General features: G+C 48.7%; 3 protein-coding genes across 4 annotated transcripts; all 3 read right to left on the bottom strand.

Moving 5' to 3' along the window:
* Positions 1–4,608: 4,608 nt before the first annotated feature.
* On the bottom strand, positions 4,609–17,440 carry KRT72 (keratin 72; the record flags this gene model as incomplete). Of its 2 annotated transcripts, XM_081126415.1 has the most annotated exons (9): positions 4,609–5,165; positions 5,896–5,930; positions 6,571–6,791; positions 8,328–8,453; positions 8,748–8,912; positions 9,487–9,582; positions 9,946–10,006; positions 15,238–15,452; positions 16,988–17,440. In XM_081126415.1, the coding sequence occupies 9 exons, from the start codon at positions 17,438–17,440 to the stop codon at positions 4,975–4,977; spliced, it is 1,563 nt and encodes a 520-aa protein (XP_080982541.1). In that variant the 3' UTR covers positions 4,609–4,974. The 2 variants fall into 2 exon arrangements, with proteins under 2 accessions (XP_080982541.1, XP_080982542.1); XM_081126416.1 differs by lacking the exon at positions 8,328–8,453.
* Positions 17,441–24,324: 6,884 nt separating this feature from the next.
* Positions 24,325–34,310, bottom strand: LOC308551765 (keratin, type II cytoskeletal 73; the record flags this gene model as incomplete). Its single annotated transcript, XM_081126399.1, has 9 exons — positions 24,325–24,575; positions 25,750–25,784; positions 26,729–26,949; positions 27,324–27,449; positions 29,690–29,854; positions 30,586–30,681; positions 31,347–31,407; positions 32,185–32,399; positions 33,864–34,310. The coding sequence occupies 9 exons, from the start codon at positions 34,308–34,310 to the stop codon at positions 24,325–24,327; spliced, it is 1,617 nt and encodes a 538-aa protein (XP_080982525.1).
* Positions 34,311–50,032: 15,722 nt separating this feature from the next.
* KRT2 (keratin 2) lies at positions 50,033–57,527 on the bottom strand (the record flags this gene model as incomplete). Its single annotated transcript, XM_081126263.1, has 9 exons — positions 50,033–50,918; positions 51,016–51,050; positions 52,185–52,405; positions 53,217–53,342; positions 53,649–53,813; positions 54,461–54,556; positions 55,386–55,446; positions 55,802–56,016; positions 56,958–57,527. The coding sequence occupies 9 exons, from the start codon at positions 57,525–57,527 to the stop codon at positions 50,479–50,481; spliced, it is 1,929 nt and encodes a 642-aa protein (XP_080982389.1). The 3' UTR covers positions 50,033–50,478.
* Between the last annotated feature and the right edge of the window lie 5,547 nt (positions 57,528–63,074).

Genomic DNA, 63,074 nt, shown 5'->3' with positions numbered 1-63,074 from the left:
AATCTTTTGATCGTGACTGTGAAGTCTGACGCTTTATCCGCCTCTTCCTTTACCCATTTCCAAAGCAAACAAGCGGGCTGCGCAGCAGGTGGCAATTAAGCCAGTCACCACTAATGACAGGCTCTCTATCTCCCATCAGCGCGCTGTCCCAACAGGAGCGAGAGGGTCACCCCCGCGCGGGCGTGGGGAACGGCCATCGCTCCTTCCTGTGCCCGAGTTATAACTGAGCCTGCTGGGCCCCGTGGACAGGGTTCTGAGGGGACAAACACCCAGGCAGAGCAGAAGCACTAAAAGGGCCCGATGGCCGCAGGCAAGGTAAAAACTGGGAAGGGAAAATGTAAAGTAGGACGTCAAAAAATAAAGATAAAAAAACAACTGAGCATTTTAGGAAAAGGGAACTAGGAAGGACTGGGTCAGTGAGGAGGGGTGGGTTTGTCCCGAGGGGAGGCTAAGCTGCGGGGGGGGGGGGGGGGGGGGGGGATGAGCCCAGAGGCTGGGGGCGGGGGCTTGAACTGAGCCCTCAGCAGTTCTAGCCCAGCCCATGAGGGAGGGAGGAGCTACCTGCAGATCGCAAGGGGCCTCCCCACCGCTGGGCCAGGGCCCTAAGCACCACCCTCCGGGATGAGCGCCTGCCAGGGATGAACAGGCTCGGGCGGATCTCAGCCCTGGCCCCTGAGGCTGCAGGCAGAGCGTGAGCTCCTCCATCCTGAGTTGACACCACAGCCCCGTCCCTTTGAAAAGTTCTGGCCACCTTCTCTGTAGAGAAGGAGGCCTGCAGACCAAGTCCCCATCTCTACAGTGTCATGGGGCCCCTACTGAGGCAAGTGGGACTTACCGCCTGACTACAAGATGTGACATACAGCTGTCAGTTCAGAAGACTGGTTGTGAGCCCCGGCAGTGTGTCTCCGTGGTTGAGTGTCGACCCAGGAACCAGGAGATCACAGTTCAATTCCCAGTCAAGGCACATGCTGGGGTTGTGGGCTCGGTCCCCAGTGGGAGCATGCAGGAGGCAGCCAATCGATGATGTTTCTCTCTCATCAATGTTTCTGTCTCTCCTTCTCCCTTCCTCTCTCTCTAAATATCAATAAAAACATATTAAAAAAAAAAAAAAAGAAGACTGGTTGTGAAATGAACCTGAAGATCAGGGAGTGGGGGAGAGTGGTCCACACTAGTGTGTAGGTGTGAGGCAGTGGACACAGGGACTGGAGCACACTGGTGAACATGGGAAGGAAAAGAAACAGCGGGGCAGCATGGAGCAAGGAGGGGTGCTGCATGCTACCAGTAGACATGGGGGCTGCGTGGGCTGAGGAAAATGCGATGGGGGAAGAGCTGCTGGCCTGGGATTGGAATCGAGCAGGAAACTGGCCTGGCAGGGGGCCCTCAGGTGTAGATATGGAGTGATCATTTATTGAGAGCTTGCTTGGTACATTTTAACTCATTTCATCCTCACACCAATCCAGCGAGGAAAATACTCTTATTTTTCCCACTGTACAAATGAGGAAACACAGGAGCAGGGTGACTGAGTCACTCAAGTCATGGTTACTAGTGGAAAAATAAATGAACCAACAATGGGATTCAGACTCTTGACTGCCTGAGTGCAAAGTGTGTTTCCTTACACAGGGTGACTTTGTGTCCCTTTCACCTCCTCCAGGAAGCCTTCCCAGATCGTCAGTGTTCAGCTCTGATCCCTTCCTTCCTCTGTAACCCCTTGGCTGTGCCTTGCCAGTGTCTCCATACCTGGATTATATGGGGAGAGAGAGAGACAGAGACAGAGAGAGACAGAGAGAGAAAGTTCAGAGCCCTCCCACCCTAATACAGCCAGGCAGGAGTTTGCACATAGTGCAGGTGGGGCTGGGGGGCTATTAATGAGGGATGAGGGCTCTCATTCCCAGGGCCTCCGGATCAACACCTAGATCAACATTTTCAGGCTCCTGTTGAGGAAGAGCTGTCTGAAGTCCCCGAGTTTTGACTAGAGGTGAGGAGGTTCAGATGGCACCAGCACCACCACCACCACCCGCCTCCTGGGCCACTTGCCTGAGGGGTCAGAGAGGAGAGGGAGGGGAGGCAAGAGCCAGGTCCTGGGCAATACGGAAGCTGAGACTAGCCTGGGCATGCTTGGGAGAGAACCAGCTTCTCCCCAGCTGGCAGCTCGGCGGTGGGCCCAGAGCCTGCCCAAGATCATCCACCACCTTCTCTTTTGTGGGGAAGTCTCCTGGGCCGCACAGATAGAAGGTGCAGTGCCTGGGACTGATGGCAGAGGGCAGTGTTTGCACAAAATACAGACACCAAGGAGTTATTTTACTTGCTTGGAAATAAGCAGTTGGTGCCTGGATGGGAATATGCGCCTATGAACAGACCTGGTACCCTCTGCCCTGCGCCCAGCCCATCTCAGCCAGGTATCTGGGCACAGTCCTGCTGTGAATCAACTGGTTGCGAACGAGTACTCGGCTGGCAAACACAGAAGGCTTCACAAACACGCATTAATAACGATTATTATGATAACTAACATCTATGGGCTACAAACTGTATTCCAGGTACTGTATTTCTTCCATCATCCCTTTTCACATTCCCAACTCTCCCCTAAGGTTAGAACTTTGATAGGTAATGAGGTGCAGTGGCTGGAAACGTGGACTGTGGAATTGGACTGGGGTTCAACTCCCAACTCCGCCATTTACTAACCATGTAGCGTTGGGTGGGTCAGTTAAGCCCTCCGAGCCTCAGTATCCTCATCAGTGGGATATGAATTATTACAATAGCAATAATCCCTATCAGGTTATTGGGAGAGCGCACTGAGTTGCCAGACATAAAGTGCTTAGAAGAATTAGTGCTGAGGACAGTGACTGGCATATTGGAAGCACTCAGTAAGGACCACCTTGTATCAATCCTGTTTTACAAGGACAGAATCCTGCACGAGGTCACATCTAGTCATTAGAAGAGCTGGAATTTGGAGCCAGGTGTATGGCTGCTCAGTCAGTGTGCTAGACCCAGGGGGCCACTTGCCTGAGATGGTACTGCCTTATGCATCTCAAAACTGTCCCAGCTTGGTTGATAAATTAGATAAATTGCACATACATTGATGCAGAGAAAACACAAATTTTTTTAACCCTAACATGTTTTATCATGCACATGCCAAATCATTAGGACATGTGTATACCGTGAACTCTTTCTCCCCAGTGAAGGTAAACTAGACTAAGACACACATTCCTGCGTGTCTTAAATCATAATTGCAAAGGTCCATGGGCATGAAAGTCCTGCCTGCTTGGAGAAAGACTGGAGTGTAAGGACAGGGAACGATGTGGGAGAAGGGGTCATGGGCACCTTGAATGTCACTCTCATCTATTATTTATTCCTGTGTTAGCTGCACCAGACTGTGCACCAGACTTGAGAGGGGGTAGGGTGAAGGGACAGGCATGAGTGCCACTAACATGACACCAGGAAAAGAAATCACAGAGTGTGACACAGTTGAGAACATTGAGAACGGTGTTGTGGGTATGCAGGGCAATGAACTTAGTGATCCAAACCTCTATTTGCTCCTCCATAAAGTGAAGGGACGGGAGAGCTGTGGGCCATCAGCTCTAATGTTCCTTCTCATTTAATGCTTGATGACTTAATAGAGCCCCCCTGGAGGGAGCAGGAAATGTGTGAACTCAGGATGTGGCATTTCAGCCCGGCCACAAAGGATGAGCAGGCTTTCACTAAATGGGACATGATTCCTGCAATTGAAAAATCATAATTGCAAAGGTCCATGGGCATGAAAGTCCTGCCTGCTTGGAGAAAGACTGGAGTATAAAGACAGGTAACGATGTGGGAGAAGGGGTCATGGGCACCTTGAATGTCACTCTCATTCTTGGAAGGCAGGCTCACCCCTAAGGATTCTGCTCCTTAGCACCTTGCTCAAGTCAACTGTGCAAACTGACTCTGAGAAAACAAACACTGTGGCAGAAACACACACATACTTAAAAGAGCACCCTTCTTACCGCACTTAGTGTTTCTTCAGAGCAGTTATCACTACTGACAGTGTATTATTTATTCCTGTGTTAGGTGCTTATTTTTACTGTCCCCACCAGACTGTCAGCTCTCTGAGGACAAGGTCTGCACCCATGTGTTTACTGCGGCTTTCCCACGGCCTGGCACTGCCTGGCTCACTAAGGATTTGTTCAGTGAGCCACTATTATGTGTACATAATAGATACAGACACAGCCATACACATACATACACGCAGGCCTCAAACTTCAGGGTAGAAAGAATTGGCATGAAGAAGAAAGCAGGGCCACTGTGGGGGAGCAGGCCAGGTGGAAACCGGATCGAGAAGCCAGGCCAAGGCTCGAATGCTGACAGTCCTGGCATGACTTGATGCCTTGCTCCTAGGAGTGTGAGCATCTCTGCGACAAGGCTGACAATGCCCCTCTCACAGGGCCAGTGTGTGGAATAGGGGCCCCAGAACACGGGAGCCCTGAGTCTGCCCAGAGGTGTGTCAGAAACAAACCTCAGCCATTTACTAGGAGCAGCTCTCGCCCTGTGCCTACCGGGCCTGAACCAGACAGCAAAGGTCACAGGTCCCTGCAGATGTTGGCATCCTGGGCAATAGATTGACACTGAGAATCAAATGGCATTGAGTGTTTATTGCAGGGGAAGCAGAGAACTGGACCCAACCCCAACCAGAGGACAAAGAGCCCCTTGGTGGTGAAAGCCCAAGAAAGGCACATGGGACAGAGAGGCTGGCATCTAGTCACAAGGAAGCACCTGAATATGTGTCTTGTCTCTACATTTGGGGCAGTGACCCAGGGAGAGGTGGTCCAGGAGGAGGTCACTGGGGGCCCCCAATGACTGGACTTCCTACACAGGAGTGTCAGCCAGCTGAGGACAACAGGGAGAGGGGAGGGGACTGGGATTGCAGTTACAGGGGCAGCACTCCCTGACTTGGAAAGGGGCCCTAAGGAGGAGAGATGGAGAGGCTCTGCAGCTTTCTGCCCTTCATCTGGAGGCCTTCTTTTTGGTTGCACAGCTGCTGCCCGAGGCTTTGCTGAGGGGATCCTTGAACTCACTGCCACAGCTGCCCTTGGTCTTGAGGTCCGCCCCAGGTTTGTAGCTGTAACTGCTGGAGGCGCCGAAGCCCACGCTGAAGCCAGCCCCTCCTGCCGCAGCTCCGGTGTTGCTGATGACAGCTGGAATGGGCAAGAGAAGACCCCAGCCCGGTCATCCTGGCCACTCCCTTAGTTCTCTCCCCTGTGGTGGCTTCACAGAGAGACAGATTCTCTCTGCTGTGCATTTTTAGTTTACTCTGAGCTTTTCATCAGCACTGGTCATTTCTGATGCACTTGGCCCATGTCTTCGGCCTTTTCCTGTTAGTCTGTGTCACTCTGTCACCGTCTGGCTTTAAGCTTCTGCAGGCTCTATCCGTGGATTTGCCACTGGAAGGGCCACATGAAGAGAGGCCTTCGTGGAGGCCTGGGCTGCTGGAGTGTCCCTGCCTGTCCTAGACAGCACCTCCCCTCATTCTCTCTAGCTTTTCAATCTGGAGGAGGGGATTTCAGCTCTTTTTCATCATTTTCCTTTCAGGTTTCCCTCAATAACCTCCTGCTGTCATTCAGGGCCTTTACTTGGGTCTGGCCTCAGCAGGAGCAGAATGTAGCCATTAAGCCTTATGCTTACGACAGACTCAGTTGTACACTACTGAGGATGATGATTTTCGACAGGTTATTCTTTGTATTTCATGACATTGTCTTTCTCCCTCCATTGCTTCTTCTTGGTCACTAAAGCCAGCTCCCCTTTTGTGCCCCTAAGTCTGCCCTGAACCCACTCCAGTATTCTGCTTTCTCTTTGGTGTCATGGAATTAGGGGAACTCAGACTTGTGGTAGTTGAGCAAGGGCAGGATGGGTCCTGCAGGTACTTACAGATGCTCACGGAATTTGGATATTCACCAGACATCCTGAAGAGAGAAGAAAAAGAGACAAAGCCTTCGTAAACCATCACCCCATTGATCTAGGGAGCCCCCTGTGAATGAGCCTCTCTTTTCAGAATATCCTGCCTGCCACCCCATCCCAGCCTCTTTCCTTCCCATACACCCCAGTGGGACCTCTTAAGAGATGGAGAACCAGGATGAGAAATCTGTTACAAGGAGGCAAAGTGGTTTGGGGATTATCTCATGTGTAAGAAATTATGCCTCCGCATCCCTCTAGTTATGCCCTTGGTCTTAGACAACTTAGAGGAATGAGCTCACATTCTCACCGGGCCCCAACTTTGCCAGAGAGACCTTGAAAGTACATGACTCTTGGAGGCCTTCCTGCCCCTCCGCACCCACTCTTAAGAAAGCATCACGAAGGGCCAAGTGATGCTGTTTCTCAAACAATGCTGACATTAGTACTTCCTCTGCTACCACCTCTGTGGGATTATTTATAACTCATTTCTTCTTGCTGTCTAATTTTGGTCCTTCCTACTGCACCATGTCAAAGCCCATTTTCTATAAGGTTTTACCTCAGTAGGACCTGAACAAAACCAAACTGTATGCTTTCAATCTGTCTACTAATGGGAAGCGATAACTGGTCCAGACAAAAGATATCTGGGCTCACCGGCACTCCTCGCCCTCCAGCAGCTTGCGGTAGGTGGCGATCTCCACGTCCAGGGCCAGCTTTGTGCTCATGAGCTCCTGGTACTCCCTCAGCATGCGGGCCAGCTCCTCCTTGGCCTGGTGCAGGGCAGCCTCCAGCTCATCCAGCTTGGCCCGGGCATCCTTCAGGGCACAGTCACCCCTCTGCTCAGCATCAGCGATGGCTGTCTCCAGGTTGGAGCACTGAGGGGCAAACGAATTCAGTGCTTTGAGTCAGAGCCTAGTTCTGAGATACTGCTCAGACAACCTCTCCTCTCTGGGTCCTGATGGATGGTAAATGCTTTGAGGTCCTCCTGGTTCCTCCAGTTTTGGACATCACTAGAGGAGAATCTGTCCTTCCCCCACACTGGGCACTTTGAGCCCTAACTCATGCCCTGGCACCTGAAGGTGGAGCGTCCCTACCCTGGGACAGAGGAGGAGAAGAGCCCTGAGAAGGTGGGCACCTGGGCATGTGGCCCCTGCCCTCTCCTTCCTGGTCTGTATCATGGGCTATAAGATTCTAAGACCAATCCTGACAAGTCTTTGAGCAGCCGACTTTAACTTTGTCTCACAGTGTAAAGGTTGTCTTGGGAGATCCTATAAATCATGAAAAAAATAATCAGGGACTAATAAAGTTCCTATTAATAAAATGTCTGTCCAATAAGCCTGCCACACTGAGAGTCTGGCCTCCAAAGTTTCGCAGAGAATCATGCTACACAGCAACAGCCTTAGAAGATAACTGGCAGGTTTTACAAGCCGACAAACATCTGCTGTTGGGTGGAAACATAACTTGCAGGAGGAAGCTGCAGGTGGGGCTCTGTGGCGCCCATGTGAAAGCTGGGGGAGGTGAGGGTGGTAGGGGAGGGGAGCTTCCTAAGCTATTTAGTCTCACGTGTGTGTTCTGGTCACTTGGCTAAGGTTTTGGTGGGATCTAAGTGTCTGGTTTCTCTTTCAGGTATGTCCCTTTCCTCTGGAGTTCCTGAGGCCACATGGAATTCTAGACTATTGTCCAGCTGGTGTCACCCCTCTCTGTCAGGTAGACCCCCAGCCATGCAAACACCCATGGCTTTGGGGGTGAGCGGCTCACAACCTCAGCCGAGACACCTAGGACCCAGCTGCCTGAACAAAGAAAACCGTGTCCCATCCTTGGAACAGGGAGCAGAGCCCTGGGCCAAGGCTAGGGTAGGAGGCTCTTTCTTCCCTAATCTTCTCTAAAATCCACTGCCCAGCCCTCTTTCCTCCAGCAGATTCATCACGTGAAACCTCCCAATGCCTCCCTTTTACCTACTGCATTGGGTCTAACCTCACTGCCCAGCTTTGAAGGCGCCCATAATTCAGCCCTTTCTACCCAGCACTGTCCTGCTCTCTGCCACCCCACCCATCTGGGCCATGGACCTCCTGCTCGGGGTCTATGCTTCTCCTCCCTGCACACATGCCATGCACGTGCCTGCTCATGTCCACTGCTCCTGCTGGCTCCCTCACCAGGCCCCTTCCCTCTCCTTTCTGCCTGTCATCCCAGTGTAATCCCACCTCCTGCAGGCAGCTCCAGCCCCTCAGGCTCCTACAGCACTTAGGGGGCGTGCCACACACTGGGTGGAAGTTTTGTCCTTCCATACCTGCTCAGACTGTCCTCTCCTGATGAATTACAAATGCCTGAAAGAGGGGCCCTTTTCCATATTTGGTCCCATATGGATTGATGCTCAATAAACCATGCTAGCTGACTCATTGCATAGAGCCCACCTGCTTCTTCACACTCCCTATCTCTGAACGGATCCTCTGGATCAGCCGGTTGAGCTCTGAGATCTCAGCCTTGGTGAGGTTGAGGTCATCCCCATGCTGGCCCGCTGTGACCTGCAGCTCCTGGATCTGAGGTTGGGGGACAAGAGAAGAAGAGCACAGGACAGTTGAGCATCCACTTCTTAAGGGTGTTTAACATGGACGGGGAGGGCCATATGCTGTTCACATTATCCAAGCAGTGTAGACACAATCAAAGGAGGGAGGAGGGGAGAGAGATGACAAGGCCCAACTCTAAGACGAAGGAGATCTCCATTCAGCCTAAATACGCATACAAACACATACATGCAAACACAAGCACATACATGCATACATGGTGAGAGGGCAGTAGTCACTGGGCCTCGGCACACCTGGCATGCAGCTCACCTTGCTCTGGTACAGGGCCTCAGCCTCGGCCTTGCTCTTCAGAGCGATCTCCTCATACTGGGCACGGACCTCATCGATGATACTGTCCAAGTTCAGATCCCGGTTGTTGTCCATGGACAGGATGACAGATGTGTCACTGATATGGGACTGGATCTGAGCAATCTCCTGGGGGACAGTTAGGGGAGTGGAGCCAGTTAGAGGATCCCCCTGAGGGGAGCATGTCTCCTGATCCTCCCTGGTAAAACCCTCACTGTCCCTTTCTGCCCTTCCCTAGCAGAGCCCAACAGTGCCAGTGCCTGCTGGGTGTTAAGATGCACGCATTGGGTTTTCAGCCCATGTGGGACCACCCTCTCCTCCGTGCACTCAGGACTGCTGCCACCCCATCCTGCACTCTCTGCAGCAACAGCCACCCTTCCCCCATACAATCAAGTCTAAAGTTCTTAAGTGGCACTCAGAGACCTCTAGGGAGTTGTCAATGACCTTTGCTTCTCTAGGCCCCTCATGCTTTAGCACAGCTCACATCTCTGAGACTGTGGATTCCTGGAGGACAGGAATAATTTCTTCTTCATCATGGTTTCCTCAAAGCCCACCTCATCGCTCAGCACATAAGTAGAGCCTCAGCTGCACTAAGTTGAAAGGCTTCTCTGCCAGCCTTCAGTACACAAAAGCATCTGGGTCAAGGCCCAAAAACCACTTGTAAGAGGGGTATACCATGCAAGGAGGTCAGTGAGGTCCTTACCCCTTCATAGAGGCACTTGAAAAATTTGATCTCATCTGTCAAGGAGTCCACCTTGGCCTGGAGTTCAACCTTGTTCATGTAGGCGGCATCCACGTCCTGGGGAACACAGTGAGCGCCAGCTGCCCTCCCTCCTTCTCCCCCTCCCTGCCTCTTTCCTTTCCTCCCTCCCCCCTCCCTGCCACAAGAAGCCTCAGGTTCCCTCCTCTCTCCACCCCTTACCCCCATGCTTCACAGGGAGGTCCCATCCCTGAGAGCAAACCAACTAATGGGCAGTGCCGTGGTGGACCAGAAGTGTGGGTTTCAAACTGCCAGATTCTGGGAGAAGCATGCAAGGGACTTGGAGAGAAGAGCAGGAAAACTGGAATCTCAGACCCTGCCCAAGGGACTAAGGGTCCGTTTCCTGAGCCAAGTGCTCAGGGAGCCCTCCAGGCTTTCTCCAGCCCTTCCTGATCCCCTTACCTTCTTGAGCATCACAAACTCATTCTCAGCAGTTGTGCGTCTGTTAATCTCCACCTCATACCTTCAGGGAGCAAGAGAAAGGAGAGAGGATGGTCACTGGGATAATTCAGTTCTGCAAATGCTCACTTAGCAGTTAGTGACCACCTCTGTGCCGAGAGCTGCAGGGCAGTGGTCTACAAACCGGAGCCATGTACCCCTGGGCATATACAGTCTTCCTCAAGGGAATGTGACAAGGGCAGGTTTAAAGGAATAATTTTCCAGCTCCTTAGTTCATATGCAGACTGCCCTAAAATGGATCTGCCTGGGAATTCATCTGTGAGGGAGCCATCAGGCAGGTTCCACTGCCCACCTCCCTCTCACAGCTGCCCTCTCCCTGAGACGGCAGAAAGGCGCACCCCTCCTCCACCTGCCGTCTCAGTGCTGGGCACTAGCCCAGCGTGCAAAACCTTGCAGGCACCAAACAAAACACTATGCGGCCTTCGAGCTGTATGTTATACCCGTTTCCCATTCATATGCCTGTCCAGGTGAACAAGGTCACGGAAACAGGTGTTTGGATGGGGTGAGATGTTCTTAATACAGATATATTGTGGATTAGGGCGGTAAGAGTATTGATTGTTTCGCCTCACTATCCCCTCCCTTGCTATTGTCAAAGAATGTATTACAGGACATTTGTAAGAACAAACAACACAGACACTGGAAAGAAGTAATTAATGCTAGAAAATGGATTTTTTCATACACTTTAACATGAACACATCTTTTCAGCTTTTACTCCTTCCTAAGGCATATAGCTGACTGCCAAGAAAAAAAAAAGAAAAAAAAAGCCTTGTTGGGTGGCTGGAGTAGTGCATGTTAGTGAATGGGACCAGAACATTTTCTGAAAGCTGCCAGATTTTTCTAGTTATACTGCATAAAACACAGAAAACAAATTTTATGATTTATCTCAGAGTCCATGTGTGTTATTCAAAAGATAATTAAAAACTTTTTTATCACATTATATTATGAAATAGTTGCTTCTATTACAATCAATCTTTATCTCATATTATCTTAGAAAAAGTTCAGCCTTATCTTCCTCTTACTAAGAGAAATAAAAGCACATGCTAGTTGCGGACTGACTGGCTTTCAGCAGTGTACATCTTCCTATTTCATAAAATACATGGGAAAACTTTGGTCATTATGGCTACCAAAATTAAAGACATTCATTTGCTATAAATGATTTTTTGTTATTTACTTATAGAAACCAAACACCAGAGTTCAATGCACACATACATTGATAAAGAAAAATAGTGCATTCTGTAGTACTATTGACTTTATAAACAGCTTATAATTTGCAAAACACATTACAATCCATAATTAAAAGTTAAACCATGAGAAAGCATATATTGATTCATCTTGTTTTAGAACATAAATAATTAGTTAATAAAATAATAATTACATTATTTCTAATAATAATAATTATAAATCTACATCATTTAAACCTTGAATTCTTTCAATAATCTACTTACAAGATGTACTTCTTAGCCATTTGCTGGATGGATTTTTATAATAGTCCCCAAAATGCATATTTATATTTTTATTTGAATTTGGAAATTAAATCAGACTTTTTCTGAGAAAAAGCAACTCCTCTTTCTCTGGCTTAACAAGGAAAGCTGGCTTTCCAATTAAGCTAGATGGCAGATATTTTCTCTAAACTGAATGAGCTCAATCTGCAGCTCTAAAGTGTTGGAAAGTGTGTGTGTGGGAAGGGGGTACACATTATAAAAAGTGAAATAAAACATTATTTTTTTAAATTAGCAAAGATGTATTGAATACTAACAGTGTTTTCATGTTCCCAGTCCTTTCTGGTCTATTGAATTAAACACAATGCCCTGAGGAACAGAGTGTGTCGTGTAAACAGTGATCATTTGATTGTTCTTGGTAAAACTGTGATTTTGAAAAACTTCCCAGAAATTTGGAAGGTAAATGACTTTATTGACTAGGAAACAAATCCTTTTTACAGGTCAGGTGTTTTTCCATTTTTGTTCTCAACAAAAATAAAGAAGGAACTGAGATGTCAGCTGAGAGCTGAGAGCCTGTTTAAAAAGACTCTTTAGTAATGAGTCAGACTGTGATTTTGACACCCAACCATTGAATGTGGGTACTTCGCAGGCACTGAGGATAAATCAATGAACTAAACAAACATCCCAGCCTTCATGGACCGCAAGAGAAAAACAATAACTATAACAAGTGAGTAAATTAGATAGCATGTTGGAAAATAAGTATTATAGAAGAAAAAAAGCAGAAAAACTAGAAAGGCATTCAAAGAACTGAGTAACACTGCTCTTGCAAAACTCCTCCCATTAAAATCTATTTGAATGAGCAGTTTCCTAGCACTTAAGAATGAAAAAATATAGGACTAGAATCCTGTCTAATTCTAGCAAGAATCACTATCCATACCTGAATAGCTAAGCTACCTGGGGAGAAAAAAAAAATCTTCCCTGTTCAACTCATTAAGAAATTATTTCCAAAATTATTTTTTACTTTTTGATGTTTAATGTTTATTTAACAAAATTAGTAATACATCTTGTTGTTTGTATAACTCAACCCAGAATAATCGTTAGATGTTTAAAAATATATGATCACAAGAAAATTTCCAAAATTTCAAGTAGCATGCAGATTTTGTGGGTGAACAAGAGACTTTGAGACATAAAATACATTACATTGGAACAAAATCATGTGGGGAAAGTGGCATGAAAACTGGAGTTCAAATGAGGAAAGGATCAAGGTAAAATTTGTAATTTTTAAAGCAGAGCTTGTTCACATTAACTTTTTTGTATTTACAATAAGTTTATTTTTTTCTAATCTTGAGATAAAAGGTTTTCCATGAAATACTCTGTGATTATTTATCTGCCTCACTGATTATCAAATGTGATATAAATAGTCAAATATACTGAATGAAGAATCAGAGGCAGTAATATCATAGAAAAGGACTTTCTGTGGTGTTCTATTAAATTTTTAGGTAAATGATGGTGGGTATTAAACTGCCATAACACCTAGATCCAAGTGGACACATTTCAATGAGTTCATGTAGCCCTTATCATTGTAAATGGCAATATACATAACATACTGGAAATTATGTCCTTTGCAATGACTTAAATTTATGATAAAAAAATTTGTCAACCTTTTTAGATTATGAGGAGATTTTTTTAAACTGTGAATACTTAAAAATTATTTTAGCCCGGCCAGTCATGGCTCAGCGGTTGAGCATCGACCTAGGATCCAGGAGATCACGGTTCAGTTCCTGGTCAGGGCACAGGCCCAGGCTGTGGGCTCGATCCCAGGTCGGGGGGGCGGGGGCAGGAGGCAGCCGATCAATGACTCTCTCATCATTGACGTTTCTATCTCTTTCTCTCTCCTTCTCCCTTCCTCTCTCTGAAATCAATAAAGATATATTTTTTAAAAGATAAAATTAATAAGTAAAATAAAAATTATTTTAGAGTGTCTATGAGAAAAATTTTGACCACTGCCAGAGTAAACAGTGGTGCTTAAGACACACACTGCCTGTCCTCTAGAATTTGGTAGTTTTTTTCTTTTTTATTGACTTAGAGAGAGAAAACATCAATTAGTTGTCCCACTTATTTATGCATTCATTAGTTGATTATTGCATGTGCCCTGGCTGGGGATCAAACCTACAACCTTGGTGTATTGGAATGATGCTCTAACTAAATGAGCTACCCAGCCAGGGCCTAGAATTTCATAGTTTTACAGGAAGGTCAGTACACTGAAAATTCTAACACAAAGATGGCTTATGGTTAGGATCTTTAATGATATATCATAAGAGAGGTACCAAAAAAGTGGCTAAGAACCCACAGGTGACAAAGATAATGATACAATTAATTTTAAAATAATAATAATAATAATAAATGCAGTTGATATTTTTTTTACCCCTTACTACAGGCTAAACATCACACTAAAGTCTTCACATACATTATTTCATTTAATAGCCACAACCTCCCTATAAAGTAGGTTCTATTATTATTTCTCCATTTTATAAATGAGGCAAAGACTTGCCTGAGGTTATAAAGTTAGTTCATAATGAAATTAAGATCCAAATCCAAGACTTCTGACATCAAGGGAAAATGCCTTAATACATTACTATCTGGCTGTTCCCTCTGAATAGCTCTTGTAGGCAGCAAGGCAGGTATCAGTATCTGATTTTCAGAGGTATTAAAACTGAACTTCACAGAGGATCAAGGGACTCACCCATGGTCACTCGACTACTGAGTGGTAATTCGGAATACCTGGTCTTTCCACTCCGAAAGACTCAGAGCAAGCACAGTCCTTGGATGCCTCTGACTGGACATCTGGGCTATGCCAGGAAGCCCTCTCTTCTCCCCAGAATTCTGCTCGAATCTCCATGGGGCTCCAATATTCCCATCTTACTTTCATTCAATCTCAGTTCACACTGAGTCCATTTCCACTGGCTAGGAGCTGTCTGACAGTGTTCTTTTAGCCTGTCCTCACAATCTGTGTGCTTCCAGAGGTCAGGGACCATGTCCCCTCCTCCCTCAGGATCTCCATGCAGGGCTCAGGCCAGAGCTCTGCTTTGGTGGGGGTGAGGGGAGTAGGCAGGGTGGGGGGACTTCAAAATAGGGATGAACAGGCAGATCAAACGTGGAACAAGAGAAATTGCCCCGCTCTGACCATCACCACCCCTTGAATTGTGGCAGAGTCACCTACCCAGAAATCCTAGCACCTGGAAGCAAACCACCCAAATATCAGATGACACTGAGCTCAAATGTGTCACTCTGTCCTCATTGGCACAACTTGGGAGGAGAGGGGGAATCTCTGGTTCCAAGTACATTCCCAATTATTCTCTTTGATGGTGGCATTCGGCAGTGCAGATATGCCTTATCATGAAAAAGTTTTAAAACCTCATTTTTGCTTAGCTTTAAGATTTGCTCCAAGATTGGTGGAGTGTCTCATGTTCTGGGAACTTCCACAGAAAACCTCACCCTGGAGGAGCTACGAAGCACGTAGGTTGTCCATCTGGTTTTGAGACAATTCTCTTCCTCCCACTCCTCCATTTCCAATATTAAAAATTAAGCATAGCACTTCCTAGGCAATTTGGAGCACCATTTGGGGTAGCTCTTTTCTTTCCTAGGCCTCATTTTGTCAATCTCTCTCCCTCCCCTCAGGAAAGGAAATTGCAATGGGATCAGCAAAAGATCTCAGAAGGCAAAAATCCTGGCTCCAAATGGAAGCCTCATCTGTAATCGAGACCCTCAGGGGCGTATTCTTTGCCTTTCCTCTCACCTGTTCTTGTAGTCCTCCACCAGGTCCTGCATGTTCCTCAGCTCCGAGTCCAGCCTCACCCTGTCCCCCGACAGCGTCTCCAGCTGCTTGCGCAGGGTGCTGATGTAGCCCTCATACACGGGCTCCAGGTTCTTCCTGCAGTTGTTCACGTCCAGCTGCTGCAGGAGGCTCCATTTGGTCTCCAGCACCTGGTTCTGCTGCTCCAGGAACCGCACCTGGAACCCAAAGGTGGTCATAACCCAGAATCCCCATGCTGTTGCCTCTCAAGAGTGGGGAAAGGGCCCCGGAAATCAGAAGCAGTCATCCTGGGGCGGGAGTGGGGCAGGAAAGAGCAAGGCTCATTAGAGAGCACATTCGGTGAGGGGGACATGCCTATCTGGGTCTCCAGGACCAGAAACAAGATCCAATCTAAAAGAAATCGGAAAGTGGGCTTGAACGATGCTGTGACTGGCCCCGTGGGTTATCTTGTGATTGAGGGAGCTTCTTTTGCTATAAATGCTGGTGTTTTCAGAGTGAAGGAAAATGGGAAGCAGTGAGGGGGGGATGGCATTGGAAAGCCACTCTGGCGGTTAGCAAGTTCTTTCTCATGTGCAGCCTAAATGGCTGTTGGTGGGCTTGTTTCTTTGGTTTTCAAAGTGGGTTATCACATCTTTACAAGCTTCCTTCCTACTTGACCAAGGGTTTCACATTTTTGGACTAAATAAACTCAGGCACTCTGCTCCTCAGCAGCATTCCTCTTCCCACCCATCTCTTTGGCATGAGGGAGAGGCGGAAATATGCAGGGAAGATCAGGCTGACACGGGGGAAGAAACGACGCCTGTCCTTTCTTCTACTCCTGTCTTCTCCCGCCCAACCACTCCCTTCCCCTTCCCGAGCACCTCGGTGAGGGACACAGTCTATTGCTGTCTGATCTATCACTGGGCCATGGTTCGTAGCCTCCTTCTGTCTTAGTTTCCACATGATAACAGAATCACGGGGTGCACGTTGGTAAACAAGAACCACTTGGGACAGCACCAGGCACAGAGGAAACTGTATTATGTCCCCTGTCACTCATGATCTAGACTTTCTGCCCCAGGTGGAGAGAAGAAAAGCCCATTCTCTTTCTCCTCCCCATTCATCGGGGTCACTACCTCAGAATCTCCAGAGATATCTTCCCTGTCACCCCAATCCCTGGGTACCCTCCACACATATACCACCACACACACATGTAACTTCACATGCCCTCCTAAACCTTCTCCCTCAGGCTCACCCTTCAATTTTCTGGACCTTTCCCAACACCTCCTCTAAAAACCACCCTGGCTTACAACTTCGTCCCACTTCCTACCCTCCAAGTCCTTCCCCATTCACCAAGCATCATGTCCTGTAGCACCCGCCCGCCTGGGTCCCACCAGTGTCCCTGTCCTGGATGTGTCCCCCACCTCCTTGTCTGACATTGAGAGGCCTCGGAGGGCCCATGCCACGCATCTCCTGCCCCAGACACCAGCCCCCTTCCCAGGGTCTCCTGCAAAGAAAGAAGGAAGCCCTGGTTTAGGGGAGTGTGTGCCTGGCACTGCTCTAAGCACCCGGTACACATCCAACTCGCCTCCCTACAACCCTCCTGGGTAAGGGCCACTCTTGTGCCTCTTTCACAGATAAGGAAAGGGAGGCAGGAAGGGTAAGTGACTCCCCCACCTTCCTACACAGCCGTCCGCGGCAAAGGGAGCCCCCGCGCTCAGCCGTCACCAGCACCGGGCCACGCTCCGGGACCCACCTTGTCGATGAAGGAGGCGAACTTGTTGTTCAGCGCCTTGATCTGCTCCCGCTCCTGGACGCGCACTTTCTGGATCTTGGGGTCCAGCTCCACGTTGAGGGGGGCCAGGAGGCTCTTGTTGACGGTGACCTGAGGGATGCCTCCTGGCGGGCACACGGACGGACACGCGGGGCCCAGCCCGGCGCTGCCGAAGACGGTGCCCACGAAGCCCCCCAGGCGGCCGCCGGTGCCCGCGCAGTGGCCCAGCGCGAAGGCGCCGCCGCGGGCCGAGGCGCTCAGGGCCAGGCGCCGGCCGCCGCCCAGGCTGAAGAGGCTCCTGCTGCCGAAGGCGGCGCCCTTGACGCCCGCCCGGAACGAGGCCGAGCTGCTGCTGACCCTGCCCGAGATGATGGCTGAGCAGCCGCTGAAGCCCAGGCGCTCCCCGCCGGGGAAAGGGAGCAGCTGTCGGCTCATGGTCGCGAGGATTGGCTGCGGGGCGAGGCTGCGATGCGGGGCGAGGATGCGGGGCGAGGCTGCGGGGCGAGGCTGCGATGAGGGGCGAGGATGCGGGGCGAGGATGCGGGGCGAGGATGCGCTGCGGGCCGGGCGCGGGGCGCGAGGCAGGAGCGGGAGCGGAGGGCGCTGGGCCGCCTGCCCGGGCTCGCCCCTTAAATAGCGCGGGCCTGGCCGGCTGGAGTCAGCCTAATTTGCGGGTCTGAAACATCATTTAGGCCACCTGGGGGCCTCTTGGGTTCTTCATTTAGGAAATTACCACCCCCTCGCTGAGATTTTTGTCTCTTCCTCCCCTAAGTCCCCATAAATCCCCTATAAAGTGGCCCAGACCCCTGCATTTGCTTTGCTCACCTCCTGCATTATAATAATTTGGCTGCCTTATCTCCACTCGCTGCCCTCCAATTACTGGGGTTATCGCTGCCCAGGTCTCCTGGGGAAGCTGCCAGCGGGTCTGGCCGCTCTGGGTGGGAGGGGAAGAGAGAAGCTCCGGGAAGCAGATGTCCCGGCTGGTTTTGCTCCAGGACATGACCCGGGTCAAGGATATTCCGGAGAATCATCCTTAGCCTGCCCCCTGCCGCTTCCTTTGGCTTCTGAATGAGCACGGCTGGGTCCTGAGCACTGGAAGGCAGTCCGGGGAGTTGAAGCTTCTGGCCTGTCTGCAAGGAACTCTCAGTCTGTTGGGGGAGGCAGGGCACAGTGACAGGCTTAAAGTCACTGAGAGCCCTGGTCACAAGTGCAGGGAGTGACTTGGGGCTGAAATGTTTCCAGAAAAGCATTTCTGGAATAAGAGCAGGGAGATACTATCTGGGACAGTGGGGAGATGTCCTGGGAGATGGCGTGGGGAAGCTCTAGGAAGGTGGTCTTTCCTGAAGGTATTTTTCGGGGGGGGGTTCTCTAATAACAGAAGAGGAATATTCATCTAACCCAAGGAGCCTCTGGTCAGGACATTTCCTGCCCTGGCATCTCTGATTTTGGATCAATATGTGACAAACTATTAGGAAGAAGGCCAAGAAGGGTTGAGGAAGACTCTTCTGATCTGAAGTTAAGAACCAGATTCTAGAGCTTCATTCCATATAAGCACAGGAGTATCCTTCTTTGATCGAACTCAACTTCCTTTTCTCCAACTTAAGGTGCCTCCAATTCTTCTCTTAGAAACAGCCCCAGGTTGGAGTCTATTTCTTCACTGCTCAGTCTGAGTCCCAAGTGTGTGTCCCATTTCCCCCATCAGACTGGCAGCTCCCTGGATCAGTCTCCCCCTCCCCTGCTGCTCCCATGCTCGGCCCAGGCCTTGGCACCAGGGACATTCAGGACGAGTATGAAACCGACTGGAGCTTAGGGCGAGGCTCCTTGCTATGCCCTCTGCTGTACCCGGGAGCCTGGGCTCCCTGTGGGCCCTCACGGATGGAGTAGCCTGAGGGTGACTGGCTGACACAGCCTCCACCGAACCAATCACAGGGCATAATAACAGTGAAGGTGTTTACCCCTGGGGGAACAAGACTGTGGGGCATCGTGAGTGATGGGGATGGCACCAGCCACAGATGAGCAGATAGAGGAGTCTGGGGGAGCCTGCATGGGGAGGAAGCTGGGCCCCCTGTGCTGCCTAAGAAGAGATGCTATAGTTCACCCCCTTGGAGGAGGGGAGGGGCAATGTCAGTAAGCCTGGGTGACCAGCAGGCCCTTCAAGAAGCTCAAGGTTATGCTTTCCATTATTTCATGAAAAAATTTCTCCCTTCACCCATAATTTTATTTTATTTTTAATTTTTTAATTTTTTTAATATATCTTTATTGATTTCAGAGAGAGGAAAGGAGAGGGAGAGAACAAGATAGAAATATCAATGATGAGAGAGTCATTGATCAAGCCCGCAACCCGGGCATGTGCCCTGACCGGGAATCGAACCCCAATCGCCTGGATCCTAGGTCGACACTCAACAGCTGAGCCACGCCCGGCCGGGCTCACCCATAATTTTAGCCAGTTTTATTTTTCCTGCAAGCACAAGAAAGAGTTTATTAATTCTGGTCATTGATAATAGAAAAAATAAGAAGGGGATTAAAATTGAAACAGGAAAAACTTACATAGGATTGGCTGTCAAAGGGAGCCTCTGAAGTCTCCTTTTTTCTGGAAACTTTCTGAGGAACTGAAACATCCATCCGTCTGGGACCACACCACTTCTGCCCAGGGTTAGGGAACAAGTAAGATGACCTTTGCTTATCTCCCCAGGAGGGGTTGACTAGCTGGATGAATCAGGAATTCCTCACAACCCTCAAACCCAGCTCACCTTTCTCACAGATTATGAAGAGACAGTGACACATCAAGTTCCAGCAGAATCAGATGTGTGGGCAGATCAAAAGGTGACGGAAGCCTGAGAGGAAGGCTTCTCACTGCACCTGCCTCTCAGGCCCTTGGCGACCACCTCTGCCATTAGTGCTGGGTAACAGCAACCTTCTGACACCAGAGCTCAGCAACGTAAAGTAGAGAAAACCACTGTATTGAGGATTTGCAAATGTGTTGCCTATTATATTGGGTCTTTTTTGCCTGGAACACGAGTTCTTGGGAAATTGTTATGTATTATGTAGGGGAAATGTATAGGAGTGGATTCCATGATGGGTTAAAAAAGGTTAAAGGGACTTACTGCAAGACTTTTTAGAATCATTAATATGCTTCGTGATTTTTTAAAAAATTGATTTCAGAGAGAGGAAGAAAGATATAGAAGGATCAGTGAGGAGAGTCATTGATCAGCTGCCTCCTGCATGCTCCACCACTGGGGACCAAGCCTGCAATCCCAGCATGTGCCCTGACGGGGTATCGAACTGTGCCCTCCTGGTTCATAGTTTGATGCTCAACCACTGAGCCACGCCTGCCCGGCTATGCTTCGTGCTTTCTGCTGTGCAAAGAGTGCTGCTAAATTCAGTGTTTTCCACACACAGTGACTGGGAAGTAGAATTGTGAATAAGGTTTATTTTTTCCACTTTTTAATATTTTTGAATTTTCTAATATGATCATATAATATATTTATAAATCACTTATTTTTTTAAAAGCCAGTGACAAAAGGGAGGAAGGCTGTCCTAGTATCAGAAATAAAGGAATATATACTTAAAGAAACACTGAGCAAGTTATCTCCATTTCACCATAAATCAACTTAAATTTCCTGTATTCAAACATACTTACATCTCAAAACATGAAAGAGATCTGCATATAATGAATATACTATGCAGTCTGATATGCTTATGGCAATATGCCTAGGGTTACATTGTCAAAACCAAATGGAAGCTGTTTGCCTAAACTCGAGAGCATGTGCCAGCATCATCCTAGCACTGCTCAAGGGAGAAAGAATTCTCAGGCTGATGACCGATGTTATCTACCCTGAGGAAGGTTGTGCCCAAAACTACAAGTGCTCACCAAGTGTCCTTCTCTTCATATCCCAGCCTCCTTTGGGGTTCATTGGGAGACTGGGTCCAATTAAATGTGAATGGTATGGATATGGGTCACTTCTAGGGTGATGCAGTTAGCCCATGTGCCTCCTCCGTCTCTCTTTCCCCTGCTCCTGTAGCCTCGCAGAAGAGCCCAGGTCCTACTGGGCAAACCATTCAAGAGAGCTGCCCTAGCCTGCCTTGGACTGTGAGTGAGAAATAAACCTCTTTTTTATTAAGTTAAGCCACTGATATTTCAGGGTTTGTCTGTCAAGGCAGTCAATGCTAATTATCCAGATCTAAGCTTAGAAGTTGGATGGTAGAAATCTCTGTTAGTAGCCAGTGCTCTTCATCTGTAGTTCATGTTCATCACAGAAGCTTCTGGTCACTATTAGACCTTCTCTGCTTCCCTTCTCACTTAGTTCTTGGAAGAATAGTCTATCCTAGTAATGCTAAGAGTGATAAGAGTAACAGTGGTTTAACAGCATACTATGTGCCATTCACTGAATTAAATAATTCTCATACATTCTTTCATTAAATTTAATTCTCATGATAATTTTATGAAGAACTATTATTAACCCCTTTTACAGATGAGAAAACTGAGGCTCGTGAAGCAGAAGTATCTTGCCTAAATTACACAGTAAATGGCAGAGGAGGACTCCCAAGGTCTTAGCTTCTCCCACAAGCGCTGCAGCCCAAAATCCCAGCTCCTCAGCAGACTTGAAAGGGCCTCTGACGGGGCTGCTTCCTGCCTCCCCAGCTCCAGGTGCCGCCGCACCCCCCTCTCCACCTGCCGACCCGCCTCGGTCTCCACCTCGTGCCCAGCAATCATGACCTATTGTCACCATGCTAGGGCCTCTGGCTACAGTGCCCGCTCCCTCCTTTTGCCAGGTAGTAAGCTTTATCCTTTGCAAACTCTGCACGTGCTGCCTCCTCAGTCCAGGACCGAAGAACCCCACTCTCCTCTGCGCTGCTTCGGTGTCTTCTTTTGTTGCCAATATCTCACCACGTGGCACTTACGTTTATTATAGTTATGTCTCCATTAAGGGCATGGGCTAGGCTTATATGTCACTCTATCCCCAGCACTAGCACCTGCCAGGTACATGATAGATGACAATAGCGTTCACTGAACTGGCTTCAGCTTCTTCACTGACCCCAAGAGTATATTCCCTGAGGCTGTTCTGTCAGCCAGTTCTCCTACGGGCAGTGCGTCAACTGGCATGTTATTTATAATATTCTCTCTAAAGCTGGAATTTTGTGAATTGCTTTGCTGGCAGCTGAACACCTCTTTCAGTGAGCTAATGAAGTTAAGTCTGGGGTTTGTTGTTTTTTACCTGTAGCGCATCTGCAATGCAGCTCTGTGGCCAATTCATGCTCTTTCTCCCCCTCGTGCCTCTATTCTTTCAACACCCACACCCACCCCTCTCCTCTGGCAGCCATCAGCTTGTTCTCTACATCTATGGGTCTGCTTCTGCCTTGTTTTATTTATTCATTGTTTATTTTGTTAGGTTCTGCATATAAGTGAGATCATAATGGTATTTGTCTGTCTGACTTATTTCACTCAGCATGATACCCTCTAGGTCCATCCGTGTTGTCACAAAGGCAAGATTTCATTCTTTTTTATCGTTGCATAATATTCCAGTGTGAGTGTGAGTGTGTGTGTGTGTGCGTGTGTGTGTGTGTGTGCACCATATCTTCTTTATCCATCACCTATTGATGGACTGCTAGGTTGTTTTCATATCTTGGCTATTACTAGTACTATGGATGAATTCCCAGAAGCGGAATTGCTGGATCATATGGTAGCTCTATTTTTAATGTTTTGAGGAATCTCCATACTGTTTTCCACAGTGGCTGCACCAATTTACAATCCTTCCAACAGTGTTTGCAGGTTCCCTTTTCTGAAGTCACGTTTTTAAACCAAAAAGATTGAGGACAAGATTCTGTTTCCACTAACCTTTATTAAGCATGAACTTTGCACCAGGCATTGTAAACACACCCTTATATTGTCTCATTTTAGGCTGACAACAATCGAGGGGTATTATTCTGCTGATTTTATAGCTAAAGGAATGAAGCTCCAAAGGGTTGCGGGCTTTGCTCATGATCCCGGTTACTTGCAGAGTCTGAATCTAAATTCAAAGCTATTGACTTGAAGTCTAGGACTCTCTCTGGATCTACTGTGAGCCTGTTCAGGTGCCCCTGTGAGCCCAGCCTGAATGTGTGCCAGCCTTTCACTTGCTCTTTGTATCTTGTTGCATCCTGACAGCAGCAGCATGGCCTGGGGACCTATGAGAAATCTTCTGAGCACAGAATGGTTTGGAAGCTGTGGTGTGTGTAACAGAGGTGGCCCCATGTTTAAACACAACTCAGACACATATACATTCACATCCATACTCAACCCATTGAAACTTCCAAGGATCAAGAAAACATTGGTCATTATGTTAAAGAGAATCTACCTTTGGCCTTTTCCGGGAGAACAGCCATAACTTGAGCCCCAGGCTTCTGGAACTGGCCTTCTGCTACCTTTAGACAAGCTTGAAATCCTGCCAAAAGTTTTGGCTCCCTCTCCTTGCTGATAATCTAAATATTCTAAAGATTGCCCATTCACTGGAGCATTGGCCTAAGGAAAGTGTGGCTTAGAAGATGCATCTGTTGGTGATGGGAACAGAGATGAATCCTGAGTATCACAAAATTCAGTGGAGATGACAGTGGGATCCGGCAGTTGTGCAAGGATCTCTTTTATTCAGATCTAAAGGTAATTTGGGACTCTATGGAACACACTGGACCTCAGATGCCCCAGGCTCCAAGGTCATTGACCGCCACATATAGAAGAGACGTGGCCTGAGATGAGGATTCCCTTAGGAGAGAGAAGCATCCTGATCCTGCATGAGTTTTACAAGTTTATTGGTGAAACGCGGGAAGCAGGGAGTCAAGGTCTGAACAAGGATAGGAACCCACATACTGACAGCACAAATGCCTTCACTGACAGCACCAGCCTGCAGGGGTACTCCCGGCTATAGAATCTGCAGGGACCATGCAAGGTACAACTTACACCCAGGTGTTTCCCCTGAGCTGGGGTTGTTCTCACAGGAGACAGTTCTTACAGGTCTCTCAGTGGGTCTGCAATCCTATGTCCCCATGGAGTGCATGCCAAATAACTCCCTAAACCAGGGCATGGAAGGGGCAGCAGGAAGGGTTACCTTCGAGGAAAATCCTTCCTCTGCAAGGACATGGATTCAGGAAGGGGAGGCTGATTAGGAAGCTCCTTGGTACAGAGGCGGAAGGATGGGCCAGAATCCTGGTTTGACATTAAGACAGGCAGAGAAATAAAAGAGAGGAGATGCCAGTGGCAAAGAATACCAATAGGAAATGTGGCAGAGGAATTTCCTGGAGAAGGGAGTGCAGAGGAAACCAGGGCAAGGCGTCAGCTGTCTTTCTCTTTATCTTATGGTTTTCTTGGTGGGGGAACTCAGAGCTGAGGTCTTCCCAGGGGTGTCCTTGAATTCACTTGCACTCCCCAGCCTGGTCTTGGCCTCCCCACGAGGGCTGCAGTTTCCACTGCCAGTGACACAGCCTCCAGACAGCATGCTGTAGCCCACAGAGCTGGGCCGGTAGCCATAGGTGCCCGCACCGCTGAACCCAAAGCCGGCCCCTGCGCCAGGGGTCCCGCCTGTGGAGCTGCTGATGACCGCTGAGGAGAACGGAGGGAGGAGTAAGTGTGTGTCCCAGGAAAGGGGTAGCCCTAAGTCCCCTCCAACCTCCCAGTCCCGACTAACTTAAGCGTCTCCTCCTTGAGCAAATACTTCACATCAATCGTGAACTTGAGTTTAGTGAGACACACTCAATTCTTGAGCAGCTCAAGCACCAGGAGAAACAGCCCAGATCCCACAGGACCCCCAAATCCGGCAACTTCTTCTTTGAACAAACAGGAGTAGCAAGGACTTCCCCTGAAGAACAGATGATGCCCAAGCAAGCCTTGCATTTAGCTTTAGAAGACAATATTAATTTTTTTCGAAGAACTTCCTGATTGGTTGGTTTAGGGGCATTTTTGCTGACCTATCTTAGAAGGAGACCGAGCTGAGCCCAGTAGGGCCAGCATTAAAACTAGTGTGCTCAGTGAGTAGGTGCAGTTCTTCCTGCTCACGGCTTCCAGGCTTCCATTGTTTGAGAAAGCTGAGAGTTTCATCCCCACACAGGAGAGATTTCTGGGGGAAGAGGCTAATGGGAGAGGTTTCTGGGGGAAGGGGCCCATGGGAGAGGTTTCTGGGGGAAGGGGTTAATGGGAGAGGTTTCTGGGGGAAGGGGCTAATGGGAGAGGTTTCTGGGGGAAGGGGCCCATGGGAGAGGTTTCTGGGGGAAGGGGCTAATGGGAGAGGTTTCTGGGGGAAGGGGCCCATGGGAGAGGTTTCTGGGGGAAGGGGCTAATGGGAGAGGTTTCTGGGGGAAGGGGTCCATGGGAGAGATTTCTGGGGGAAGGGGCCCATGGGAGAGGTTTCTGGGGGAAGGGGCCCATGGGAGAGGTTTCTGGGGGAAGGGGCTAATGGGAGAGGTTTCTGGGGGAAGGGGCTAATGGGAGAGGTTTCTGGGGGAAGGGGCCCATGGGAGAGGTTTCTGGGGGAAGGGGCTAATGGGAGAGGTTTCTGGGGGAAGGGGCCCATGGGAGAGGTTTCTGGGGGAAAGGGCCAGTGTGAAAGGCCAGAATGTGATGCGAGCGGAAGCACAGGTCTCAGCAAGGGAGGTGATTACTACAATAGAGCTCTGATGGACTGAGCCAGGGCTGTCCCACAGGGTCCTGGAGGCAGGCACCCACTTAGTTTGCACTTGTTAATGGACTAAAACATTCCTCCAGGGAGTGAAATACTCACAGATGCTCACAGAGTTGGTGTACTCTCCAGACATCCTGCACAGAGAGAAAAGCATAGGTGACTCTCCATCACAGGGAATCCGCTGCCCTCACCACGGCCTGAGACCCTCAGCCAGACTAGCTCATGTCCAGGCGCCCACCACACGTGAGTGTCTCTAAGCATCTCCCTCTCCACCCTCAGTCTGCTCTCCCCACTTAGAGACCTATGAACTTGCAACCTTGGAGCCCCCAGTAGCAACACCATCTCCAGGGACCCTCCTGCCAAGTTTCTCCTTAGCCCACTTTTTCATTCCTACAGCCTGAATAAGTCCATGTGGAAATATGAGCATCAGGAGTTGCCACTAGGGGACTAGCTGGATGATTTTAGGACCAGTAACTTGTCCTCTCCAGGTCTTATGTGTAAAATGGTGCTAAATTAGAACAGGGTTTTTAAACATCAGTGCTTCATGCACCATCTTCCCAAGTGTTGCTACGACCATGTACAACTCATACTGTTATACAGCTAGTATTTTCCATTGACTCTGCCTTTTATAACAAAAAGATGCTTCTCTTAAAAGGAAGTTTTATATCACCAGGATAAATAGACAACCAGTACCTACTACCTGACCAAACAAGAACAAAACAGTATGCGTAAAAATAAATATAATAAAAATTAAACAATTTAAAAAATTTTTTTGCTGGATGTGTGGTCTGCCCAGAGACTGAACCTGGATCTGCACTCTTTATAAATAGGGATACTCGCAAGTGGCAGGTATCATGCTGAGCACCATGCTGAGCCTTTCTCCAGACTGAAGACTAGGAGAACTATAAAGAAAATCTCCGTCATCTGATCGTGTGCTGTTTCAGGCTGTAATTGAGGGTGACCTGAAAAGTATCTCCAGTCCCTCCAGCAGCCTGCCCCTCACACTCTGGGATACTGAGTCAGAGGATTCTAGAAATTCTTCCAGCTCTAACATTCTACAATCCCTCCCATCACCCACCTGCACTCCTCGCCCTCCAGCAGCTTGCGGTAGGTGGCGATCTCGATGTCCAGGGCCAGCTTCAGGCTCATGAGCTCCTGGTACTCCCTCAGCATGCGGGCCAGCTCCTCCTTGGCCTGGTGCAGGGCAGCCTCCAGCTCGTCCAGCTTGGCCCGGGCGTCCTTCAGGGCACAGTCACCCCGCTGCTCAGCATCGGCGATGGCTGTCTCCAGGTTGGAGCACTGAGGGCCAGGAGGTAGCATCCCCCTGAGTTCTAAGGCACTCTGAGCCTCACTTCACCCCCAGTTTGCTCACAGTGGTTGTACCCTCCTCTCTCCTGACCCAGTTCCTAGAGCAAAGCTGCATCCATGGTGTTGGAGTCTGCCAGCCCGGGACTGGGAGGGGTGGTGTCCTCAGCCCCTTGGCTTTCTGAAAAGATCCTTCCAATTATTCCCAATCTTCAGATGGAGGCTAAGTGTGGGGAATGAGAGGAAGGGCTCCATTTGAGGAAGGGGGTTCTGAGATGGAGAACCAAAAGGAGGAGCATGGGGAAGTTGTGTGATGGGCAGTTCACCCCTCTTAGGGAGTGAGCCAGGATCCCCTAAAGCCCCTTCACCTGCTTCTTCACATTCTCAATCTCCGAGCGCAGCCTTTGGATGAGGCGGGTCAGCTCTGAGATCTCGTTCTTGGTGTGTTTGAGGTCATCCCCGTGCCGACCAGCTGCCAGCTGGAGCTCCTGGAACTAGGGGGACAGAGACCAAAGCAGGGACCTTGACTCAGGACCTGGCATGCTGTGTCTTTGCCTAGGGAGTGTGGCAGGGTGGGTAGGGGTCTCCAACTTCACCAGGCCTATCTGTAGCGTCCCACTCAATGATTGGATTTATTTACTCTCCTTAAGCACAGTTGATCTCACTGATGGTTAGATTTGGCCATAAAGACTGTTGAAAGTCCCATACCCTCCACACTAAAACTTTATAACACTTAACCCCAATTATAGTACTCCTCTGCCTCTCACCCTTCAGAGTCAAAGTCAAATTCAAACTCCTAGTATGGCATCAAGATGCTTTGAGATCAGGCATCCACCAGCCTCTCCAGACTCATTCCTCACAGCCCCTGCCCATCGCCTACCTAGCTCTCCATCTGTGCCAAACAGTTCCATGTTCCCTAATGTCCCACATGCTCTCGAGGCTCTGAGTCTTTGCATGAATCTCTCCCTCCACCTGGAAAACCATTCCCTATCCATCCCACCTTGCTCCCTAGCTAGCTCCAACTCAGTCAGTACAGAATCACTTCCTGCAGAAGCCTCCCAGATCCCCTGGTTGGGTGCACTTCTGTCCCCATAGGACCTGCCACACCAGTGCATAGGTCTTACCACACTGGACTAGATCTGAGAAACTACCTTATCTAAAGAATTATCTCCCCACCCACAACTTTCTATGTCTTTACCATCAGACTCAGAATGAGTGGAAGGCAGGGACCTTTTTTATTTTTTATTTCTGAATTCCTGGTACCTAGCACAGTACCTGGCTGGTGTTCAAAAGAGGTCTGATTGATAAATAAATGAATGAACCAAAGAGGGAGCTGATGAGCTGCCCATCTGTATTTTCTGTGACTTCCTTCCCTTCATGGTTTAGCTGGGCCCCAGGCTACTGGCAGTCTTGCTGGACATAGAAGAACATTTTGTGTATGAGTTTTGGAGATAAATTTAGCTATATACCAACACAACTCGTCATAAATTTTGGATCATCTACTAATTTGGGATTATTCCCACCTTTGAAGTCATCCATTAGATAATCAATAGAAACTATTCCATTACTACCCCAGAATTTGGCTTAAAGGAAACACATGACATTCAGACATCTCTGGTGGCTATGTGTTGCCTGTCTCTGTCCCTGGGTGCTTGGTCTTGCCAGTTGTCTCATATCAGATCCCAGCATTGCCCTAGATTCAGGATCCTCTTAAAGGTGCCAGGACTCTGGATAGCAGGGTTCTTCTCTCTGTGCTCCCATGTTTTATCTTTGGGGATAATCTTAGGACAAAAACACTATGGCAGGACAGGTGGCCTTCTCTTGCTTCTCTGCCAGGGTGTGTCAGCACACGACCTCCCCACACTCTGACCAGGACAGAAGCACTAACTCCCCCTGTTCTGACACCAGGCAGTCTCCTGAGTGGTTAAGCCACACAGCCATCCCTGACCTTGGCTTGCAGCAGAAGTGTAGAGGGATTTGGGGGTTGGGGACTTGAGTTGGAACCTTTATCGAGAAGCCACAGCCTGTGGTTATCTCCCAGGCTATGAAAACCTCCCTTCCTCCAACCCCTGAGGGCCAAATCTTTCTGTCCCAAAAGTAGCAAGGAAGTAGGGGGATGAACAAGATAAAGTCTTGAGTATGGATGGATTTCCCTTGAGAAGGAGCCCGATAAACAGCAAGGAACAACTAGGGAGTTGCTGTCTAGATCTGAGAAACTACCTTATCTAAAGAATTATCTCCCCACCCACAACCCATTAGAGGAGTTAAGATCTAAGGAACTCAAACACCCCCTTTATTCTTAGAGTTGGACTTGAATGAAAAGGTAGGGATTACCTAATCTCATATCACACTGAAGAGACCCCCTAATTTATTATAATTAACAAGGGAGTTGAGATGCTAACTACCTACGTTTTCCTCCTTCTGAGACTCAGTTCAAAATTCTACCTGCAGAAGTTGTTCCTGATCTGCCCCGTCTGATCCTAGTTCCCTAACCTCTGTCTCCCCGTGTTCATGACTTTGTACCACACTCACTTGCACTGAGCTCTGTGTGTCCTCCCATGGCTGCCATAATCTAAGTGGGTCCTAAAGACAAAATGTCATCTTCTCCTCCCTTTGGGTTTCCCCCAGTGCCAGGGTGAGGGTCATGCTCCCAGCCAGTGTGTGGGCCATGGTGGGCCATGGGACTGGACGAGAGGCCTCGGAACACGTGACTCTGGGAGGTGTGCAGCCTCACCTTGGTCTGGTACAGGGACTCAGCCTCAGCCTTGCTCTTCAGGGCAATGTCCTCATACTGGGCGCGGACCTCATTGATGATGCTGTCTAGGTCCAGGTTCCGGTTGTTGTCCATGGACAGGATGACAGATGTGTCACTGATGTGGGACTGAATCTGAGCAATCTCCTGAATGAGAAACAAGGAAGCATGAAATGTCTTTTGTGAGTAGAGGAAGAGACCAAGGTGATGGCCCTATCCCAGGAGGGGAGTCCCCAAACCCTCCCAAACAGTTGCAGCTGCATTCTCCAAAGCTTATAAAAATGGAGCTCCCCAGCCCAGAGGTTCCAACACCATACCCAAAAACTGCTAAGTAGGCTTAAAGCAGCCCAAGTAGAAAATAGCCCACGTGTCTGTCACCTGAGACTGGTCAGAAGTAGAGAAGGTGGAGGAGAAACAGCCTGGACACCACACAAGAGACACTAAGGACACAGGAGCCCACAGATGCTTGGCCAACAGGCTGAGGCTTGAAGCCAGATGGTCACAAAGGCAGTAGAAAGGGTTTGAGGACTCTCCACCCCCATCACCAGGGATTCCTGACCAAGATCCAAGGAAATGCCCCAAGTGGCAGAAAGAAGATAGGCAAAAATGAGAATGTGTTCCACTGAAGGTCAGTGGGAACCCCTTAAGGACCCACGGCTTCCTGGATGTGAGAGCGGGACACTGGAGGCCAGGCTGGAACTGATGGCACCCATCATTTGGAGGTATAAGGATAGATGTCACTCTTGCCTTTGATCTACAAAGCTCCCAGCATCCAAATACCGGAGATCTCCTGGGCTCTTAAAGTTACTGATGAGTAAATAACTGCTCATTCACATCTGTCCTTCCAGAAGACAGAGCTGGGGGGGGGGGAGCCTTACCCCCTCATACAGACACTTGAAGAACTTGATCTCTCCATCCAGGGCATCCACCTTGGCCTGAAGCTCCACCTTGCTCATATAAGCTGCATCCACATCCTAAGGGAATCCAGAGAGCCCCTGATGTCGTCCTTCTTCAAACCCAGACAGCATTCGCCTGGGAACTGGCACCCCAGCACCAGCTCTGTGACGAGCTGCCTTAGGGAATGGAGTCAAGACCCAGGGGGCAGGAACCTGACTTCCACCCAGGACTCACTGTGAGACCTTAAACAAGTTCCTGGTGCCTCTGAACTCCTTCTGCTCCATCCAAAAATGGAGTAATTTTACTGCCTCTATTTCTCAACAAGAAGGTATGGGAGAGAGCCCTGTCCTGCTCCCCCACCTCCCCACAGTCTGTCATTTAGCAGTCAGAGCCCAGTGCAACCACGGCAATTTGCCAGAATCAGGAAGAGTTGGAAGGTAGCCTGTAGCCCCTCTTAAAGCATATCCTGTTACCAAAACCAAAGTGGGCATGATCTGGGGATTGACTATCCATGTCTGGGCTCCTGCCCATTTACACAAAACATAGGGACTGACAAAGTGATGTGCTCTAGATAAACAACAAGGTGTCCCAACATGTCCCTAGCAGCAAATCCCTCCATCTGGCGCTTCTGCTCCAAGCCCTTGTAGGGAGCACAGACCTCAGTCTCCTCTCCGATGTCACCTCCCCCGCCCTACACACTCCACTCCCTGGGTGGCCAAGGGATAATGCACCCCCTCCTCACCTTCTTAAGCACCACAAACTCATTCTCAGCAGTTGTGCGCTTGTTTATTTCCTCCTCATACCTGCAGGAAAAGTGACACAATGAGCAGGACGTGTGTGTGTGTGTGTGTGTGTGTGTGTGTGTGTGTGTGTTCTCATCTTGAAAAGAGAAAGAAGATGCTCATGTTGCGTATCTTTTAACAGGTATTATTCTACATCTTTGCAAATCTGTCCAACTCGAGGCTATCTGTGGGCAGGGTTTAAAGCAATCCCCTCCCAGGGCCAGGTGGCCGGATGGTTTGGGATCTAGATTTCCTCTGCTGCCTGGAGAGTGAGTAGGTTCTTCTTCCTCCCACTCAGTGTCCAAATCACATGAACATTCTGCTGCCCTTTTCAGCCACGATTCCTTTGTCACCCAGCTGTGTGACACCCTTACAATAACTCCACCTCATATCCAAGCATGAGTTCCAAGGTAGCCAGAACTGTCCCCTGGGGAAGGAAGAAGAAGCATGGCCTAAATATCCAGGACCTGAGGGAAATAAGAAAGGAAGCCCAACAGAAATCCCAGCTCCCTGTTATGCCAGGTAGTTTTCTTGGAACTTAGAGGCAAAACGAGTGAGCTCGGGAACCAATAGGCTGTGGTGGGGTAGGCACACTTGAGGTTTCTCAAATGGGGAGAGGCGAGAATGTGCCCAGGAGGTGGTTGCCTGTCAGGAAAGTCTTCTCCAAGCAGAAGAGGTCAAGATGGGCCACTCCCACCTGAGCTCAATGCTCCTGAGGCCAGAGGCAGATGTCTCAGTGCAGGCTGGGAAAGCCCAGCCCAGGAGGTGGTCAGCCTGGGGAGCAGGATTCCAGCTCACCTCTTCTTGTAGTCCTCCACCACGTCCCGCATGTTCCTCAGCTCCGAGTCCAGCCTCACCCTGTCCCCGGACAGCGTCTCCAGCTGCTTCCGCAGGGTGCTGATATAGCCCTCCAGGATGGGCTCCAGGTTGTTCTTGCAGTTGTTCAGGTCCAGCTGCTGCAGCAGCTCCCACTTGGTCTCCAGCACCTGGTTCTGCTGCTCCAGGAACCGCACCTGGAACCCAGATCAACAGACACTCAGTCATGGGGAAAGGCTGTGGGGTTTCCTTTCCCGGATGGTAGCTGTGCTCTCTTATGCTGCATTAGCGTAAAGGGTAAGTAAGCCTCATGCTCCTCCTCGCCCAGGCCCTTTGTCTGACTGAAAGGTTCTCTTTCTGGGAGCAGCCTCTATGATCAGGAGGGGCCTCAACATCTTCATTTTCCCTGCACCGGTCCAATGCCCGTGGTCAGCCTGGGCCAGTGCTGTAAGGCAAGTCCTTAGACATGTAAACTGGCCTGAACTGGCCTCATACTCTTGGGTGGCTCTGCTCAGACCCAGTGGCCCAACCTATGCTCTGCCTACTCTCTGTCTCCTTGGTCATGGCCTTTCCCAGCCCAGCCAAAGGTTGGTGCTCAGCTGACCTGGGGCCTCAGCCCCTCCTATGTTGCTTTCTTGTCCAACTTTCTATGACCTCAGAGCATTCCCCAGCATTCTCAAGTGGCAGCCTATCAACATGCCATTCCCTGCAGAAAACCCTCTGGTGCTTCCACATCACCTACAGAGTCAAGTCCAAATTCCTTCTTATGCTCTTCACAATGTGGTCAGCTCCTCTGCCACCATTCACCTGGCCCACACATGAACCCAGGTGTCCCGCTCTCCAGACAAGCCCCATGCTGCATGTGACTGCTCCTTCTCCCTGAGTTACCTTTCTCCACCTCTGTCTGGCAAATTCCTGCTCAGGCTTGACCACCCTACCTCACTGTCACCTTTAGGAAGCGTCCCCTACACCCTGAAGCTCAGTAAGTGTCCTTCCCAAGACACTCCTGCCCTTTTGTTCATCAGTGGCTCTCAAACTCAAGTGTGACCCTGGGGGCTTGTTAGAGATGCACATTCTCAGGCCCCACCCCCAGAGTTTGTGGTTCAGTGGGCATGAGGTGGGCCTGAGAATGTGCATTTCTAATGAGTGCCTAGGTGATGCTGATGCTGCCAGTTCAGGGACCACTTTGGGGAACCTCTACTCCAGTGCACTGCTGATCCCCATGTGCCTCACCCTATAGTCTGGATGTATTACAGGCTATGACTCTGTCTTCTGACCAGAGTCTGAGCTGGTCCGGGTCCCAAGAGAAGGGGAACTGGGCCTTATGGCATTCTAGACATCCTAGGCTGCCATGGGCCTGTCCTTTTTCTGGCTTCTAAGATTCACACATCATCAATCTCCTCCTTCTCAACTCATCCCACTTTCCTTGCCTCCAGGAGACCTTCTCAGACTAAGCTTTCTAGCTCCTCCCACCCCTCCGGCCATCTCATTTCTCAGCATTGGTGTCCAGGGTTTGTCCAGTTCTTCCCTGCCCTGTTTTTGGCTGTGTCTGCATCCTGGGGGGTGACCTGCTTTCCTCTACCTAAGACAGGGAGCCCCGAGGGCAGTGAAAGTGGAAGGAAGAAGGGGCTCTGTACTCAGCTTTCTCCAGAAAGTCTCACCTTGTCGATGAAGGAGGCGAACTTGTTGTTCAGAGTCTTGATCTGCTCCCTCTCCTGGGCGCGCACTTTCTGGATCTCAGGGTCCAGCTCCACGTTGAGGGGGGCCAGAAGGCTCTTGTTGATGGTGACCTGAGGGATGCCACCTGGAGGGCACACAGACGGACACGTAGGCCCCAGGGCCACACTGCCAAACATGCTGCCAGCAAAACCACTGGCCCGGCTTCGGCCAAACCCATAGCTCCCTGTCCGCCCACTGCTGCTGGTGACGTTGAAGGAGATGCTCCGGGCACCCCCCAGGCTGTAGAGGCTCCGACTGCCAAAGCCCCCACTGAGCCCTTTGCACCCTGCCCGGTAGGAGGGCGAGCTGCCCCCTGAGAGCACAGCCGAGCAGCCGCTGAAGCCCCCCTTGGTAGCAGCTCCCGACTTGCAGGCGAATTGGCGGCTCATGCTGGAAAGGCCAGAGAGCTGGAATAAGAAGCTAATCCTTAGCTGAGATAGATGCAAGTCACCAGGCTGCGATCTTGGTCTCCCTCTTTATAGGGCTCGAGAGGGAGCCACTGCCCTAATTTGTGGGTTTAGTTTGCCTGGGAGCAAGGAATCATTTTCTCCCAACAAAATTAGAGATATCAGGTAAATAACTTGAAAACCCTCAAAGTGATGGGTTTGCAAGCTTTGCTCGTGTAATTTGAGTCTTATCTAATCAACACAGGGTGTTTAACCTGGCCAAAGTATCCCTAGAAAGATCTTGGCTGGGAGGTTTGTCACAGACTCAATTGCCCTTCCCCAGAGAGTGGGGAAGGGAGGGGGTAGATTGCGGAGGTGCAGAGGGGAGACCTTTAATTGACAGTGTCATCTGTGAGAGATCTCACAGCTGTACCAGCATCAGATGGGCTGCTTCAGGGACCGCTTTTATGTGGTTAGGAAGAGACTCCGCAGCCAAGTTTCCCAGGGTTCCTGGAGGCAGTTCTCATGGTGGCCAGGACCATGGGCAATGAGCCAGGAGTAGGAATCCAACCCAGCCCTGCTGCCAGCCCCTGTTGTGGCCTCCAAGGCAGATCTCCTGCTCCTCTGTGTTGGCCAGGCTGCCCTGCACACACTGACGTTGCTCCTGCCTCTCCTCACCACCCTCACCCTTCACCTTGAAATAATGGTATTGCCACCATTTGTGGTGGCTGACATTGGTGCTTTACAGCATTAAGAAATTCTCAGCATATAGAAGCTCATTTAATCCATTTGACCTGGGGAGGAGCTGTGATGGTCCACATTTTACAGATGGGAAAACCAAGCCTCAGACAGTTGAGGACAGCGAACATTTCATGAGCCTTCTTTGCATGAATTCCGAAGGATGCAAACACCCAACATAACCTAGGCCCCAGCCTTGAGGAACTCCCTTGGCTGGGCTCTGTCTCCATTCAGAAGGGCCTTACTATGCAGGCCTTACTTGTCTGTCCAGCCAGACAGACAGCCATTCACTTGCTCATTCATTCACCCATCCACTCATTTAACAAACTTTTATTGAGGGCTGACTCTGTTCCGGGTACCGTCCTAGGCTCTGGGGTCATCAGTTAATAAGACAGAAACCTACTTCACCATTTCAGGTGGAGGGCAAACACTTAGATTTCATTAGATCGTTGACATTACCAAAGTATTCCCAATTCCCAAATATATTCACAGTACATAATTTCCTCCATAAAAATGCCATTACTTCACTAGCCAGAGTGCTGGAACGAATAGTTCACCAATCCCTCTTGTCTATTTCTGCAGAGATGATGCCCTATGCTGTATTATACTGTATATCCTAACACAGTAGCATTCTACCTCTAATGTTTTTCATATATAAAACAGCTATTTTCTAGTTAAGAATAATCATTTTCTTAGTCTCAGTTTTGCTACCAGCAATGTCACTTGGCAATCTTTTCAGTCTTTTTTCATTAGACACAAGGATTTATCCCTTTGCAATTTCTTCATAAGGCACCAGTTAAGGTCAACAAAGCTGTGCTGTGAAGATGATGCTGTGTTCCAGCCAGAATCACTCCTTAATTGACTCTTTTCAGCACTCCAGAGTTGAGGGAGACTTGAGTCAGACCTGTGTCTCTGCAGAACTACAAACTGCTGCCACAGGCCTTCATATTGCTCCCTAAGGGCTGAAAGCAAGTGCTCAGGCTGTGAGCACCAGCTCAGCAGTGCGGTGGGTGAGCGTTAGTGCGGCCAGCCCCTCACTCTCCCGGCCTTCGCTTCCTCTCTCCCACCCTGGCCTCTCTCCTTGCGAACCTGCCCCAGGGCGTCCTGGGAAACCTCTGGCACGTCTCAATCCAGCCCCTCCTATCTGCCCAGCCTCCCCAGATCGTACCGCTTCTCTGCTCTAACTCGGTGTCTCTACCTGCGTTCCAGGCGTGTGCCCATCTTCCCCGCAGCCCGAAAGTTTCTTGAGGCCAAGTCCCACCCTCCCTCTAGTTACCCACTGCCCAGAACCACGGGGCAGAGGGATTCTCAGGAAGTCCTGGGGTGCAAAAAGGCTCTGAGGGGCCCCCAAAAATCATCCTCCCTAGGGACAGAGTCCTTAGCACCTGCCTTTAAAACTTTCTTAAGTGATTTTTTAAATAGTGGGTCCTTACATATCACATCCTGCCACGCTCTCCACAGGGAAACGCGATGCCAGCTGAGTCCTTATTAATCTCACCCAATCCCTAAGTCAGCCCTGCTTCCCGACAGGGCGGTGCCGTCACAGCCTTCACCCCGGCCTCTCGGGCAGGTGTCTCTGATGGAGACAGGAAATTAACCCCCATCCCCAGGAGCAATAAAATCACGTTGTAAAAGAATATTCCGTATTTCTCACCCTGACAGATGGAGCAGACGCACTTTATCTTACACGGCTTCAGCTGGGGAGCCAGTGTGAACACCACCGCTTCACTTATGCTACTAGAAGCCTGGATATTATACATAAGACAAATGTAAGATGACTCTGAAAGGTGGAGAGAAGAAGGCAACCAGCTGGGGACCCCAGGAGCCAGGGAATGACATGGTGGTGAGCTCCCTGGGTTTCTATTTGTTTCATATATTCCAGACTTGGAGCAGTAGAAAGCAGCAACTGGGAAGAGCACAGGTGTTAAAAAAAAAAAAGAAAAAAAGCAAACAGACAAAAAAAAAAAAAACTAACAAAAGTCTAATCTCTCTAGCCAAAGCTATAGGAATGGGGCAGCGCAGCAAGACTGAAAACATACGGGCAGTAATCACTCTACTCCAGTCAGCACCACCGACACCCTGCAGCGCCACCCCCTCCGCCGTATCCAGGGCAGAGCGGGGCCCGAGGCTCCACCGCACAGGTGTTTCCCGACAGTCTTGGATGAAGGAAAACTAAGAATTTCTTGCCAGCAGGCCTGCCTTGTGAAAATGGCTAAAGGGAGGTCTTTTTCATCAGGAAATGATAAAAGAAGAGGCCCTGGAACACCAGGAAGAAGGAAAGAACGTAGTAATAAAAATAAGGGTAAACACAATGGACTTCTGTTCTCCTCTTGAATTTTCTAAATTATGTTTGATCGTTGAAGCAAAAATTATGACACTGTCTGATGTGACTGTAAATGTATTTAAAAGAAATATTTAAGAAATTATATGATCAGTGAGAGTGGGTAAAGGGATGTTAGAGTTAAGGTTTCTTCACTTCACTTAAACTGGTAAAAAGATGACAGCAGTAGGCTGTCTTAAGTCGTGTATTTATAATATAAAACACATGAAGCGAAGAGTGAAAGGACTGAAAGAAGAAATAGACAAAGCCACGGTAAGTTAGAGACTTCAATATCCCTCTCTCAACGATCACTAGGACAACTAGAGAGAAAATTGGCAAGGATATAAAAGGACTCCTAACACTACCAAGCAAAAGGATCTAATTGACATTTTTAGAGTATCTTAACCAACAAAAGCAGAATAACTATTCTTTTCAAGTTCCCACAGAACATACACCAAGATATGCTATACTGGGGCCATAAAACAAATCTCAACAAATTGGAAAGAATCGAAATTATAGAGTATATTCTCTGACCACAAGGAATCAAACTGGAAACCAATGGGTCAAAGGAGTCTCAAGAGAAAAATTTTAAAACATATCATTTCTTTTTTTAAAATTTTTAATTGAATTTATTGAGGTGGCATAGGTTCACAAAACCATACAAGCCTCAAGTGTACAACTCAATAAAACATCTACACACTGCATCATGTGCTCATCACTCCAAGCGAAGTCTCTTTTAGTCCCCATTTATCCCCACTTTGCCCACCTCCACCTGTCCCCACCTCCCTTGTGAAGCCAGTCACAAGGGTTCCATATATATAACATTCCTAAAATATAAAAATGGAAAACAGATCAGTGGTTACAAGAGGTAAAGAAAGGGTGTCACAGGAGGAAAGTGGGTGTACCGGGGACAACAGGAGAGATCCTTATGGTGATGGACATGTTCTATATCTTAACTGTATCCATGTCAATGTCCTGGTTGTGACCTTGTACTATAGTCTTGAAAGGTGTTATCATCTTGAGACATTTATTGAGTACTTATTATGTGCCATGCACAGCTCTTAGCACATTGATCTTCAAAATAACCCTATCAAGGAAGTACAATTAACATGTTTTTACAAGTAAGGAAACTGAGGCACAGAGAGGTTAAGTCGCTTGGCCAAGGTCACACAGCTGAGCACCGGGAATGGAAGCCAGGCAGTCCGCTGTAGAGCCCATGCACTTAACCATTACAGCCTGAAATCTTTTTAAAATATTCCATTGCCCCAACTCTGAGATTCTTAGTCAAAAGGCCTGGGGCGGGGCCTGAGCCTGTAGAGTTTCTTATCCTTCCTCACACTTTTTTCCCTGGAGCCTGGACCCACTCCCAGGGGCTCTGCCTTTTAAGGTTATAATCGAGAGCAGTAAATAATTTCAGCTCACATTCCGTTGTCCAGAACTTGGTTTCATGGCCAGAATTATTTGCAAAAGAGGCTTAGAAAGGTAATCTTTTGGTGGGTAGCCAGGTCTCATCTACAGGCTCTATTTTGGTAGCAGAAGAGAAGAAAGGACACTGGGGAATGAACAGCAGGCTCAGGTGCACCCTGTCAGCTAGATATCACCCTGTCCCTGTACCACCCCACTGCTTAAAACTGCCCAACGGGGTCCAAATCTCTTGAAGTAATGTGGCAACAGGATGACGAACGGCCCTGGTTTGCCTGGGACTGAGTGAGTTCTCAGGACGTGGGACTTTCAGTTTGGGTTGGGGTTTTTTTATTTCTTTATTTATTGTTGACAGGACTACAGATGTCTCCCATTGTAACCCCCTCCCAGGAAAGTAGAACAAATTGGTCAGTCTACCCAGAAAGGCTCTCCTCTCGTAATCTGGCCTAGCCCACCTCTCCCGCCACTTTTATCTCCAAGCTCTGCCAGACCTCATTCCCTTAAAAGGGCCAAAGAGCCATGCTCTTGTCAACTTCCTTTTCATTTATTCAGCCTATATTTATTGACCACCTACTTTAGACTGGGCTTCCTCACAGGGGATAGAGCACCTCTATCTGAAACACTCCCTACCCCGCTAACTCCTCCGCATCTTTCCAGTTTCAGGCATCAGCTTCGAGGGCTCATCAAGGACGTCTCCCCATCTGCCTGGTCTGGCCCCTTACTCCTGACAGGCACATCCCCGAGATGACACTTATATCACTGCACTCTGAGTGCACGTGCACTGGCCCACCTTCCCAGTAGACAACGGTCTTGGTCACCTTTTGTAACCATGTCTAGAACAGAGCCTGGCACATGGTAGGTGCTATATTAATGATTATCGAATGAATGCTACCACTCCAGGAGCCTAGGGCTTGCTCAGACACTGAGCTATCCCCAACCCTCCCTGGCCACCTTCCCTCCTCTAAGTGCTCCGGACAGGGAACGGAAGACCCCTCTCAATCCCACGCTCTGGGCTCCATGGTGTGCTGGGCTGGGAACTGCTTTCTGTGGGAAGCAGGAGACAAAGCGACAGAGTTGCCTCCAGACCTGAGCCCGGAAGCTGCTGCTTCCACTAAACACCCTCTGGCCATTTGCCTGATAACAATCCTTATAACAACAATAGCAACACTATTAACCCTTAATTAGGCAATAATGATTCCAGTTTGGCTGCCAAGTAGGGCTCAAGAACCTGAAGTTAAATATTTTTAAAATGGAGCTTTCCCAATAAAGAGGGAAAGGAGGGGTCATTTTTGCCCACCTTCCAAAGCTAAATAGAATCGGCATGGCTTTCCGCCAGAGAGATAACCGAGTGGGGAGAACCTGAGAGTGTGTGTGTGTGTGTGTGTGTGTGTGTGTGTGTGTGTGTTGCAGGATGGCGAATGGGGGTGAACAATACTCAGAGCCCATCTGGCCAGTGCACAAAAGGTCCCTAACGGATGAATTTCCCATGTAGTTAATTGGAAAGTGTGGTGGGGAAGGGAGAGGGCTAAGGCGGCATTGGAGGCAGAAGTAGGCAACTCTTTAAAAAAAAATCATAGGACGCAAGATCTCCACGGAGAGTGGTGGCCCACGGCTCTCTTGATGACCCTTGTCGCCCAGCAGGTCATGCTGGACATTTATTTCAAACTGGACTCTGTCTGGGATATGATCAGAACACATATTGGCTTCTCTTCCATTTTTATTGTCATCCCTGGAGAAGGGGGGACACATGACCTCAGCCTCCGCTCACATTGTTTTCAGGCGGATGATCCACGCTGGCTTTCTCGGGGGGCGGGGGGTAGACTGGTGTGCCGACACCCTCCAGATCCCCGTGGGTCTTTCTCTCCCTCTTCACAGCCGAAGCCCTGGGCCCTGGCCTCAGTCTGTGGGCACTGACTGGGTGGTTTTGGACAAGCTGCTTCTTGTCTTGTGGCCTCATGGAGGGGATTTGAGCAGAAAGTTCCACGGTTCCCTGTGCATCTAAGATCCTATGCCCGCCTCCAGGCTGTCAGGACCCCCTGAGTCCCGTGGTAGAGAGATGTCTTCACCCAGGGCCTGTGAATCTATGGAAGGCAGAGTCCTGATGCCCCAGACTGGATCACATGGGGCTTTAGAAAATCACATCAGAACAAGTTCTTGATAAACCATGGCTGCAGATTATCAGTATAATGACTGACATCCGTGAAGGTAGATAACTGAGAACCGATAGTGATCACAGAAAAGGAAGTGTACATGGCTGTGCTTCAGGACCGAGACAGAGGAGAACTTCGTCTTCAGCACCACAGAAAGGGAGAGCTGGACTAAGAGTGTGACAGGGATGCAGGGCAAGGCAGAGAAAGGTGACCGACAGCCCTCTGCCATTGAGACTGCATATGAAGGGTTTTCATGGGGCCCCAACCATTGGATGTATGATTACAAAAAACAAAAAGAACTTGTTTTGACCCAGGAGATTGTCTCCAAATTACCAAAGGTGAAGTTAGGGCCACACCAGGTATGTACTCTGTGAAATACTCAGGTTGATGGATGCCACAAGATCGGGTCCAGAGATTCAACTTTGCCTCTGGAAGGGAAACCTACAGGTTTCTGTGCCCTGAGCTGGAGCCCTGGTTTCCTGTTGAACTTGGCTCTTCATTTCCGCCACCAGAACTGGCGTCTCCAGAATTCCCAGCCTAAGGTCCAGGTCCTTGGGAGTGCCTGCTGGCCCCAGAAGAGCCCACAGCCCTGCATGCAGACCCAGATGCTACAGTGGATTTCCTGAGGGGTCTACCTCCCCTCAAGGAGACTCTGCCCCCTGAGCTGAAGCCAGACACGGTCACACTGGGAGTGGAGACTGTACTTGACACCACCACTGTGGGGAGACAGAGGGAGTATTAGAGCAGCTGTGGGCATCCTTACATGCCTTCTAGGTCCCTGAACATGCATCTCACACACAGCACTCAGGGGCATCTCCCTGAAGTGTACCATAAAGGAACATTGGCTCCCACACCATCCATCCATCTGGGTCATCTCTCCACCATGGAACTCAGGGGTCTTGACTGCCTGGAGGTGAGCATGGAACCCTAGATGCAAAGGGAACTTTGGAACTTTCTACTCAAATCCCTCCATAATGCCACAAGACATAGGGCCATAAGATAAGAAGTGGCTGTCTAAGACCACACAGCCAGGGTCCGCAGAGTGAGGCTCCCCAGGCTGCTGCCATGGGCCAAGCCTCCAGCCACGCTGGGGCAGATGCTCCTGCTCTCACCAGGACTAACGAGACTCCAGCTACTGTAACCTCCCCTCCCAGCGTAACCTTGGCAGTGCTGGCTGCTCTCTTGGACCGACAGCGAGCTCCCTGCCCATGTCCAGCACCCTCCTGGCACAATGGCTGAGCCACTGCTGAACCTTCCACTCTGGCACTTCAAGCCATAGACCCGCCTGCTCATGGTGACCCAGGGGAGAGAGTGACACCGAGAAGATGGGAAGGGGAGTCTCAGTGTTTCCCTGCTGGAGCTCGGATGGCTCCCCTATATATTTCCTGGAGTTGGCAGTGGGCCAAGGATAGGATCATGGGTTTGTCTCCCATAAACTAAAAGTGACAAGAAAATAAATAGCACCATCTACTTGGGAAATATATCAAATAATTGTTGCTTAGTTAGCAGGGTTTGTTTATTATTATTTATCAACTATCAGCTGACCTCAGTAACATGAGGTGTATGCATTTATACCCAAAAAGCTCTCAGGGTGTTTTTTGATATTGTTCATATTTCAACATTTTTAGTTTCTAACAGAGTGGTATTGAAACTCACGATACATCTTCTAGAAGCTTTAGGAGAATGACACTGATGAATTAGAAATAGTTATCGAGAAAGAATGGTGATTCAGAGAGACCCGTTCAGTCGGGTTTTCTATGGTTGGTGGGACTTCCTTTGGCCTCCTACAAAAAAAAAAATTTCCCCCAAAACTAATGACCAAAAAAGAATAGGAAATGGTTAAGTAAATCAAGTCCATCAATGGACATAGTTAATAAAAATTATGGTTACAGGGTTTGTTTATGCAACATAAAAATCATTGGTTTTAACTTTAAGTGAGAAAAGGGGAAATCAAAATTGAGTAATCGGGCCCGGCCGGGCATGACTCAGTGGTTGAGTGCCGACCTAGGATCCAGGCGCTCGGGGTTCGATTCCCGGTGGGGGCATATGCCCCAGTTGTGGGCTCAATCAATGACTCTCTCATCATTGATGTTTCTATCTCTCTCTCTCTCCCTCTCCTTTCCTCTCTCTGAAATCAATAAAGATATAAAAAAAAATTAAAAAATTGAGTAATCGATGTGACCACTAAGCCCAAGGCGGGGAATAGGTTTGCAATAGGGCTGGAGGTCAACTATGGGCATAGCTATTTTCTTTTTGAAAACTGACTAAAGCTAAATATTTTAGAAAAATATGTTCAAAAAATATATATCGAAGTGTTAACAATAGTTGTTTTATGTGATAGTTGATTTTTTAATTTCCTATTTTCCTAAGTCTAAAATCATCAGCAGACACTGCTTCCATGACAGGAGCAGTGGAGCCCTGTGGGGCTGCCAGCTCCTCCGAGGGAAGTGAGAGCAGCCCTTCCTCCAGCAGCTCAGACGGCCAAGGACCCCGGTCCCCTCCTTCGGTCCCTCCCTAGCTACCAGGGCGGCTTCCTGAGAGAATGCTCCGGCCTCAGGCTCATCTCCTCTCACTTAGGCCAGGAAAACGCGGGGCCCACACTGACTAGCGGTCCCACCTCGGACCCTTAATCTTCGTCTTCCACCTGAGACTGCGTGTGGCCGCAGTCACTGTGCACAGCTGTGTACACACGTGCCCTGGCGGGGCGGGGCCGCTCTCTCAGTGGGTCTCCCCTTCCAGACCAAGCAGAGAAGCTGCGATGTCCCCCCTCCTGTAATCTTGTGCCCTCCCTGCCCAGCCAGGCCTCAGTGTGAGCACCTCCGTCCCATCACTGGGAGGAGATCCAGTGAGAGGAGGAAAACAGGGGGGTGCGGTGGAAATGGTTTGCGACGCAAGGTCACAGCCTTGATTTTTTATTCCAGCTTCACCACTTCCTAGTTTTGTAGCTGTTGACTTTTTGGACTCAGTTTTGTTGTCTGTCAAATAGGGCGATAATGACACCTGTCCTTGCTGCTTAACCAGGGTGTTATATAAGCCATTCGAGGGAATGAAAATAAATGTTCGTTTTTACCATTGGTATTTTGCAGAGATAAATGTTTCAGCACGCGTCTTTTTCTGGCAGCAATCTCATTTAATCCTCACAACAGCTCTACGATTATTCTCATTTTTTGGAAGTGAAAACTGAGGTTCAGAAGATTAAGTGGTTTGCCCAAAGGATGCAATTCATTTAGTAGTAGAGGTAGGATTTGAATCAAGGCTGACTGATCCTAGAATTTAATACATAAATATTGAATTGAATCAGATATTGAATCCATAAATACTGAGTAGACGTGGATTGGGAGCCCTGCCGGGGTGGTGAGCCTTGGGCATGTTTAGGGGGAAACTGGGAGCAGGAGCAGAAGGTGGTCCTTATAGAGACACTGGGGGAGCCCCACTTGATGTGAGGGCTGGGAAGGAGGGGGTCTGAGATGCGTCGCAGGAGACAAGAAGGGTAAAAGTGAGACAAAGGTGGGAAGACAGGCCAAGTCAAGGCTGAAGGGAGTAACTATGACAAAAGTGGCAGGAGGAGGGACTGTGGGTTCCTAAGCAAGGCAGAATATGACTGTGCAACACTCTTTATTTTTTCCCTTTTCCTTCATAGGTTTTCATTTCAGGAGAAAATATTTGTGACCTTTAGGCAGGTAAAGATATCTTAGATAGGACACCAGAAGCCCAAAATATTTTGAAGTGTTGATAAACTGGAATTCATCAACATTAAAACCTTTCGCTCTTTGCAAGATGAGGAAAATGAAAGGATGAGCTGAGCACTGGGAAAAATATTTCCAATATTTGAGAAAGGACTGGCATCCAGAATACATAAAAGACTCCAGCAATTCACCAAGTCAAGACACCCAATAAAAATCTGTACAAGATTTCAACAGACCTTCCCCAAAAGATGCACAAATGTCCAATAAGCACAAGATGTTGAACGTCACTAATCATCAGAAAAAATGTTATCGAAACCACAATGAGATAACATACACATCCATTAGAATGTCGAAGACTGGCAATACCTGTTGGAGAGGAGGTGGGGCAGCTGGAACTCCCCTGCATTGCTGGGGAAATGTGAAACCATGCACTCCTCTGTCCAGGAGTGGGTATTCTGGGTAAGTGTATATTGAACTTTATAACAAAATGCCAAATTGTTTTCCAAAGTGTCTGTAAAAGTTTGCATTTCCAACAGCAATGCCTGAGAGTTCCAGTTGTTCCACGTCCTCTCTAACACTTGGTATTGTTTGTTTTAGACATTCTAATAGATTGTAGTGGTATCTCATTGTGGCTTCAATTTGCATTTCCCTAGTGACTAATGCTGTTGAGCATTTTTTCATGCGTCTATTTGCCATCTCTCTCTCCTCTGAAAAAGTGTCTGTTCAAATCTTTAGCCCATTTTTATTCATTTGCTTGTTTTCTTACTGGTGAGTTTTGAGAATTCTTTATATATTCTAGATACAAGTCCATTCTAGATACAAGTCCTTTATCAGATATGTGTTTTGCAAATATTTTCTCCCAGGCTGTGCTTTTTTAAAAATTTTCTTTACAGTATCTTTCACAGAGGAGAAGTTTTTAATCTTGATAAAGTTTAGTTTTTAATCTTTTTTTCTTATGGCTCATGTGCCTAACCCAAGGTCACAAAGCATTTCTGTTATTGTTTCTTCTAGAATGTAGTCTGTTTCACCAATATATGTATCTATCCTTTAACCACCACCATACTATATTTTTCTTTTTTTAATTCTCACCTGAGGACATGCTTAGAGGGAGGAAGGGAGGGGGAGAGAGAGAGAGACAGACAGACAGACAGACAGACATCAATGTCGGATGATTGTTGCCTTCCATAAGTGCCCTAGCTGGGGATCAAATCCACAACCCAGGCATGTGCCCTGACTGGGAATCAAACTAGCAACCTTTCGGTGAACAGGACGGTGCTCAACCAACTGAGCCAGGCCAGCTGGGCCAACACCATACTATCTTGATTACTATAATAAGTCTTGAAATCAAGTAGTCTTGTGCGGAACCGGAGACGGTCACCTTAGGGAAAGACCAAGAGGCACTCGGAGGCTCGGGGTTCAGGAGGTTTATTCTACGCCAGCGGGCCCAGGGAGTCCAAGTGCAAAGCCTGAGCCCCGAACACAACCGGGCAAGGAGTTATCTACCGCACACGCTCCCGCCTACGCTGAGGTAGGAGGCGGGCTAACCTATCTAGTTTGGTGCACACAGGAAAGTGGCGGGGTGCAGGAAGGGGAAGTGCGGGGTGGGGGGGACCACTGTAGGCCATTTTAGTCTGAGTCCTCCAATATTTTTTTCAAAATTATTTTGGGCTTGGCAGCGTGGCTCAGCAGTTGAGCATCAACCTAGGATCCGGGGGATCGCTGTTCAATTCCCGGTCAGGGCACATGCCTGGGTTGGGGGCTGGATCCCCAGTCAGGGGCATGCAGGAGGCAGCTGATCAATGACTCTCTCACCATTGATGTTTCTCTCTCTCTCTCTCCCTCTCCCTTCCTCACTCTGAAATCAATAAAGACATATTTTTTAAAAAATTATTTTGGTTAGTCCAGGTACTTTGCATTTCTGTGTACATTTTGAATAACTTATCAACTTCTGCAAAAAAAAAAAAAAAAAATCTTGCTGTGATTTTTATTGAGATTTCATCAAACATATAGATTAATTTGGGAAGAACTGACATCTTAACAATATGATTCTTCCAACCCATGAACATGGTGTATCTCTCCATCAACTTAGGTGTATGTTGTTGTTTTTAATTTCTTTCATTACTTTTTTTTTTAGTTTTTAACACATAGATAATACACAAATTTTTTACTTATATATCTAAGAATGTTATGCTTTCTTGGTGCCATTGTAAATGACACTGCTTTATTAATTTTAATTTCCAACTGTTTATTACTAGTTTGTAGCCTTAACCTTGCTAAGCACACAAGTTAGTTCTACTAGATTTTGTGTAGAATCTTTGGGATCTTTACATGGACAATCACATCATATATGAATCAAGTCAGTTTTATTTCCTCCTCCCAACCTATATGTTTTTATTTCTTTGTCTTGAATTATTGCATACTTAGGAATTCTAGTATGATACTAAATAGGAGTAGTAACAGCAGGTGTCCTTGCCTGTTCCCAATCTTAAGGGAAAAGCACTAAGGCTGTTGGAACCAAAAATGTGAATTTTAAATGAGGTTCCCAGGTGATTTTAATGCACCACTTCTACTCCCAGAGTAGCTCTTGTATTAATAGTTATCTGCAAATTTCTCATCCATCCCCTAACTGGAGTGTAAACTCCCTATGGGATGCAGCATCTTAGGAGTGTTGGTACCCTCAAAATAGCCAAAGGCAGTGCCTTGCCCACAGTCGCTGTCCAACAGACAAACACTGAACTAGAATGAAATGGGATGAGGGCCTCCTCTCTACTTGCTAGACAGGATGCTGCCCAATTCACAAATCGTTTAATAAAGCTAATTAGATCTTCAAATTTAAAAATATTATAATTAAATACATCAAATGAAATGAAATAGGATGAAAACAACACAGAGCTTCAGGGGCTCACACCCATCCTCACACTGTGTCTCTAAGCCTCTCTCCTGACTCTGCGTCCCAAATCCCCGACTTGTCGGGGAGGTTCATCGAATGAGCCTACCCAGCAGCACAGACAAGGGTTTTTTCATCAGAGCCTGGGGGGAAACACAGAGACAACCTCATTCCATCTTCTTTAACTGATGCAGAAATCAGCCTTGGGAGAAGAAATGATTAGTGTACTGTCCCACAATCATTCCCCCCAAGATGAAGATCAGCGTTTAAGTCCCCCAACTCCCAGTGCAAGGCCTTCCCCACTTCACAGCAAGCCTGTGCTCTCTATTCAACAGGGCTTCCTGGAGGAGGTGAGCTGTCCAAGAACTCTCATTTAAGGTGACAGGGAAGAAAGAGTTTAGTGATGGGGTGGAAAGAGGCTGATTTTAATTCATACTAGACTCCCAGTCAGAGAAAGGGAGGGAACCACAGGAGGGATATATTCTGCAACATCATCAGAATATAAATATTTAGCCCAGTTACCTATGGAAATAGAGCTCATAAAACCTTATGCTTGCATCCATCTATTTTTTGAAACCCGGAACCTTACAAGTTAATTACCAGATTTGGGAGAAGATGGGCAGAGGCCCGGAGGGAGGGGCATGACCCAGATTCCGGACTAGCCTCCTGTGAGTCTTAGAAGGGAAAGGAGAATCTCTTCCTTGAACTGGCTCCTCACTCCTTACCAGCTTACAGCCAGATTTCTTTCCAGCCTCAGGCCTGTATCTCCACATTAACCTACATAGCTAATTTTGCTCGGAGTTCGACATGAAAGTAACGTGTCTGAGAAGATCTGAAAACAAGGGTTGTGCTCCAGCTGGGGTAGGAGTGAGGAGCTGTGAGCCATAGGAAACTCACACTACTGAGAGTCTCAGGAATTCAAGTAGTTAGGAATAAAATCTTCCCCCTTACCTGCCTCAGCTTCTTTGCCCTCAGAAAGTTATCAAAGGGCTCACCATCCCTGAAGCCTCCAACAGTGCATGAGTCAGGGGTGGAGGCCTGGTTCTATGCCACCTGGCATCTTACCTGTTTTCTGACCTAAATCTGAGGTTCAAATTCTCTCACTGCTAAAACTCCCTTCCAGCCCTAAGTGTCTGGGATGCTAGTCCCTGTTTAAGGCCATGTTCGTGTTTACATGATACATATAACCTAAAACAGCCCGGCCTCTAGCATTTCTTCCCAGTCTATGCCCTTGTGTCCCCAGACCTCTCCCACCTGACCAAGGGCCCTTCTCTGAGCACCAGATCACCCTAGAATAGTCAGCTTCATGTATTGTCACCTTGCCACCTGCAGCCTTCAGAGCTTTTTCTGCCCGGCACCCTCACAGCTGGGGCCGGCTGGTCTGGGGACAGGTGAAGCCACTTATTGCCTATTGATGCCTCCCACTGCATTTCTCAAAAACATCTCTACAACCTCTAGGAACAGGAAGAGGCTCTCAGACTCAACAAAGGCCTCACCGAGGTTTTGAAGCTGGAGTAGAATTAGAGAAAAGAATCCCTCAGTATTTTTTTCTGAGCTGTTTTAAGCCACATCTGTTGCATCTGACCCAACCTAAGCTACCAGCTCCCATTTGTGCAACTCTGGTCAGTCTAATATCAACTCCAAGGGCCCATCCCACCTGCCCAGCCATTCCTAAGCTCCCCAGAAGGTCCCGGTCAGGTGATAAGGCCTTTGAGGGGAGAGGGCTGAGATCATCTTCACACTTACAGGAGAGGCCACCCTGCTTGGGATATCCAGGGACAGAGGCTCCCAGAGGGCTCTGGATGAGCAGAGAAAAGAAGGGCCCATTATCTGCTGAATGTATTGAGAGACTTCTTTGATGGGGGGGGGGGGGGGGTGTCTGTGAAAACAGCAGTGTCTTATTTTGGAATTCACTTTATAGTCCCAGAGACTTCCCCAGATAGTCTCCTTAGCCTTGTTGAGAGCCTCCTACTAGATATGGGACTGGAGGACACAGAGAGCCCAGGACCTTGGTCAGGCCGAGGCAACTCTGCTTGGAGCCTCAGAGCTGCAGTCAGCCTTAATGGGAGCTGGGTGCTCAGCTGCTTTTCCCCAAGGAGGAGGGGCCTCAGATCAGAGCTTTTGTCAGAAAGGGTAGGAGTTTGGGGGCAGCCTATGGGAAATGCTCAAGAAGAGTGGCTGTTTCTGGAAAAGAGAATTTTTCACAAATCCCCCTGTCGATTTCCTGGCAATATGACAGTCCCCATGTCTGACTAACACCTTTTTGAGAACATCACACTCACCCCCTGACCCCAGGGCTAGCCCTTCTTCATCACCGTTTGTTAAAGACTTCCAGAAGGAAGAATCCCTGGGCTTTTCCCAGCCATGCTGCCTCAGGCAACACGGCCCTCCTCCAGGAAGCCTCGCTCTTACCATTCCCAAATCTCTCCATTTTCTGGTGTCTGAAGTCAGACAGCAGTGAGTAATAGCTCCTGGCTACCCACTCTGCCAAGGCTTGACAAGAAACACACATCACATGCTGTGAATTGCAAATGAAGTTTATTGTGCAGACACCAAGACCACAGCACGTTAGATGCAAAGCCAGCAAGGCAGGCTATATACACAGACACAGGTTTCCCTGGGGGCACTGCCAGAGGAAAGGCGCAGGCTTTGAAGTGGGGTGCTCAACAGAATACTTATTGGGGTGGGAGGAGGACCCCCTAGTGGGCAATGCAAAGAGGGCCCGGGAATGGGGCCAGGGCTGAAAGCACACACCTAGGCAATGCAGATTCTTCCCCAGGGGACAGAGGGTGTCACTGGCTTCAACTAATTTGTTTGGAGAGGAGATATTTCAAAAATTCTATGTGGGCATCCCTTTCCCCCAAAATGCTATCAGAGGCGGATGACAAGGTTTGCTTTGCTGTCATTAGATGTACAGAGACAAGCTTCTACATTCTGGAGTGGGAGAATCAAGAGGAGGGCTCCATGTTTATCTAAAAGAGAAGCTCACGTTGGAAGAGTAACCTTCACCAGAGCCAAACTTCTCAGAGCCGGAACCTCCCCCTCCCTTTTTAGAGCCACCTCCAGAGCCATATCCCCCTCCAGAGCCTCCTCTAGAGCCACCTCCAGAGCCATATCCCCCTCCAGAGCCTCCTCTAGAGCCTCCTCCAGAGCCATATCCTCCTCCAGAGCCTCCTCTGGAGCCTCCTCCAGAACCATATCCTCCTCCAGAGCCTCCTCTGGAGCCGCCGCCAGAGCCGTAGCCCCCTCCGCCGCCACTTCTAGAGCCGGACCCTCGGCCTCCAGAGCCGTAACCGCCGCTTCCAGAGCTGAAGCCGCCTCCGGAACCAGATCCTCTACCTCCAGAACCATGGCCTCCATAGCCGGCCTTGGATGCCACATTTGAGGAAACAGTGCTGCTTGTCACAGCTGCAGAGAGAGATGGTGTTACCGCAGAAAGTTCTGGCTGCCTCAGCCTGCCTCAGCCGACACACCACCCATAGGAGAGGATCACCCTTCAACTTACACACAGTCACGTTGCTGCTGAGGTCTCCAGACATCCTGTAGGAGAGAGAGAGAAAAGAATCAGGGCAGAGCACTCAGGTCTGCACACATGTTGTTTCCCAAGTGCCACCTGCAAATGCGCAGGGAACCTCTGACATCAGCCCCCAGAGCCCTAAAGAGCCCCCCCTCTTCTGTGCTGCAACCAGCACAGAAGAGATGCAACCAGATCAGAGATGCAACCAGCCGCCCGTTTCCACACTGCCTGGCATCACAACCCATCTGAGTTTTCTGCTCTGATAAAAATGATCAAAAGGCAAATTTGCTTTTGACTTTGCACCCCATTTTTGTATTTAAATCCATCTTAGGGAGTCCAATATTCAAAATCCAAGTCACATCAGAAATTTTGAAATGAGGCCTCACTGTGTGAATGTTCATTTCAGAATGAACTGCAGCTCTGTACAGCCTCCCTGTCCCACCCTCTTGCCCCACCCTCCTCTGCTTCACCTGAAATCTTTCCCACTGCTTCTGCAAGCTGGGGAGAGGAGGCCTGGCCGCACAGACAGGCTCAGAACAGCCCGAGCCAAGCAGCTCCCTCTCTGTCATACTGGCTTGCTGGGGGCCCAGGGCAGCTTTCCCCTTCTAGTTGCTTATGACCAGATTAAATCACTAGGGGGGCTAATAACACAGACCAACTTTTTCAAACACATTGGAGAGGAAGGTTTCCTTTTGGGGAGGTTAACAAATGGTTGTGTTTACCCCTCCAGAAACCTGCAAAGAATTAGGTCTGGCTCCTGCTCTGAGTGAGCATGCCCCAGCCATTCTGCCCTTTCAATCCACCGTCTCCCCATTCCAGGCCACAATGCACCCCACAGACCCAGAAAGCAAGGTTTCAAACTGTCTAGGACGAACCTGTTTTCAAAACATTTTGTTTTCTCTTTCAGAAAAGGCCACAATTAACTTATTGCTTAGCTTCGTTTAACTTACTCTGCCTTCTTAGTCATTGAACGTTGATAAATCTACCACTGTAAAATAATGCTTTATGTCCTGAATCTCTGCTTGGACATAAGCAGAGCTCTCAGCTGTCAGAAAGCCCTGCTTCATCCTGCTTTCCCTGCCTTTGCCTCCAGCCCTGGCTCTAAGAGGAGGGGGGGAGTGAACTAGGGTCCTTTCTGCCCTCCCAGAGCCCCTCACCTGCACTCCTCGCCCTCCAGCAGCTTCCTGTAGGTGGCAATTTCCACGTCCAGAGCCAGTTTGGTGTTCATGAGTTCCTGGTAGTCACGCAGCAACCGGGCCAGGTCCTCTCTGGCCTGCTGCAGGGCCTCCTCCAGGTCAGTGAGCTTGTTCTTGGCGTCTTTGATGGCGTGCTCTCCCCTCTGCTCAGCATCTGCAATGGAGTCTTGCACATTCTTACACTAGAAGGGAAAGAGAAAAGGTTTCTTTAGAGAATGGAGTCTGCCTGGCAGAAAGGGAACAGAGGCATTTAGGGTGTGAGAAGCCAGAAACACTGGCGCTGGAAGTGTTGGCCTACCTCGGAGTTAATGCAAGCTGCAAACAACTGTGCTAAGACTTGCTGCTGTCTCTGGGGCACTGTCTTCCCAAGTGACCTTCGACTGGACCCTTATGAATTCCCCATAAAGACCTTTGATCCTCACGGCACAGGGCCAGAATTGTTATCCCGTTTTATACTTGCAAATGGAAACATCTGATGTAGCCTGCTTCACCAATTCTGCTGTTTATGGAAGAGATTCTGTGTCCCACATGACCTCTTCCAAAGCTAATGTCCAACCCTGTGCCAGCTCCCTGCAACACCCACTGCCCCTCCACCACGCAGCGGCTGCGCTCAGGGCTGTGCCGCAGTGGGAAGCTGTGGCTGCAATCCACGCAAGTCCAAAGACCTCTTGCTTTATTTGTAATTATTCCCTTTCACTAGCGTAAGCAATCAAAAAGTGGACACGATTTTTCTCTGCACTACTCCTTGCTTTAGAATGCCTCTTAAGCCACTGTAAAAATTGTTATAAGCCTTAAATTATGTTAAACCCCAAGGCATTTGGGATGGGCATAAGCTAGATTAGAGCATCTCAGTTTCTCTCTCTCTCTCTCCCTCCCTCTCTCTCTCATACACACACACACATGCACACACACACACACCTATACACAGCCCCCACCCCACTCCAGCCCTGCTCAACCAGTGCAGTTGCACCAGTCCCCAGGGCCACGCCCCACCTGCTTCTTCACGTGGTCGATCTCCCCTTTTAGTCTCTGGATCATGCGGTTCAGCTCGTTGATCTCCATCTTGATCTCTTTCATGCTGTCTCCGTGTTTCCCAGCAGTGACCTGGAGCTCCTCATACTGTATGGAAGAAAAAGACGGTTGCAACTGGGAGGAAACTTGGCTTGAGTCAGGGAAAGTCTGATACTGTCCAGGGAGGGTCAACCGAGCCAGGTGTCATGGCTGCATTGGTGGGAGGCGGGGAACCATCTACACCCCCAGAAGGACTCAGTGACAATCTCGATTGAGGGCATGTGAGGTACTGTGGACACTTTTTCTGGGGAACGATGCCTAACTTCTATTAGATAAAAATGCCAACAATTCTTATTGTACAGTTTCAGGCTGGTTAGGAAAAGCTCTGGCTCTCCCCAAGCTCCTAGTACTTGCCTTGCTCTGGTACAGGGCCTCGGCCTCAGCCTTGCTCTTGTAGGCAATCTCCTCATACTGGCTCTGGACCTCAGCAATGATGCTCTGCAGGTCCAGGTTGCGGTTGTTGTCCATGGACAGAACGACATTGGTGTCGGTGATGGTCTGGTGTGTCTGGTTCAGCTCCTGCAACATACAGGAAGTCTGGCCATGGCTCCCTGCCCAGTGGGGCAGCACCCCTTCCCTGATGTTTGGGAAATACACAGAGTCTCAGACTCAGCACTGCATGGGATTTAAAGTGCCATAGCCACCATTCCTGGGCCCCTGCCAAGGTTGTCTTGAGAATTGTGGGAGAGGGGTCTGTACTTCTGAGCTCCTAGTTAACGGCCTTCACCATTTATGCAGCTCTGATTAGTGCCCCCAGAAAGAAGCTGGTGGATGGGAAATGCCTTAAATTTTACTTTCTGCTTCAGGAATCATATATGTTTACTCGGGCAAGGAGCAGGGAGGCGTGTTACATTTAACCTCTGAAGTATACTAGACATAGGAATGGGAACAGGACAGGTCTTTTCCTAAAGGGAGCTGGATATCAGGGAATGGAGTAAGGGGAAGTGGCCCTAGTCTTTCTTGAGCCTTACTTCCTGTGACATCAGAGAAAGTTTCTTTTCTCCAAGACCTACACCATAGAAACCCCTTAGCAGCCTGGAATGATGGCAAGTTGAAGTCAGCCAGTCCATAAACCCCACCTATATCTCCTTTTCACCAATTGGGAAGGACTTTCCTTTGGTGGGAAGGGTGGGAAGCAAGGTTCTATCCAGGAGCAGCCTCCTTACCGCATCAAAGAGGACTTTCAAGAACTCAAGCTCCTGGTTCAGCACGTCTACCTTGGCCTGCAGCTCCACCTTGGCCATGTAGGTATTGTCCACATCCTATAAGAAAGGTAAGGGGCCTCTGGTGAAACTCATGCCCCCAACTCATTCACCAACCTTGCAGCTCTCTGGGTATGGGCCCCACCCTCTCTCTGCTCTCCACTCCGCCCAGTCCCTGTTAGCTGCTCTCCAATATCCCAGTCACCTCCAGATGAGCGATGTTCTCATGGGACCTCGTAGGGCATGGAGTCTACTATGCCCCTCTCCTGGGGGCTCCATGCCCATGTTCACTATCACACCCCCTGAGACCATCAGAGCTTTGATGAGACCAAGCTTTGTCGACTATTCTCCTCTTGCTTGATACACTGTGGAACATAATGGCCTCTGTGGTTTTTAACAGTCCTCAACTCTCCCATCCTGTCTGTCCATCCCAGCCTCTCCTGAATTTCTCTGGATTTCATACCAAAGTCTCTGTAGGAACCAGGCCTCTGTAAAAACCCACATTTTTGCGTTCTAGCTCAAACCTCTGTCAGCACCACCGACAGCCTCTTTCAGCAGGCATTCTAAGGGAGGTCCCATTCTTTCCTCAGCTCTCTAGAAGAATTAAGTGCTCTCTGTGTTTGCATCTTTCATGATCCAATATAGGTCCTAAGAAAGTTACTGATGCAAAAGGCTCTAGCAAATGGCACAACATCTTTGAAATTGTGTCCAGAAGCTTGAACTACAGAAACGCTTTTATTTCCAAGAGAACCAGTGATGGACACACCTCCCCCCCTTCCCTGGCCACTGCTCTCTTCACTCAGAGCTGTTCCCCAGCCTGTCCGTTCAGACACAGCAGGCTTCTGAGGCACCCCCATTCCCACCCCAGCCATGACATTCTCTTGCTCACCTTTTTAAGTGTCACAAAATCATTCTCAGCAGCTGTGCGCTTGTTGATTTCATCCTCATACCTGTTGGGACCCAAAGGACATAACTGTTAGATTAGTTCTATTGTCTATGCCTTTTTCTAGTGGATTCACCAAAAATACTCTGTTTTCTTGGAATATTAAGTACTCTTTTAATTGTCTATACTGAAACTATGATATCTTAAATGAGGATGCTTTCCTGTAAGTTGACTCTCAAACCTGTAAAAAAAGATGATTTCGAAAGCCCTAAATGTCTTCCTCACAAGAAACTGGCAAAGATCTCGCTGCCTCTCCCCTTTGTCACCACAAGTGCAACCTGGAGATGAGTGGCTTGCCAGGGGGATAATCAGGTGGCTCAGATCAATATTTATCTCCACTCAGTCTTTACTCTGCCACCTACCTCTTCTTATAATCCTCAACGAGATCCTGCATGTTGTTCAGCTCTGAATCTTGTGATGTCCTTTCCGCAGAGAGCGAATCCACATATTTCTTCAGTTGGCCAATGTACGCCTGAAAGATGGGGTCCAGGTTGGTGGAACGGGTGCTGACATTAATTTGCTGCAGCAGCTCCCATTTGGTCTGCAACACCTGGTTCTGCTGCTCCAGGAACCGCACCTGTCATGACCAGAAGGAAAAGACATGAGCTCTGGGTTGCTCTGCTCCGGGACCTGGACAAGTCTACACCGCTTCACCCTCCCGAGCTGGAGGCCATAACCTGCCAGACAGCACTTATGAGCTCCCTGCCTCCACACTGGGAAAGTTCTACAGACTCTTAATACTACACCCAGAATTCTCCATGCACAGAACTCTCTTTTCCTACTTCACCATCCACTGGTCTGTCTGCAGACTACAGGCCATTTCCCTTCCAACCTAGTTGAATTCCCAGCAAAGGTCCCATAAATTCTGGGGAAAACCAAAAGCAGGCATCCACTGGCACCGCTCCTAAGGGCGATGAGTGTGAGAGCACAGGAAGGCAGGGCTCCTCTGTCTAGTTTTTAAGAGCCTTGTAAATTCCTTAGACAGGTTCAACTGCCTTGAAATAGAAGAAAACCTTATAACACCTCAAAGTGACACCAATAAAGATTTTATGGGTCTCAAAACTGAGAATGTTTTTCTTCAAGGCAGGAATTCCATTTATCCCCAAGCAGATATTTCAGATTCAGCTTCCCAGAATTTAATAGAGTAATAACTCCTAGGAAAGGAAAGACGGTCTCAGAAGAAGAGACCAATCCCGTCCAGAACCTGCTGTCACATAGCCTGAACCCATCAGTCCATTAGTTATCTATATCACCTTTTCTGTGATTTTCAGAATTTTCCATAAATATTCATTTAGGCAAAAACAAAGCCAGAAACACAAATAACTCTTAAATGCAGACTGCTATGGAAGATGTAGCCCACGAAGGAGCATCTTTCCCATTGGGACAATGCTAATAGCCCAGGCTTGTAAGGCTACACTGATGGCTCCTGAAAGAAACAAATCTCTGATTTGCTTTTCAGTTAGCACTGGAAGCCCGGGCATCCCAAGCAGCGGGTGGTCCCAGCTTCTCATGACTCACCTTGTCGATAAAGGTAGCAAATTTGTTGTTGAGAGTTTTGATCTGCTCCCGCTCCTGAGACTTCACATTCTGGATCTCAGGGTCAACTTTCACATTGAGAGGCTGCAGGAGGCTCTGGTTGATGGAGACTTCATGGATGCCTCCACCAGGGTATCCTCCAGGCCCAAAGCCACCAGGCCCCCCAAAACCTCCAAAGCCACCGCCACCTCCCATGCGGCCTCCACCAAAGCCGCCTCCTCCAAAACCGCCGCCTCCGAAGCCGCTGCCACCTCCGAAGCCACCTCCGAAGCCACCTCCTCTGCCACCAAATCCACCACCGGAGCCAAAGCCTCCACCTCCTCTGGCCACACTAATGGAGATGCTCTTGGTCCCTCCAAGGCCAACAAGGCTCCGGCTGCCAAAGCCGCCTCCACCGAAGCCCCCTCCGCCACCGCCATGGCGGCTCAAGCAGGAGAAGCTGGTGCCTGACCTCCGGCTCCCACCAGAGATCACAGCTGAGCCACTGCTGAAGCCCCGGAATCCTCCTCCACCTCCTGATCTTCGAGATTTGCACGTGATCTGACAACTCATGATGCCTTTGCCCAGCAAGGAAAGTTGAAGGTCCCTGAGAAGAGTTAAGGCTGGAGACACAACTCTGCTATAGGGAGACTGTCAGGGTCCCCTTTTATTCTGCTAACTAGGTGCTGGGTGTGCATGGGTGTGGGCCCACTTATGCATGGGTTTGGTCTGCCTGGAAGCTATTCCTGGTGTGTGATTATCAAGCTAATAGCCATTAAAAATCTACAATCAGCCCCATCCCAGAACTTGCTTTGATTGCAAACTTCTCCTGTTTATCTAGGCATCTGTCATGCAATTTGATTTTTGTAAAATCATCAGAAGAAGAGATCAGAATGTGGGTTTCTCAATCTGAAAGGGACCTCGTGCAGAATGCTGCTCCCTGCCCTGGACCAACCCAAGGGAGGCCAGCTACCATTCGGGCCTGTGCAGGCTCGCCACCCCCGTTCAGCTGGTCAGGGAGGTAACAGGTTTAGAGACTATGGGAGCCCCCTCAATACCAGGGTTAGAGTTCTCCTTGCTTTTCCCTCTGCCCCAGCAAGTGCCTTTGCATGTGATGTGGGGAAATAAGCATCCTCTCACAGAAAGAAGTTAGCCTAGGATACAACAAAAGAGTTGTCGTTCTTCAAACTACCTTAACTCTTTCCTCCCTGTGTCACAGCAAGAATGCATGATAACCAGGCATTGTTGAGAGAATTTTCTTTCCTATAACCAGATTTTTTAACCATCAACTCTGTCATTTTTCTACATGAAAACCAGGAGCTGAGGGTCTTAAGGAAAGTTCCTCTTCTGGGCCTGTCTCACTCGGGGCACCCAATGAAAGGTTGCAATCAAAGGCTTTCCACAACTCCAAGATCCAAGCGTACCTTGATTTAGTCAGTCAATAGTCACATTTTTCCCAGTGATTCTGCTGAGCCATTAAGAAGTCAGGCTCCTCCATGATACCCAGGGTTGGAGGAATATCAGGAGGCCCATCAACTGACCAAGCGCACAGAGAATCCACACCTAAGCTCAAGCCTCAAGCCCAGTCCTTCTTTTGTCTGTGTGGCCAAACACAAGTGAGAGGCACTATGGAGAACCAGAATTAAATTTAAAGTCAGAAATTATGTTTGAGTTTCAGTTTTGCCTTTTACTGTCTCTGTGACATTGAATTAAACTCAGTCCTGTATTCTTGGCTATAAAGTGGGAAGTTCATCTGAAGTGCTTTGGAGACCATGATGCACAATACAAATGTTGGGTATCATTATTTCGGGTGCAGCAAAGAGATCTTCTTTTCTTTTCACGTGCTGTGACCGTGAACTCCACATGGTCACCTAAGTTACAGATCCTGGATTTCACAGATCCCAGGACAGAGTTAGCACACAATCATATCAAAACACAAGCTTTGAGTTTAAGTCCCAGTTTCATTATATTTTGGTTAAATGACCTTGAATAATCCACAATCCTCTTTGAGCTTCAGTTCCTCATCTATGAAAAGCGAATAAGAAGAAGAGCATGGCTGTTGTAAAAACGGAACAAGATAATAAATGCATGTGCCAAGCACAGTTCCTAGTTAACAAAAGAAGCTCAGTGTGATTTACCTTCTCGCACTACCTCCCCCAGGTCTCCAATCCTATGTCTTAACTACCTGGTGAGGCGGCAATGAAGGTAAAGAACAGGGAGCCAGTTATCCGAGAGGTTTGATTTGCAATAAGAGAATGCTGAAGGAAGCAAATCCGTGTATCTCCTTTAGTTATTTCCTCAACTGGGCTTATATAACCCTAAGTATGCAAATAAATTATAAAGCTAAAAGCTTTGGAGAAAGCCTCAATCCAAAGTCAAATGTGTCATTATCTATGGATATCTGAACTACGCCCTAATTGTCCATTACTCCATCTTGACTGTGCCAAGGCCACGTCAGTTTGCGGGGAGGGGGGCGGGTTTAACATTTATTGAGCATCTACTGTACGCCAGGCTTGTGCAGGGCACACACTCTGCATGTTTTTGTGCTCTGTAATTCTGCCTTCACAGCAGGTCTCCCTTTTCAGGGTCTCCACTGGGCTCCTCCCTTTTCTAGACCCATTCACTGGTTTTTGAAAGTCAAGTTGAAGAGGGAGAGTCTCTTCTCTGGAAAGGTGGTGGGTGGAAGAATGCAATGTAAGTGTTATATAACATTTTATTTTTTTATTTTTTTTAACTTCACCTTTTACATAATGTCAATGTGCTTGTCTAGATAATAAGTTCTGTCTTCTTTAAGGGAGTGAAATGGGAGTTAAGACACTTGGTCCGGCTGTGATTTTGCAGCTGACTTCCACTATGGTCCTCAATTTCTTCATCTAGAAAATGGGAATATTTGTACTGAATCCCCACTGTCTCGCAAGGATATTGACCTGATGATGTAACGGGTTTTCACTTTGCTGTTTCTGAGAGCAGAACAAGGATCTTGTAGGACAAAATCCTTTTAACAAGCTGGCAGCAAGCCCAGGCTCCCGAATACTTTTCCTCATAGGTTTTCAAAAGCATGTCCCTTGGCCCTGGCTGGGTAGCTCCCTTGGCCAGAAGAACAGAAAAGTAAGCTCCCAGAGTTAAGCAGAGCGGGGATGAAGTGTTTCACCGGTAGGAAATAAATGTGGATGCTAACACAAGATTCTCCAGGTAGGAATTAGTTTCCCCCACCCATCTGCTCCCTTAGCACGGTGTGTACCTCCTTATGGCCTCATCACAGTCTCTTGTGTTACAATGAGCCATGCCCCTGGATTTCTGCCCATCAGAGCCAAGGTCATATTTATCTCAACCCTAAACCTCCATTCCCTCAGCACAGAGCAGTCACTCAGGGAATAAGTCTCCAGTCCAAAAATCATTTCTAGGGGTTGGGGTTTGGACTTGCAGCTTTTCTCTGATGCGAATGTGATGCGAGCAATGCTTGAGCCTTCACAGTGTGCCATGTACCTGTTCCCTAAGCTTTCACCTGGACGTTGTCTCAGCTTTCTGTCCCACCTCCCCCCACACCAAACCAGGGCTTCCCTCCACAGGCCCGAAAGGCTAGTCTCTCAAGCTACCTGTTCACACAACCACAGAATGGAAACCAAGTGTTTCCATTTCAAATACAAAACAAAACAAAGAACAAACCCTTCTCCTCCGGCTCCTGCTGCTGAGTTCAGGCTGCTCAAAGGGCCAACACCCATAACATCCAGTAACACCAAGAAAACAGTTCAGAAAGCAGAGCGGATGGCCAGCAGCAGGCTGTCCACAGGCTGGCCTGCAGCAGAAACCCCTGAGGCAGCTGCACCGGCCCTGCAGCCCGCGCTGCCTGCCAAGCCCGGCGCAGTCCATCAGAACTGCTCCAGCGGCTCCGAGGGAAGGTGGGACAGGAGACTTCCAGGCTCCCAACAGGAGTGGCTTGCTCAATATCTCCTCCAGGCCATTTCTTTGTAAATGATATGTTAAAACTGCTCACTCATCTACAGTCCCAGCCACTGACCCAGTTCTCCATCATAGCCCTGGGCCCCTCTTCCTTTCTTACCCAACACCTCCCTTTTAATTGTTTTTTCAATCATCCCCTTTTCTGACCACCAACCCATAGCTACTGATTTTACTGTGCCCTGGGCAAACTAATTCTGACTGAGAAGCCAGGCTTGTGGGCAGCCAGACCCACCAACAGTATGAAGCACCCAGTGCCCCACTGTGCAGAAGCCCATTTTGGAACTCAGAAACTGCCAGGCTCATCAGGAAGGCAGGAGGTACCACTGCTCAGAAACAAGGCAGACCCCAGAAACAGAGGAGGAATGAGGGTGGGGACACAGCCCAGCACACAACAGGGGGTCCTTTCATGTTGGCTAAAGTAATGAAGCAACCAAGCAACCAACAAAGGAAGCCTACAGCATCATGCCTGGCACATAGTAAGTACTCAACAAACATCACTTTCCTCTGCGGTGACCAAAAAGTCACATGTAGTTCCAATTTTCTAATGGGGTCCCAGCACCTCTGAGCCAGGCAACAGGAAGTTACACAACCTAGCTCGGCTCTGCAAGGGATCAGTCCACAGCTGAATGAATTCAGTTCTCATCATGGCTACGACAGGCCCCAGAGGGTGTGCCTTGTTTGCTAAATGCTGTCCAGCTACTGAAACACTCTGACATGTGTGCATGTGTGTTCTCACCCACATGTCTGCATTCACACAGAGAGAGCCACAAAGGGGTCTACCCATGAAAGGTTCTTGCCATTCCCAGCCTCAACCCTTGTTCCAGGCACCGATATTCTTACTTTTGCCCGTTACCATATATATAGCCACCCCAACACGGAAAGACAAGACAGCTATAGAATATTCCATCCAGTCCTGGTGATTTCAGAAAAATGTGGTCATCATAGTCACAGTTCAGAGATCCCTCCAGGTTTTCCCAGATTTAATGCTGCTTTCTTCTCACCCTGCCTCTCACTCTTGGGGAGCCTTCCTGTTAGTTCTATTCTGGGCTGCTGCGTTCACAGCTGTCACTCACAGCCAGTGCCTCCATCTGGACACCTGCCATTTCTTCAGCAGTGTCCCCATGCCACGTGCCCACTGGGAGTCTCATCAGCTGCTTTCAGTCCACACTTTTCTTCCCACCCTCAGCCCCCACCTCCCCCTGCCCCATCACTTACAGCTGCCTCCCCCCCCCCCCCATGTGACCTCCTTATTGCTCTCCAGGCTTCCTGTTGGGTTGGCTGAGGATAATGGTAGGAAGAAGCAGGTGGAGAAATATTCCCCCCAACAAAAAATAATGAGAGAGAGAGAAGAGCATGGAAACAAGTGGAGTTTTTAAAGACCAAATAGTTTCTTACTTCAAGAGACCTAAGTTTCTCAGTCTAGCAACAAAGCTCCTCAAGATGCCTTCAGATCTGTGGGTACCAAAAATGCCTGTTTTGGAAGGAATGGCCAAAGGGCTTCATTCTGGATGACTGCTTCCTACAGGAATTTTTATCCACCTACCTCCAAAGAAGAAGAAGAAAAAGGAGAGGGAGGAGGGGGGGGGAGAGGAAGGGGAAAGAGGAAGAGGGAGAAGGGAACAGGAGGGGAAGGGGAAGGAAGGGGAGGAGAGGGGAAGGAAGAGGAGGGGGGAGAAGAGGAGGAGGGAAGAAAGGGGAGGGGGAGGGGAAGGAGGAGGTGAAGGAGGGGAGGGGAGGGGAGGAGAAGGAGGGGGAGGGGAAAGGGAAGGAGGAGAGGAAGGAGGGGGAGGGGAAGAAGGAGAAGAAAGGGGAGGGGAAGGGGAAGGAGGAGAGGGAGGCGGAGGAGGAGGGAGAAGAGGAGTGGAAGGAAAAAACTGTTCAGAACTCTCTGGACAGCTTCTTTTGACATCAAAAATCATGAGTCTTCCAAACACTTCTTTAAAAGCCTTTTAAATTCTTAAAAAAAAAGCCACTGAAATCATTGCTAACTAAGCAGTGAATGTTTAATAGAGTCTTTCATTTGGGATGTGTCAAATTTATGACAATTATACTTTTACGAGCCGTAGGCACACTTCATAGGCCATCAGGTGTTCAAAGCAGCGCATTGGTCTCTACTGGGCAGCACATTTTTTCCTGAGAGCAGTTGTGTGATAGGCTGGG

This window comes from Miniopterus schreibersii, assembly GCF_964146895.1.
Source record: "Miniopterus schreibersii genome assembly, chromosome: 2".
NCBI lineage: Eukaryota > Metazoa > Chordata > Mammalia > Chiroptera > Miniopteridae > Miniopterus > Miniopterus schreibersii.
This window is presented reverse-complemented; position numbering and strand designations above follow the sequence as displayed.